Source organism: Zingiber officinale, chromosome 2A (assembly GCF_018446385.1).
Source record: "Zingiber officinale cultivar Zhangliang chromosome 2A, Zo_v1.1, whole genome shotgun sequence".
NCBI lineage: Eukaryota > Viridiplantae > Streptophyta > Magnoliopsida > Zingiberales > Zingiberaceae > Zingiber > Zingiber officinale.
In genome coordinates this window covers 98,919,521-98,991,609 of record NC_055988.1, presented here as the reverse complement: position 1 = coordinate 98,991,609, position 72,089 = coordinate 98,919,521, and the positions used below count along the sequence as shown (strand labels likewise).

The 72,089-nt window shown below is 36.3% G+C and overlaps 3 protein-coding genes across 4 annotated transcripts; 2 read left to right on the top strand and 1 right to left on the bottom strand.

Moving 5' to 3' along the window:
- Window positions 1–5,148: 5,148 nt before the first annotated feature.
- LOC122041679 (protein NPGR1-like) lies at window positions 5,149–9,581 on the top strand. 2 transcript variants are annotated; one of them, XM_042601446.1, is made up of 6 exons: window positions 5,149–5,275; window positions 5,377–5,675; window positions 5,762–6,020; window positions 7,278–8,491; window positions 8,622–8,769; window positions 9,095–9,581. In XM_042601446.1, exons 2-6 carry the CDS (start codon window positions 5,472–5,474, stop codon window positions 9,403–9,405), a joined length of 2,136 nt encoding a protein of 711 aa, XP_042457380.1. In that variant the 5' UTR covers window positions 5,149–5,275; window positions 5,377–5,471; the 3' UTR covers window positions 9,406–9,581. The 2 variants fall into 2 exon arrangements, with proteins under 2 accessions (XP_042457380.1, XP_042457381.1); XM_042601447.1 differs by having other exon boundaries at window positions 5,170–5,275; window positions 5,395–5,675.
- A 5,550-nt stretch (window positions 9,582–15,131) lies between these two features.
- LOC122041678 (NADH dehydrogenase [ubiquinone] iron-sulfur protein 4, mitochondrial-like) lies at window positions 15,132–19,007 on the top strand. Its single transcript, XM_042601445.1, has 5 exons — window positions 15,132–15,425; window positions 16,166–16,254; window positions 16,726–16,855; window positions 18,027–18,056; window positions 18,717–19,007. The coding sequence occupies exons 1-5, from the start codon at window positions 15,273–15,275 to the stop codon at window positions 18,774–18,776; spliced, it is 462 nt and encodes a 153-aa protein (XP_042457379.1). The 5' UTR covers window positions 15,132–15,272; the 3' UTR covers window positions 18,777–19,007.
- Window positions 19,008–20,177: 1,170 nt separating this feature from the next.
- Window positions 20,178–42,604, bottom strand: LOC122041677 (dnaJ protein ERDJ2-like). The gene is made up of 11 exons (XM_042601444.1): window positions 42,351–42,604; window positions 40,396–40,620; window positions 40,219–40,314; window positions 37,858–37,978; window positions 37,659–37,765; window positions 37,304–37,521; window positions 25,093–25,270; window positions 24,752–24,871; window positions 23,810–23,896; window positions 23,114–23,224; window positions 20,178–21,464 (listed from the first exon to the last, which is right to left on the bottom strand). The coding sequence occupies exons 2-11, from the start codon at window positions 40,579–40,581 to the stop codon at window positions 20,640–20,642; spliced, it is 2,049 nt and encodes a 682-aa protein (XP_042457378.1). The 5' UTR covers window positions 40,582–40,620; window positions 42,351–42,604; the 3' UTR covers window positions 20,178–20,639.
- Window positions 42,605–72,089: the final 29,485 nt, after the last annotated feature.

The following is a 72,089-nucleotide window of genomic DNA, read 5'->3' as shown; positions in this document are numbered from 1 at the left end:
AAGCGGTATGAAAGCGACCGGTGGCGTGCAGATGGTTCCTTAAGGCAGTCTGAACAAGGATGGCGTTCGATCGGATGAAATCGAAGTGTGGAGGATGATTGTTGCTTGTTCTGGAGGAGCAAGTGTAGAGGTCTCACCCCACTCAGATGGAGGGTGTGAGCTACCTCAAGCTTGGTTCTGCATAGCAGAGGCAACAGATTGGGACGCAACTTCCGCTGGTGCCTCTTCTGGCTTATCAGCGGTTCCCCAAAAGAGGCCGACTCTGAGGTTGCGTCGACAGGAAGTGCCGGAGGTTGCCCTAGTGGGAAATCTGTTGTACCCGCTGCCCCACTGCCAGCCGTCCGGCTACCTCCTCCTTTGCTCACCTGCAACAATGCTCCCTCGCTTCCGCCGAGCAGGTCCTCTTGGGAGCCGACCGGTTGTAGGCCTTGACTCTCCAGCTCAGCTGCGACCGCAGCATTGATCTCTACGTCCTCCAGTTTGCTCTTGCCGGCCAGACATGCCCTTAGCATGATGTGACTTGCAAAAAAGAATAAAAAAATCAGTTAGATTCAACTAAGAAGAAGAAGAGGAGCATACCTAGGCTGGACGGGAGCTTCGTGTAGATCGGGCTCAAGCCGAACAAGTAGAGGACTCCCTCATGCAACAACTTGTGAATGTGGTACTTCTGACTGGCCAGGTGTGAAGCTGCATGGAGGTAGTCTGGTCGGCTCTTGTACTTTTGGGGCACTGGGGGTTCACCACTTCAAGCTGCCACCTGGTCAGGAAATTTGACCGCTCAGGAAAGCGAACGAAAAAATAGTAGTTCTTCCAATGCTTATTAGAGGACGACATCTTATCGAAGAAGAACAAGCCCACTTGGGCTTGGAATAGAAATGCCCCCGACTCGGACAATTTAGGATGATAGAAGTAATGGAAGAGCCGAGAGGTCAAAGGAATGTGTTGTAGGTGGAAAAGGACAACGACCCCGCATAGCAGCCTAAAAGAGTTTGGGACTAATTGGTGGAGAGAAATATGAAAATATTTACAGACTAAGGAAAAGAAAGGGTGGACAGGAAACCACTGACTAGCGGTGAATTGATCCCTAAAGAAGCATACAAAATCGAGAGGTGGTTCGTTTGGATGGTCAAAAGCAGAAGGAAGAGCAATTTGATAGTCAGACAGAATTTTGTAAGCAGCTCTCAAACTCTAAACGTCGCCTGCATCGAACCTGGACTCAACGGACGTGTACCAGAGCCCAGGGACGACGACGATGATGATGGGAGGTTGTGAGGAGCTTGCCATCGAAAATAAAGAGGTCGACTACGAACAATGAAAAGATTCAACGAAAAGGGTGAGGAGGCTTACGGGAAAGATCATCGGAGAGCACAAGGAAGCAAAGCGTCGCCGGAAAGCTTGAAGACGGAAAGATGCAAAGTGAGGAAGACGGTGACGCACACGGAGCTTATAAACCCCGCGGTCGATCGACTTCAGTCGTCCGATCCAGAGTCACGAAAACCTAGAAGAAGATCCAACCATTGAATTTGAAAAGTCGCATGTCACATCATCAGTGGATATACGTCTGCCTCGTCAAACGTGCGACGACAGAAAGTGGGGCACGTGGCGCTCAGTCATCGGACAACATTAATAAAGCTTAATTAAAAGGTATGGTCGCATGCTCGACCATAATATTGAGCATAGATTTACACGGTTTTCAAGAAATTTAGATAACGTCAGGGCGCTTGACTGAGGAGCACGAGAGACAAGGAGAAAGTGGACGCCAAGTATAATCGCTCGTAATCCTGACCGAGCATGGATAAGTGAATAACACGCAGCCGAACGGCCAAGACACATTTTTCTTCGAAGCCTGGAGCCGAGCAACAGTAACAAACCCCGTCTAGCAAAACATGGCCGAGCGGCGGGACAGATGTGTCGATCAGTTCCTTGGGCATATGGATCGATCGCGTCTTAGAGTCGATGAAGACACATTGCATCCAGTCAGTCGGACTTGCAGCTTCCTTCGACTAGACTTGAAGGGGAGACTTGTGATGCGGCGATAGAAGGCCCACCTGTCACAGGCTCAACCGCTAATGTGGAGGTCAAAGTCAAGATGGTCAACACCCAAGTGTCAAAGGGTCGAACGGAAGATAAATGTAACGGTCGCTCGAGACAAGTAGGTTTCGATCGGCGGGAGATATGTTCCAACTCGAAAAATACCATAGGCAGACACTCAAGTCATATTATCAAGACCCTGAGGGAGATCGGATATTTTGTCCAAACAGATGAAGGCATGTTACTACACGACACTGCACGGAAGAGCAACTAAAGTTGACAGAGCAGAGGATTCTCAGTCGAGCAGCTACCCGCTAGGCCGAGTAGCGAGACTTGATCGTGGACAAAGCGGAGTCCTGGTCGAGTGGTTGATTCGCTCAGCCAGGCAATAGCACTATGGTCCTCGCAACATCCTTTCATAGGACATAGTGGAGGGCGTGGCTCCAAACATGTTGGAGAATGTAACCACGAACGTGTTAGAGAATGTGGCCACGAACATATCGGAGAACGTGGCCATGCCTCGAAGAGCATGTATGTCGCCCACCAAGGCTCTATATAAAGGGGGGTTCATCACCGGCGAAGGTATGCGTGATTTACGTTTTGCGCATAATTCTACTGTTTCACTTCTTCCCCATATTCCTGTAACTGACTTGAGCGTCGAAGGGCCAATGCCAGGGACCCCTTCCCTGGCTTGGCACTGACGTCATTTGTTTTGCAGAGCGGAGCAGATTCTACACCCGGTTAGCGAAGCCACCACCCCCTAACTTTCCACTCACCCGCTTTCGAACAAGATCACTTAGCTTTGTAATTCGTATAAAATATTTTTTGCTTGAGATACTTTCCTACCATTTTTGGCACATCCAATAGAGAAATATTTTTACTTTCCATCATCTTCATTTCTACCACCTAATTTGCAAATATCAAAACCAACATTCTGAGCATAGGAATTATAAAAAGTATGAATTTCTTCTTCAGATGAAAATGACATTCTCATCTCAGGAAGCTTGACTTCATTTACACTAGATGGTGATGAGTTTTGATCTGCATGGTCATTATTATCCTTTACCTTATTTGAATAAATTTTTCCTTCTTCTATGACACTTTAATTTCTTCACCTACATTAATTAAAAAATATAGGGCAGGTAAGTAATGTTATTCTATTATATCTATTCATAATTTAGCTCAAGTAGAAGAGAAAAGGCAAACAATCATCACATAATAAAAAGAAAATTGACTAAAAAAATACACATGCCTAAATGTCAATCAAACAATCATCCAGAGAACCGTAACTCCCAAATAATATCCAAACATAAAATAAAATAAAAATGTTTTTAAAGCAATACCATTTTAGTTAACGTCATAAATTCAAAAACATAGATCCGCTATCTTAACGGCCCCCCTAGAGTCGACCCCACAGATATGGAGGGAAGTTCATGCAGGTACACAGGCATTGAGCACATGGTGGGATCGACCATATCGACCATCACCCCAGAGGATCGACCCCTAATCATTACGCTAGAATTACCATGTGTCCACTGTCTGTGCTATGCCCTGGGGGCTTACCGTCATAAATTCAAGGTCCATCATATGATTACTTGAGCACGAATTGCTCTCACTTGGCCTAAAAAATCTTCGTTGCTTGGCTCTGTTCCTCTCACTGGTTGACAAGGTTTGCTATTTTGTTCCCAATTCGTAGGCTTGGGCAAAGAAATTAGGGGTGAGAATTTAAAAGAAATTCTACAAAATAGAGCCGTAACTGGGTTAGGGTTTTGATTCCTTAGAAGGGAGAGGGAAGAAGGAGGCATGGTTGAGTTAGGGTTGTTTTAGCATGAATTGTAGAAAATAATTCGAAGGAGTTAGGAATTGGGGGTTTAGCTCATTGAGGGGAGGAGATATGAGAGAGGGATGAAGACCAGAAAAAGAAGGAGGAGGAGGAGAGTTAGGACAGAAAAGGAGGAGAGCGAGAGAGGAAATCAACAAATGATAACAAAAACTAAGGTCCTCTTTTCATCGAGGTGGACTTAGCCACACAAGTGGCCAATTAAGTCGCGGAGGATTTTCGTTGAACAGCATGTACCCTTTCACATAAATATAATATGTATATATATATATATATATATATATATATATATATATATATATATATATATATAAAAATTATTAATAAAAAAAAGATAATCATCCACCGACCATACAGGAGCATATCTTTTTTATCCAAAGGACAAACACTTTTACTTCCTTTAGACTATTTCACTTTTTTCTGGGAGCCGCTCTCGAAACGCCACACGTCTCGTTCACGCACACACTGTCTCGTATCTGTAATCGAAATTCCTTGCATTGCATTCCCTTTCTTTCTCTCTCACACGGCCACACCCCCACACAATCAATCAATGCGGTAGCTAGGGAAGAGAGCGACCACCATCGCCCACTAGACCCCACTGCTTTTCTCGGACGAAAGGGGAGAAAGGGAATCCAAAGTCGAAGACCACGAACCCCCTCCCTATTTCCATCCGCCTTTACCCCAAAAGTTAAGGATAAATGAGTCAAATCAGTTAAAAAATTTCAATCCATTAAAGTTAACGAGCTTTGAGTTTGATTTCAAACTCAAGTTTAATAATATTTACAGGATTTATTTAATGTTGAATTTTGAATGATTTTTTATAGATTTTAAAAGTCTAGATTATTTAAATGAAAACGAGCAAGCTTGAGTCTTTTATTATTGTTCAACTTAATTTGATTTGATTCGATTACCCTACACCATACTCCAACAATCTCACACGATCAACTCGATGATCATTTCTGCAGGGAGGATTATCTGTTCAATTTTACCTATCTATTATAATAAATTCTATCTAAACCATTATTTTTGGGATTTAAATTTGTGAGGACTAATTTTACTATCACGTCAAATTCCCATTGTACAGCAGCACTCGAATAAAAAAAAAATTAATTTTAAATAAGATAAATATTTTAAAGTTAATTTTTGAATTTTCTGATACACAAATAATTAACTACCGGGAGGAAAAACCTACACCTTTACTTATAAGAACTGAAGGGCAAGATGGTAAATAGGGGAAATCCCGGCTTTGACTTGCGAACCAACAAATATCTGCTATTAATTTGTTTTTTGTTTTAATTTTTTTAAAATAAAGTAAGAAGGCGTTTTAGCCTCACTGCGCTGTGGGTGTGCAAGGCTCCGATGGCATTGGTGAAGCAGACAAGATCTTACTGGACGATCGCCGAAGTAGGCAGTTTCTCTCCGCGATCTCGCTTTTCCGATCCTTCTTCGTGTTCTTATTCTTCCTCTTCCGTTCTATATCGATGTGGTGTTGGATGTTTTGGCAGCCTGTCGTTTATCCGCAGATTTGAGCTGTTGGAGGCCGGAAGCGAGCGATTGCTTTGAGCCACATTGCGTCCGGGGAGGGCAAGCCGGCGACGCCATGCTCTGCGCCTGCTCCGGGGAGCAGTCTCGGTTCGAGGAGGAGCGGGTGCCGTCGCCGCAGGAGTCGCTTGCGACGAGGGACTACTCCGCCGCTGGCCGCTCCTCGAGATCAGGTGGCGACTTTGACTCCAAGATCGATGATAGCCAGGTCGACGATGTTGTCGAGTCCACCCTCAGGGAGACCCTCTCCTTGAACTACGAGGTCCGCCCTTTCCTGTGACTTCACCAGTGTGGCATTGTTTTAGCTTGCAATGTTCGGATTTGATCTAGGGTTTGCCTGCGTCACAGGAAGCGCGGGCGTTGCTTGGGAGATTGGAGTATCAGAGGGGAAACTTCGATGCTGCGCTGCAGGTCTTCCAAGGGATCGATGTCCAGGGTTTGCGGCCGAAGATGGTTAGGGCCATCTCCGAGAGGACTCGACCACGGCAGGTTCGCCGAAGAGGAGATTGCGTGATGGGTAATGTCATGTCGATGCACTCAGTTAGCCTGCTCATAGAAGCAATGTTGCTCAAGTCCAAATCTTTAGAGGGGCTCAGTCGATTTAAAGGTGATTTATGATTGTACCGCAACAACTCATCAAACAGAACTCCTCAATTACTTACTCCTTTTGTGTTCTTTTATTCTGGAAGTTTAATTAGCTATCTTAATGTTTGATAAATGATATCTTAATCACGTATTTGCTTGGGAGTTCTTTGTTGTCTAAACTTTAATGCTAGTTTATTTGGCAGATTTGGAGTAGCTTAGACTTCTGTGCATAGACGTGTACTGGAAGAACAAATTTTAGTGACGTTGAGAAATGTTAAAGAGAATTTGGTAGAGCTTATTTGATTTTCAGAGTTTAACATCTAAAGTTAGTACGTACATAACAGAGGAGTTAAAATTCAATTGTTTCTAAAAAAGCATGCACTTAGTGTTCGTTTATTGAGGAAGCTAGGATAAATTGTAATCTGAAGTAAACAACAATTTGATCTCTCGTTAGGATTCCATGGCAAACCTAGTTTTTCATGATTATCCTGCATTGAAGGACTATTATTGGGAACGACTAGAATGGTTCCTTGGATGCTGCAACTATTTTGCTCACCTTCATTATCATGTATTGTTGTGACTTTGCTAACTCGTGTATTGTAAGCTTACTATACACAAAGGATATGTTTAATCCCTAATACCTCTACTAATTTCTTATTAGTTAATTTATTTGTGATATAGCCTTGTATAGAGCTTAACCTAGAATATGATTAATGTACCAATGATGATGATTTCCATTTTGCTTTGAAATTGATCAATATGCAGTATTTACTGTCAATTTTCTTCTATATAATTGGATTGGCATCTGATATTAAGCTTCATTAACAATATTCAATTTTGAAAATGATGTTGGGATTTAGAAATAATACAACTTAATGGTGATTTTCTGAAAATGATGTTTATCCACTAAGATTGAATTCTATCTCAAAATCAAAACTCAAAAGTCTAGATTGGAATGATTACTCTTCCTTCCACTTTGTGCTCCCTCCAATGCCTTTATGTGCTTTTGAACTCTTAATACACAGTAATTGATGAAAAGTCGTTATCAAATTTAGTTGTTTATTTTTTCTCTATTATTAAATGTTTTCCTGAAATAGAGATAGCAAATTATGAATATTTGGATATCGGAATTACTCAGAAAACATTTTTCAGTAAAAAAATTCCAAGGTTCTTGAATTTTTATGATGCCTGGTTTTATTTTGTGAAAGCACTGTTATTTTTGGGAATATATTTTGGATGATTTTTTTTCATCCCTTGGTTATAATACTTTTCATGGCAGATGCTGCACTTGACTGTAAAACCATTCTTGACATTATTGAATCTTCTTGGCCTCATGGCATACCTGTGGGAATTGGAGATGATAGCAAGTTGAGAGAGATGGTTTACAAAGCTCTAGAATTGTTTCCCAAGCTCTGGATGCAGGCAGGCTTTCTGGAGGAAGCAATTGCTGCATATCGACGAGTACTTATGAAGCCGTGGAATCTAGAAATCAATAGGTGGGCAAGTTTACAGAAAGACCTGGCAGTAGCTTTGCTCTATGGTGGTGCTGAAGTTAGCCTGCCTCCACAAATTCAACAAATGTGGGGTAATAATGTGCCTTCATCTAACATAGAGGAGGCAATTCTTTTGCTTCTGATACTCATGAGAAAGGTTGCCTTACAGGAAATTAGTTGGGATCCTGAGGTCATGAACCATCTCATGTATGGCCTGTCATTGACTGGACAATTTGAACTTTTATCTGGTTATGTGGAACAGATTTTGCCTGGTATCTATGACCGATCTGAGAGATGGTATGTTCTTGCACTTTGTTGTCATGCTGCTGGTCTGGACGATGATGCATTAAACCTACTAAGGAAGGCACTGTATCACTCTGAAAGAAAACAGAAGCCCCATATTCCATCACTCATTTTAGGCGCTAAGTTGTGCAGTAAACATCCATTGCATGCATGGGAAGGGGCAAACTATGCAATCAAGGCAACTGAAATTTCCCAAAATCAAAAGCATTATCTTGGCATTGCCAGCCACTTTCTTGGAATATGTTATGGATACTGCGCTAGAATATCTGTGTCCAATTCCCAAAGGCAACAATTACAGAATGAATCTTTGAAGAAACTTCAACATGCTGTGAGCGTTGAAAAGAATGATCCTGAGGTGATATATAGTCTTGCAAAGGAGAGTGCAATGCAATGCAACCTTCCTGTAGCATTAGAAAATGCAACAAAATATCTTGATATGATTGCTGGATGCTCAGGGAGTGGGTGGAAGCTTTTAGCTCTTATAGTATCAGCAGAACAAAACTTGAAGGAAGCTGAAGCAATAGTTGACCTAGCTATCTTTGAGAGTGCAACAATGGATCAGTTGGAATTCTTGCATCTAAAAGCTCTACTCCAGACTGCTCAACGACAACCAAAGAATGCCATTGAGACATACAGAAATCTACTAGCAATAATCGAAGCAAAGAAAAATTTTCAGAAATGGAACTTGATTTCTGAGGTAATATATTTATGGTATTGTCTAAATTATTGTAGTCCTTGATATCTTAGTTTAGATTTTCTTATCCTTTGTCATTAGTTCATCACCAGGCTGCCCTTTTTTTGTCATTAGTTCGTCACTTATTTTGCAGGTCAAAGCAGTAAAAGATCTAGAAATGGAAGCATGGTTAGGATTATCGTCAGTTTATACAAAACTTGGGTCGTGGAATAATTCTTATGTTTGTTTAGACAAAGCCAATTCCGTTGTTCCACTCTCTCCAAAATGCTGGCATTCTAAAGGTAACAATATTGATATGCAGCCAAATGATAAGAAGATTATTATGATACCTTTAACTGCTTTATTGGTCATTGTCCTAGCTGATTTTAAATTTATGGCCTACAAGAGTAGTCAGCAAGTTCTCTCAATTTTGATAATAAGGAAACTTGTTCAAAATACTTCCGACAGTTCTTGTCTTTCCAATTGTTGACAAAGTTGCTAAGCTGTTCATCTAGTCGGACTATCATATCTTCAATAAAGTACCTGAACAAATTATTCTGTTAAACTTCTCTGTGGATCTAACTTGTATCTTCCCTGTTATTGAGACTATTATTTCCATGTCGGCAGGGAAATTGCTGGAAGCTCAATCATTGGAAGAAGAGGCCTTGATTGCCCTTTTGGTTTCTCTCTCGATCGAACCAGATTATGTTCCTAGCATGGTCTCGATTGCAGCAATTTTGAGGTCACGTGGAGACAAGTCGCTGGCAATCTCAAGAAGCTTACTAATGAATGCGTTGCGTCTAGAACCTACAAACCATGAAGCATGGTTGCATCTGGGATCCATCTCAAAGGTTCAAGGCTCACTGCATCAAGCTGCTGATTGTTTTCAAGCAGCTTATGAGCTGAGTCAATCCTCCCCTGTGCAAAGAATTGTATAAGATTTTTTTTTTCCTTTCCGTCTGGTGTATGTGAAGTATTCCGCAGGATATCGAGAATATAATGTAGTCGAAGTTATGACTGATTGAATCGACAAACATTTGCATCTAGTTTGTTTGGTTTCTGCCCCTTTTTTCAAGAAATCCACCAGCTACTAACTAGGTCATTTATGCTCACACTTTTTTGAAAAGATTAACGACAATTGACTAAACGGGCGTATTTAAAATTGTTGAATTTTTTAAATGTACATTTAAGTTTTTTTTTTCAGATTTTCAAAAGGGCGTATTTGTTTTCTATTTAACCTTTTCCGCTAATGATTATGGTGTCGCTTTCATAAATTAGTATTGATACGGTGCATGATCGGTGGTCAGGAAGATGACATGGTTGGAAGTCAAGTCCTTGGGGTGATCAGAAGTCAAGCTCGCGTGGTAGTCAGAAGTCAAGCTCACGGGGCAGTCAAAAGTCAAGTCTACGTGATAATCAATAGTCTGACCTACAGGGAGGTCAATAATCCGGCCTAAGTGGAAATCGAAGGGTCGGGTTATAAGAGGGTCTTGGTTAAGCACAAATGCTAATCCGAGGTTAAGCCTACGTATCGAGTAGGAACTCGGAACCAAGGATACAGGTCAGGACTTATAGCATTACGGCATAAAATGGAGACTAAAGCGTACAGGTTGGGATGTGCCAACCAAGGATACAGGTAAGGACTTACAGCCTTGCACAGAATGGAGACTAAAGCATACAGGTCGAGATGTGTCAACCAAGGATACAGGTCAAGACTTATAACCTTGCGGCACGGAATGGAGACTAAAGCGTACAGGTCGGGATGTGCCAACCAAGGATACAGGTCAGGACTTATAGCCTTGCGGCACAGAATTGAGACTAAAGCGTACAGGTCGGGATGTGTCAACCAAGGATACAGTCAGGACTTATAACCTTGCAGCACAGAATGGAGACTAAAGCGTACAGGTCGGGATGTGCCAACCAAAGATACAGGTAAGGACTTATAGCCTTACGGCACAGAATGGAGACTAAAGCGTACAGGTCGGGATGTACCAACCAAGGATACAGGTCACGACTTACAACCTTGCGGCACAGAATGGAGACTAAAGCGTACAGGTCGGGATGGGCCAACCAAAGATACAGGCCAGGACTTATAGCCTTGCGACACAGAATAGAGACTAAAGCGTACAGGTCAGAATGTGTCAAACAAGAATACAGGTCAGGATAGACAAACAGAAATATACTAAGGCGTACAGATCGAGACAGACAATATTGGACTCAGGCAGATAGATCGAGACATCCGGAATCAAACTAAGGTGTACAGGTCAAGACAGCCTGAATCAGACCGAGGAGTATAGGTCGGGACTCAGGATAAGTGGAACCAGACGAAGGCTCACAGGTCACGACTTGCGAGGTAGGAAGGTCAGGAGTTTAGAGAACACAACACGCAGGACAAGGATAGACACACAGGTCTGGAGTGGGAAAGCAACAAACGCAGACCAGGAAAGATCGGGGCAGGCATGCACTACACGACAAGCAAATCAGGGAATCGTAATAACCTGTCAGGGAATAACCACTGTCTGCCAGAGAATATGCTAACGGTCTGGGGCTCACTGCCAACCGATTCCTCCTAGACCTATAGGAGGAAGCCACGTGTCATTCACCGCCAGACAAAGCCTGACACCTAACATTCCCTAACACCTGTCAGCCTCCAGAAGCACCCATTGCGGTATAAAAAGGGATGTTTTGTCCCTTACGCAGATACGCTCACTCGTCATTTCATACTCGTCTCTTGCTTTCCGTCCTTTCTCTGTGTTTTCTGGGGAAAAGTACCTGACTTGAGCGTCGAGGGCCTAACCCAGGGACTTTTCCCTGATTTCTGGTCTCTAACGACTCGTGGGCTCGTCTGAGTGTGCGCAAGACCCTTGCTCCGTCACCACCCCCGTCATCTGCTCGTGTAAGCTTTTCCGGCTGGTGCCAGATCGATCCGTCTTCTCAGCGACTTTCCGTTAACACAGGCGACAACGCGACAGGCCTCCATCCGACTCAGCTTCCGGACGGGATCAAGTATCATTGTTGATTTTTGAAAATCGACATCATTATGGTGTTAATTATGGTGTTGAGCGAACGTATTCATCTTTTATCATTATAGAAGGGATAAAATGAGATTAATTAGAATTATCATTTTTTTTAGAAGGGTTAAAATGAGTCCCCTCGGGATTGTCTTATTGGTTGCTACTCGGAATATCGTACTGGTTCTCCTATACAAAAATTTTGTACAAGTCTTGAACCTTTCCTAACAACCTATTATGTTCTTTAGAAATTAAACTTGGAATCACAAACAGAACTTAACATTATTGATTCCAAATTTAACTTATCTGTTCTTAGAGGTTTAGACTTGGATCGCAAATGATGCTTAACATTATTGATCCAAATCCACTCATGTTATAAATTCGATTAAATATTTATTTCAGAGATTGTCTCCCAGGTCAAACATGGCGAGACAGTAGGCCTTCTTGGGTATGGAATCATCCACCACTGCCTCGACAAAGCCTTTCAAAGAAATTCAATATTTAATCTCCTTATAATAACTCTAGGTTTAACCATTAAGAACAATCGAATCACAAGATCGGAAAAATAAAAGAAACACAAATTCGAATCACAAATCTAAAACCTAGAATCACTAGCCTCTTGTATTTGGTATTTCAAGATCTAAACAAAAGGATAAACTAGTTATGATGCGGAAACTAACAACTAGTCATACCTTTTGTAGCTTATAGACCTCACGATCTTCTATCATATTCCTCTTCTTATCTCGGACGTCGTGTGTGCGACGATCTATCGAGACGAGAATCCACCCAAGCTTCCTTCTTCTCCTTGCAAGTTTCGTCCAATCAACAAACTCCTAGAGATGAAGAACTCCGGCCACCAATCAAGCTCCAAGGGATGCTAAGAAACAAAGTCTCCTATCTCTCCTTCTTCCTCTAACAAGATCCGACCACCACCAAGCTCCTTGAGATGAGATGCTGCCGGCCACCAATGAAGAAGAATAGGAGATGATGAAGGATGAGAGGGTCGGCCACACCACCAAGGAATAGAAGAGAGGAATACTAGATTATGTGTTATATGGTGAGACACCTCTACCATCTCTTTTATATTCCTTAGTCTTGACAAATAAGGAAAGTTTTATAAATAAAATTTCCTTATATTCCTTGCTTATGTTTAAGAAGGAAAATTTAATTAAAATTTCCTTATCAAACTTCTAATGGTCGACCCTTACAATCTCCTCCAAACAAAGAAAGTTTTAAACACAAAATTAAAACTTTCTAATTTGTTTCCGGAAATTTTTAATAAAAATTTCTCTTTTAAAAATTCCCTTTATGGTTGATCATAAAAGGAAACTTTTATAAATTAAAATCTCTCTTTTAAAACATGTGGATGATTTACAAAAAGGAAAGTTTTATCTAAAATTAAAACCTTCCTTTCAATCTACAAATAAGGAAAGATATCAAATCTTTTCTTAATTTTTTATAGAAACTATAAAAGGAAAGATTTAAATTTTAAAACTCTCTTTTAAAATCATGAGGATGATTAAAAAGGAAAGTTTTATCAAAAATTTAAATCTTCTTTTTAACTACAAATAAGGAAAGATATCAAACTTTTCTCTTAATCTTTTGTAGAAAACTATAAAAGGAAAATTTTAAATTTTAAACTCTCTACTAAAACCATGGCTTCCACATAAGAAAGATTTTAAAAATTAAAATCCTTTTATTGTGTTGTGGTCGGCCACCTAAGCTTGGGTTCAAGCTAGGGTTGACGACCTCTTGAAACCAACTTACCTTGGTTTGGCCAGCCCTAGCTTGGGCTCCAAGCTAGGCTTGACCGACCATCTTAAGGTGGATAAGAAGGTGGGTATGGGTGGGTATAACACTTTATAAATAAGAGACTACGACAGGGACTGAGAGGAGGAATTGGTTTTGGTCTCCCGATGAACTTGAGCTTCCCGTGTTCGCCCCGAACATCCAACTCGAGTTCATCAATAATATCTCATTCCACTAAAGAGTTATTATTGAACTACTGCACCAATCTCATATTACTATATGGGTTCTTCTTTATCATGAGTGTGTTAATCTCGCTGTGTTTAATATATCGAATGTCCACTAATTAAATGAGTTACTGACAACTCACTTAATTAATATCTAGCTCCAAAAGTAGTACCACTCAACCTTATCGTCATGTCGGACTAAGTCCACCTGCAGGATTTAAATGACAATCCTTATGAGCTCCTCTTGGGGGACATTATCAACCAAGATTACTAGGACACAGTTTCCTTCTATAATCAACAACACACACTATAAATAATATCATTTCCCAACTTATCGGGCCTCTTGATTTATCGAACTAAATCTCACCCATTGATAAGTCAAAGAAATAAATATTAGATATATGTGCTTGTTATTATAGCAGGATTAAGAGCACACACTTCCATAATAACAAAGGTCTTATTCTTTTATTCAGTGAGTATAAAAAAAACTTACCTTAAATGGTCCTGCTCAATACACTCAAAGTGTACTAGTATAATTTTATAGTTAAGATAAACTAATATCAAATTACACTATGACTATTCCAATGATTTGTTCCTTTTTATCTTAGTCGTGAGCTACTATTTATAATTTATAAATGATTGATAACATGATCTTCTGTGTGTGACACCACACACCATGTTATGTACAATATAAATTAATTGAACAACCACACTTAACTTATAAATGTAGATATTTGATTAATATGATTCCTATTTCTAAGTAAATGGTTATACAAAAAGCTAGACTTTTAATATACATTCCAACATGTCTAATGACTAGTGCATGCAGTGTTGCCACCATGAAGTATGAGATTCAAATCTCGGTAAAGTCGAGGTAAATGTCTCCCTTATGTGCTAGTCACTATTCCAAATACTAGTAGCTGCCCGTAATTTACCTCCTTCGTATTGGCCCTGAGACATATTGGCAGGGGTGCTGGGGGCGAACATATTCACCTTTTGCCACCATGGAAGGGGTAAAATGAGGTACTGAGTTTGAGCCCTCTTAGCAACATATTAATATTGCCCGTGGTACCGTATTCGAGCCCTTTTAGTAACAGTGTGGTACTATGTCTCTCCAAAATATCTCTTCAGGGGTTTATGGAGTATGGGATCGCTCTACGATAAAGCCAGCCACATTAAAAAAGTTTATCCGACATAGTTTTGTCCTATCGGGAGGCGGTGCGGTGGTTAAAGTACGGGGTGTTGTCACATAAAGTCTTGAGCTCAAAACTTGACTATCCGAGAAGGCCTCCTCCCATGTCTTGCCACTTGTATTAATGGCTAGTAGCCACTCGTGATTTACCTCCTCCGTATTGACCTAGGGACGGATTGACGGAGGTGCTTAGGAGTAAACGAATCACCTTTTGCCATATAGAAGGGGTAAAATGAAAAATAATTTTTTTGAGAAAGCTGGAAGGGGTAAAATGGAAAACAAATTTTTGTGAGAAATCTGAAAGTTAGATTTTTTTTTTTTAAAAAAATCGTAATTTTAAATGCTTTGGTCAATCGTCGAAGATTTAATGAGCTTTTTTATGGTTAAAATTATAATATGAAATAAATATAATGGTGCGTTTAGGAGTTTATTCATACAAGGCTATGCCTTGAGAACAAATTAGTATTTATATTGGGCTCAAATTTCATAGATGAGAAGCCCAATTCGTAAAGAAGAGCCGTCGCGAGTTCATCAGGAATCGAAATCGCCGAAAAGAAGGGCCTTGAACCTTGATCCCCTCAGCCTCCTTTTCCTCTTCATCTCCTTCCGATCCTGCTACGAAGGCAGACATGGCGGCGTCTCTCAGGCTACTTCGCCTCGTCCTGGCGCGCTCTGCTTCCCTCTCTCAAACGAGATCATTCGCATCAGATGCCCTCGTAGAGGTGGCGCCCGGCGAGATCGGAATCGTGTCCGGGATCCCAGAAGAGCACCTCCGTCGCCGAGTACGATTTGACTTAGATCTTATTTCTCTCTTTTGTTTCCTAGTTTTTCATTAAATCTTTTGGTCCATATGCTATACGATGAGGAATTTGTGGAGTTGATAGGTGAATGCCGGATTAGCGATTTTGTGGTCAAAATATTGGTTTTTGATATTAGATTTTCTATTTCTTTCCTCCGTCTGTTGTTTTTTTTACAATTTATTCTCAATTTTTGTCTATTAGTACGAGTTCAGAAAAGAAAAATATCTAAAGTTAGGGTTTGTGGTGTTAATTTAGATACATTGTCAATGGTTGTGCTCAGAAGTTTTTGCATTTTCTCTTACATAATGTAAAAGAGAAAGAATACATAATTTCTGTGGACTAAGCCAAACACTTGCTTTTTAATCGGTTAATTATTTGAGTCTCTTTTTCCCAATTGTCTGTAAGCTCTTTATTATTATTTTTATTTTATTTTATTTTCACATGTTGGAATGCTCTTGCTTATAAACCTTTCTGGTTCTACATTGGGATTCTAAAATTCTATCCCACTGTATTTGAGAATTTTCTCAAAGAGAATCTTGAAAATTATTAACATCCTGAGTTTTGCTGCTATTAACATGGTTGTCTGTTCAAAATAGCTTTAGCATATCATGAAGCCTTTTTTTTTCATCATTGGCTGTTTTAAATGTTTATAGCTTCTCACATGCTTCAACCTTTGCGTTTTTTATTTCCTTTTGAGGAGAATTGATTAAATGCCTTTGCAGATCATAATATATTCGCCTGCTCGGACTGCGGGTCAACAAGGTTCTGGAAACGTCGGGAAATGGAAAATCAATTTTGTATCAACGCAAAAGTATGAATATTGTCTACTATGTTTATCAATTGAGAATCTAATTGACACTATTTTAATAGCCTAGGTGGAATGTAAAGTTGGAGAATATAGAATTCTCTAAACATCATATGTTAACAATGTGTCCAGCTTGCTCCAGGAACTGTTGGCGTGTTTAGAAAATGAATACAAACACCTTTTCTCATGGAATATTAGTTAACATAACACTGTTTTTGGTTTCTCAACCTGCAAATTATTTATTTTCAAACAATCATACTTTGGTTCTTTATATGTGTTATTATGATGTGGAATTAAATTTTTTTTAGATTTAATTACCTGTCTTTAAAACATCTACTTCTTGGCCTTTTAAATTTTGCATTCTTAATTCCTTTTTTCTGCCTCTTTTCAATCTCCAAAGGCGATTCGATTGACTAAACCATTGACCAGAATTACTTGACTAGTTACATCATAATTCTGACTTCTTATAATTTATAGATGGGAGAACCCATTGATGGGTTGGACATCAACTGGAGATCCCTATTGCATGGTAGGTGAAGCTGGATTAACTTTTGACAGCGAAGAGGCTGCAAAAGCATTTGCTGTGAGGCATGGATGGGATTATGTGGTATGATTGTTCACTCTCCATTAACATTTTGAAAGATGGTCACTCTTCATTTTTTTGTCAATTCAAATAGTCTGAATGAACACGTCTTGATGATGATGATGATGAAATGAAATTGTAGAAACATTATTGCACAATGCAGTTTGATATTGAACAAATCATGAAATGAAAGTTTGTCTAAGCAGAGTACTCTTGTATTAGATACACCTTTGGTACCCCTGGTTACGTGAAGTATAATGGAACTTAGTGATACCAGTATGGTTTCCTTGTTGTCATTGCATTTCCAATTGATGCATGAAGTCTAATCATTCATTTCCAATTGTGGTCAAGTGGGCTTGCAGTTATGGATATAAACAATGACTATATTTATACTTGTGTGTCATTTCCCTATTAAGTTGAGTTCATGTGAAGGAAAGTGTGCTTCCTGTAGTTCAATGCGATAAACATCATTTATTCTGTGCTTTCATCCTTCACATACCATAATTCACTGCATGTTGAGTTGTTTACAAAGCCCTAGTCTAATTGCATGCATCTTACCTTCTTAAGAATCACCAATTGTGAATGTGCTTGCTTTCTGGATTATTGATTTTAACGTTTGAAATTAATTGTATTGCCTTGAACAACAATAGTTGTGCGGTTGAAGCTGACATTATTGTCGAATGGTTGATTTTTACCAATTCATATTTTGTATGAACTGGCAAGAAAAGTTGGCATTTTTGGCCAATCCAGATCCTCAAAGGTTTGGTGGAATTCATTGTAATCATCAGGACATAACTTGTTGGCGCATCCTTATCATTACAATCTCCAAGATCATTCGGATTGTATAAGATTTTCATTGACTGTAGCTTTAGATTTTTTTTCTAGTACCATTGGAGTTCTTATATTAGTTCTTTACTGTGGTTGGGAAAGTTCTTTGTTATTGGCCATGAATCCCTGGTTGTTTTATTCATTGTTTGGAGAGCTTACGAGTATCAAAACAATGTTCTCCATTACAACAGATACATAAATTGAGCAGATTTTTTCTGCTTCAAGCTACTCTGAAAATTAGAATTCATAGAATTGAGCTCATTTATTTATGTTGTTACATATGGATGTATCTTTGCAATTTATAGCGATTTTAGTAGGGTTATTAATCTATTTAAATATCTGATATTTCTTCATATGTTTAATACAGGTGAGAAAGCGCCACACTCCTCTTTTAAAGGTTTGTTATCCTATTTTAAAGTTTTGTGCCTACATGCTATTCTCTTTTTAGATCACGTTTGGGCTATTTGTGCTAGACTAACTTGTTTCAAAGCACACTATTGTCTTATTGGTTTCTCTAGCCCTTGGCTTTAGCATAGGGCCTCGTTCTAGTAATTCGTATTCGGTTGGAAAATTAACTTCCTTCTTTTCAGCCTCATATTTGGAATCCCTCGCATATCCCTTCCCTAAGTTCATCTGATCCTGAGATAAAGAGTATTTTGCTAGCCTTTTCTCTTCCTGACTTTCTTATCATTTGGCCATGGATATTACTATGCTACTAGTTAATGGAAAGGGTAACTATAATTGTTTTATTTTTGTCATTGATTGGTACACATGCAATAATAAAATAATATAAAATTTATTTAAATATAAATGATGGTATAATAGGGATAGAACTCAAAGACATAGAAGGATCTTATCTCATCTTTTGGGATAAAACTTAATTGTTATTGTTGTATTGGTATATATACTTTCAAATGCTATTAAATGAAATGCACTTTTGTTTCGTAAATTTCTATTCTTAAGCTTTTTCCTTGTTTGTACAACTTGATGAGTAGTTGAATTCCAAGTTTGAGCTGATCTCTCAAATCTGTCATTGTGATTTTGTGTCCTTGTGCAGCCCAAAGCCTATGCAGACAATTTCAAGTGGAAGGGTCCACCCAAAACTGAGAAAGCCTAGGTGAATCGTGTCGTCCAACATGTAGCCTTTCCGAGTTCACCATTTGTATCCCAGAGCATGATGATATAAATCGATGTCGTTCTTGAGAATAAATAACAACTAGAAACCTTTTTGCGTTTTGCATCTACTTTTTGGATGCTATCTTAAACTTGTGTTATGCCACAAGAAATGAAAAGCTCCGATGTCAACTTTTCATGTTGCAAACATAAAGACATGCATTTTTTATATTTATTTTTTTCTTTGTGTTTCGATCAAAATTTAGTGTGAAGAATTGGAGCAATTGTTTGTAGTCTTTAATTAAAATTATTTCATGTCGGTCACTGGCAGGAGCTCGGGAAGGAAATTATTGTGAAAAGGATGAAACCCCTATTTAATTTGATTTCCGATGGATAAAAAAATTCAAAAAAAAATCTCTACAAATGGACTAATTAAGTATAGAAGGATTCTATCTTATTTTTGTGAGGTTAATAGAAAAGGAAAGATAATTTTGGAATGACTTGTTTAATCATGTGGCAATATCATCTATTACGGCAAATTAAATACATATAAAGTCTATGACTTGTTTAATCATGAGACAAAAGGCGATTCGCTCGTCTCAACGTTCCCGTCAATCCGTTTTTAGACCAACATGGAGAAGATAAATCACGAATGACTATTAGTCATTAGTACAAATGGTCAAAACATGAGGAGGTTAATAAAACTAAAACTATGACTTGTTTAATCATAGACTTTATATGTATTTAATTTGCCATAATAGATGATATTAATTTTCAATGTGTAATGTATCACTGATCTCTATACAAAATGCCACTTTGTTGGGCGAACTAGTTCCATATTGTCTCGGGTGAGAATTATCACCTTCTTTACTGCAATATATATTTAATTTAATTATAATATATGTATCTTAAGCTACTTATAACAGGTATTTTACAAGTATTTGAATTAAATAAAAAAATAACACTTGTTAATACATCCTCATCAATTATGTAAGTTCAAAGAAATAACACGAGATTTTTTCTCTTTCCCATCAATTTCTTTTTTTATTTCTCATAGATTTTTTCTTTCAATTTATTCTCCTTAACGAAACAAAATCTTCAAAAGTCTATAGTATTTAAAGTTATTGGTCTTACCCCCTGACGAACTGACTGAGTTCCTTTGACCAGTTATTATGCAAGATGCATGAGAAATTAGATAAGTGTACTTGTAACGAGCAAATTATTTTTCCCACCACAACTATGCCGATTCATCGGGAAGAACTGGAAATTTAAGATTGTTTATAAAATAGTCTAAAAAAAAAAAAAATCTGTGCGTGGGATTCAATGTCCATTATGTTTCTACTGAAAAATAACTGTCTAGAACTAAGCAAGAACAGGATAAGCTCAAAATTTAAACCCAAAAAAATAGATAGGCTAGAAAAATATTTTATATAAAAGTCATTCTGGAGCAGTTGTGTTTTCTGCCATATTAGTGTTCGATTCAACCCGGTTTAAGGTCTCTCTCATTTGCATGCATATGGAAACTAACACTGCCGTACCTTAATTAGCGTTTTATAATTCATAATGATCACTTCATACATAATCACTACTGCCATACCTGTGAAGATCAAAATTGTCCAGAAGCATTGGCATTTGGTAATTTGCTGGCTTGATTCAATTGCCTTGTGGTGCAGTTTAACATGGGCTTCCACGGCTTTTTGAGTGCTAGGGCGAATAATTAACAGCATGATTATTATTCAAAATGAGTATGAAAAGTGAACGCAGAGCATTGATGTTAGAAAAATTCAGGCGGAGAATTGTTCAACTTTGGAAGAACACCCAATTAAATCAAATAGGCGAGGAAAGAACTGGGTAGGATATCATTTCTTCATTCATCATCACTGCCTGAAGCTTCAGTGCTCGACTCTTCTTTCTTATTGGCGGCACCATTTGCCTTCTTTCCTTTCTTATCTTTCTCATCATCCAAGTCATCACTGTACTCACTCTCATAATCGTCGTACTCTTCTTCCTCCTCTTCTTCCTCTTCTTCAATCCCTTCATCTGCTGTTGGTCCTTCCTCCACAATGTGGCCCCGTGTACCTGCTCGATTTCGCTTCAGGATTTTCAATTTTATACTAGTCTTTCTATCACATCCCAGCCATGTATCAGACAAACAGAAACAGGTCAGATTGTAGCTTCCTTCAGGAGGGGCCTGAAATTTGCCCATCACAAGTCTAGACCCACTCTTGACCTTCACAACAGCTTCTTTCACTGCAGCATTGATTTCCTTCACACTCGCACCAAGACTCTCTCTTGTTTCTTGAATTGCTTTTGATGCCCCGGCAATAGCAGCAGCCTCATCCATGAAGCTCACCTTCTGTGATATCCAAACATCGTTTCCAACTGGATCAGCGAGCAACAACCAAAAGTTCTCCTCCTTGTGAAATGGGTAATAGGGAGCATGCGGAAGGGCACCTATCAGGCCATTAGCACGCTTAAGAGTTACCCAAGCATACATTGTAACAATGTCTCCCTCTTGTATGCCTTCTTCCCCTTCAGTCTCACAAGTAATGTCCACTTCAATTGATGGAATCATTTCAAGCACATACTCAACATCGCGTGCTTCAATATCAGAAAGTCCAGCAATCTGAGTCAGCAACTCCACGCGATCATTAATAGTCATGTCTTGTAGTTCTTGGAATGTCCGCACTTTCTGCAAACCATGTTCAAATTTAAAACCTTTAATGTACAATACAGTGCAGCAAAGGCAAGAATTTTCTTTACGAATGCATAACAGAAGAGTTTGCAAAACCTTAAAGCCTGACAAATAGTAGAATCAAGCACTCCAAGAGTAATCAGACACCAAAAGTAGAAGATAGCCGTGCACCAAACAGAGTTCTGTTTACTAGGTGAGCCTAGCATTCCTGTAGTTCTAAAAACGTAATTCATTGAGCCATAATAATGGTATTAGGAAGCTAAGTTAATAAGCATCAGGCGAGTGCTTAAATTAATGTTTGAGGAAAAGGGTGAAACAAACATTTGTTCAGAAGATTATTTTACCAAAACTAATTGTATCCCAGAATTATCCAAGCTAGTAAACTGCAACAAAGACGATTAACCTAAACTTCTGATGGTTGAAGCTGACACCTAATCTAGGGGGCTTCATATGTTGAGAATTTTTTCAAGGTTTATCAACTAGCTAAGCAGACACTCAATTTTCCATAAAAAACACAATAATTCTGAACATAGGTGGTTCAGGCTAAGCAAAAACTTTTGAGTTTTCTCAAGGGCCGACACTAGGGGGGCCGCTAAGGTAGCGGATCTACCTTTTTTTTTTGAGTTTTCTCAAGAGTTAGGAATTATCCACGTGTTGCAAGCACTGAGAAGGCCTGAACAAATCCACATCTTTTACCCAAGACCTATGAGTTCCCTCGAGCTGGGAATTATCCACGTTGGCAAGCACTAGGAAGGCCTGGACAAATCCTAATTTTTTACCTAATTTTTTTATAGATGACTTATGAAGCACTACCATTTACCCAGTATGCTTTTTTTGGTTTCAGGTAAACTAGAAATGTCGGAGAAAAGTATAGAATTATCAATGTACTTGTAAAGCATTGAGAACAAGGTTTTAAATTGTGATTTTGGTACCAATATTGGCCCCAGCCCGAAATAATAATTCCAATGTTGACTAATATCATTCATCATACTCACTTGACTCTCCAATCAACAACATCTCAATTCAGTTAAACATGATGCTAACCTATATAATTTGCTTCAACAAGTTTATAACTTTACACTATCAGCATTTCATTCTATTTTAACCTACCAAATTGCCACAATCCTCTAGCATAGTGTTTGCTAAGCTCATCAGACTTTCCGAAGGAAGTCTCAAATCTCAAACATGTCAAAATTGATTTTGTTGAAACTGAACAAAGATTACCAATGAAAAGCATATCTTAATTAATTTGATAATATTGTCAATAAACTTTTATTTTTTGATTTGCAACTTAAGGATGCGACCTCTTCAGTTTAAGACATTGGTTTAAACAAATTACTTGAAATTTTTTTTCATTGTGATGTTTTATCTTCAAAGAGATTAGTATTGAAATTTGAAATGAGTAACTACAGTCATGTTAGTTACACGAATTTGCAAATTATGGCAAGGAGCTGATTTGACAAAGTAATTTAATTAGTGAAATCAATTTAATTGAAGAGAAGGAAACAATATTATCATATCATTTAAATATCATTCCATGATTAGTATCATGCGACAATGGGGCAAAAAGACACCATATACCAACACAGTGAAGAAAAGACAATTATTTGTTTCAAAAACCATTATTCACTAACATACAAAATTACCTTTCGGGCAATTTTTTTGACAGTAGATTCACTAAAATATGGAAGTTGCAAAAATGGTGCAAGGCCTTCAGGGTAGCCCCCAGTTGCTTTCCTTGCGCTTAGAGGCACAGCCTGTTTAAACGTATAAAAACATATTAGGAAGATAACAGAGTAAAGCAAATCAAGGAGTTGCCAGCACATATGATTTTTTAACAATAAAAGCTGATTTAAGTATTACAATGATAAAAGTAGCATACAAAACTTTAATAAAACACATTAGAAACTTTAATAAAACTTCAATAAAGAATTTGTTCTTCTTACAGAACAAGTAAATAAGGCAAGACAAAAAGTCCAATCAAACTGAAAATAATTAAACACATTAGAAAACTACATTAGAAAACTTTTAACAAGAATAACTACACCATCAAGGTAAACATGATCGTGAGACTAAAAATTAGAGTTTGACACTAACAGCTGCATGCAATGACCAATTTACTTAAATTTATTTAAGATGCTGACTCTTTTCTTCCATTACGACCTCATGTGAGATTCTCCTTTATATATAATGTTTTTATTTTTCAAAAATATACACACAATGCACGCAAATATTATGTGAAGATACACAATTGAAATTTCAAGTTTTTATCAAGTTCGAAATTACCCAGTATCGTGAGATTATGACTACAATAGAATAAATCAACAATACTACCTACGCACCTGGATGATACATTGAGAAAGCTCAACAATTCCAGTCGCTGGCCTCAGCCATCCATGTCCATGAGGGCTACGTGGCATTACAGCAATCTGCACATACGAAGAATGCATTATAACACTTGAATGTCTTTTTTGCATAGTGATCTTACGATATAAATCAGAAAAATGCATTTAAAACTATTTGAAGTATGTCAAAGAAAAATCATGCACGAGTTGTCACAAATATTGGAAGCACCCAAGTGCTGTTTTGATAATACTTTTTTTCAGAAAATAAATTTCATTTTACTCAAGAAACATATAAATGTTTATATTCCTGCATACTAAAGAGTACTTGTCATAGTATAGCAGCATTGCAATTATCAATAGGATTGACAAAAAAGGGAAGAAAATATTTGTGCATAAATAATTTTTTTGAATCACTAACTTAATAACCTAATAATAAGCAGAAAATAATGTTATAATGTTCAGCACAGTTCGTTCCACATCCCTTTACATGTCAGATATTGACTTAGATCTTGGGCATGACCTGGCATAAGCAAGGGCATGGTATGAAATTTATAAAATGTTGAAGCACAGGTCTTTATTCTGGTGGACATCCGTCTTTACTGCTAACAGGCTCTTGCCAACGATTCAAGGCTACCAAAGGCAGGTTTGCATGCCACATTATTGTCATAAATTCATCACATTATTCTCATAAATGTAGATCACAAAAAAAAAATTATTTAAGTGCAATTAAGTTAAAGCAATGTTTGTAGAAAAAACTACTCAAAGTTAACAGCCAGCCTCCCTTATTTAAACTGAAGGGAAAAAAAGAAAGAATAAAAATCTATACAAAATGAAATAAACTCATAAGTAAAATACACAAGCATGTTAAAAATTCAGGTAACTAATCAAGCAAATCCTCCTAAAACATGAACACTTGTTCATAATTGAAAGATTTATCACCTTCACCAGCTCTTCAAGGAGACGAGGTGCAAGTTCTAGCATTCGTCTGTAATCATTCAGTAGTGACGAAGATAGCATGGTTGATTCACGAGTCAAGTGAGCTTGTATCAGTAATTCCATCTGAAATTAATGAAGGCAACCAAATATATATCCACATCATGTGCAAAAGGGGTACCACCTATATAAAAGACTATTGGAATATAAACAAATTTTGTATCTCCAATAACAGAAAAGATTTGATTTATATTGACAAGGATGCTTGACCTAGTAAAGAAAAACTATTCTATACCATGTATGACGTTAAAGGCATCAAAGGTAATAAGCACATGTTTATAAACTACCTTAACCAGGGATGGATGTTGCTTCCAAAACTTTGCTTGCTCAGTCTTGATGTTTTTAAGGTCAAGATTCAATTCACTTCTAACAGCAAGAAACAGTTTCTGAAGGGGTTCATCATCACTTCTGCGAACTGGAATTTCCAAATACTCAGCGGCTTTGATGAAGACATCCATAACCTTGCTGTATATCCATGAGAGTCAGCTAACAAAAATGCTAGTAAAATAGAAAACAAGTAGCATGTATGCCAAATGCTGGAATTCCAAAACCGACACAAGTGAACATTGAAGAATGAAAAATGAATAGTTATTGAATAATTATAAAAACCTTCAATTCACTCCTTTTCAGAATTTATATGATGTTAAGTCTGCTAGTAAAGAAGATGGTAATAAGTCCCACAGCTTGATGATTCGGATATGTTGATTTGGAAACCATCTGTGGATGGAAGGTTTTCGCTGAAATCAGTTTGGAACCAGGTGAGACAGGGACATCATTCTGAGGGTATTTGGGTGGCTATGTGGAGCAAAATGTTAATTCCAAATATAGCAGTATTCACATGGAGGTTCCTAAACAAGACTGCCCGTGGATGAAGTGCTGCAGAGAAGAGGTGTGTACCTAGCATCCAAGTGCCAATGCTGTGCTGAGATAGAAACATGGTCTCATTTGTTTTTGGATGGTGTAGTTTCTAACGAGGTTTGGGAATACTTTGCTCAAGTTTTCTGTATGAGCAGATGTTGGTTATTAGAGAGCTGGAAGGTTGGTAGTGAATGGTCTTCGGGACAAGGGAAGTGATTCCTTTTCTAATCATATGGTTTTTGTGGGGTGCAAGAAATGATGCTAAACATCGAGAGGTGAAACCAGTAGGTCAGAAAATTATTAGAAAGGTGGTGCATTACCTATTTTCTGGAATGGCTGCAGGAATTATAAAGGATAAGAATTGGAGAGGCTGTGGTATGGCAGCTAAGATGATGGGGATACAGGTGAAAATTATGATCAGTAATATCATTGATGTGGTGTATTGGAGAAAGCCAAAATGGGGATTTAAACTAAATACAGATGGATGTGCAAGAGGAAACCCAGGGTTATCTTCTTATGGAGCTATTGTTAGAGATCATGAAGGTAAGGTGGTGAAGGCTAGACATAGACTGATAGGAAGGGGCTCAAATTTAAGGGCTGAATTGTTTGGGATTTTAAAAGGTTTGGATCTTTGTATTGTGAATAACTACTTTCCAGTATGGCTAGAATATGATTTGATGGTGGCGCTGAAAATAATTCAAGCTACATATTTTGGTTGGGAAATTAGAAATTTGGTAATTAAAATCAAAGTTTACATCAGGAAATATCAAATTATGTGGTCATATGTATACAGGGAGGCCAACGCGGCGGCGGATTACTTGGCGAATCAGGCATTCATGTACCCGATGGAGAGAATTTTGGATTCTCATGAGATAGATAGACTCCTTTTTGGTATTTGTAGAGTAGACAGATTGGGTTTGCCTTACCTGAGAGTTACATGTAAAGATGGATAGTTTCTTTGTAGGCTACACTAGGAGGTCTTCCCCCTTTCTAGTATAGCCAACTTTTTGTTGGGTGGTGTTTGGACTGTTTAAGTGGAGCTGATGTAATTCTATTGGTGTATTGGTATCTATTCTGGTGAAAGCTTCCGGATGGAGAGTGTTGGTTGATGATAGGAGCATATCCTTTGGTTTTGTGTTGGAGTTTGACGCTGTGGAAAGTGTATGGGAGAATGCTGTTTGCTGAATCTGAATTTGGCGCTGTGGATTTCGGGTGGATGTCTGTTGCTATGGATTTTTGTGCGGGAGTTGATGGTGCTGTGGTGTAAGTTTAAGCCTGATGCGAGATGGTGTGGAAAATTTGTGAAGAGTTATTTTGCTAATGAGGATTCTCCTGGTGTTGTGTGCTGCATGAGACTGATGGATTTTAAATAGCTTGTAACTTCTGTTTGGATGCCATGATGTGTTTCAAATGCAGAGTTCAGTGTCTATTGGGAGTAACAAGTCTTCAAAGAAATGGCTGATTAGTATAGTCTTTTTCTTTTGTGAGCTTGGTATGTAAGTATAGTGAAGAGTTGTTTTGTTTTGAATTTTCTTGTAAATCTTTGGAGTCCTTGTAATTTGTAGTATGAGGATAGGTTTAACCCTCCTCATACTATGATTCTCTTTTCATATATGAAATTTTCTTTGATAAAAAAAAAAAAGAGATGGTAATAAGTCTTCATTTTGCTGAATTAGTGAAATCAAAATCAAACTACATTATAGGTGCTCATTTTTATTTTCAATTATTTTGTATTTCTTGTGAAGCCAGTCTGTGATTCTGTAAACTGGCATTTAGTCTTTATTTTGTTTTTGTAGTTAAATCAGCTAATGTATAATTCAAAATATTTGGCAATATATATGAAAGAATTTTTCCAAAAAATAGCAGTTGAATATCGTTCTTACTGTATTCAGGACAGTTACGAAGAATATTTCACCTTGCACTCTTGGGCCAGGTTAGTCCATTTGAAAAAGATGAAATTAAGCCTATATTTTTTGTTTCATTTGCATTTCTCGACAAGTTTCTGATTAATCTGAGCCAGAAGATAATTAGAGAAAAACCAATGTGCATAAATGACCAAATCTGGAGCCTGGATGGACAGTTAACTAAGAATAATTTGTCTTACAATTTTGGGTAAGGAAAGTCAGTTACTAACACTTATTAAATAGATACATTTGTTAACTCATAAATCTTGGTTATATTTGGAAGATTAATTGATCCAAAATCACTGCCAGAACAATCTTCTTGCCTTCATTACTCTGGATAGCCAGTTTAAGAAATGATAATTTGAGTTAAATTTTTGGGTCAATCTCCTTCAGACTAATCTTTACCCCTAGTACCTTCTTTTTATCAGCCATAGCAACAACTTTTTTTTTTAAAAAAATAATAATAAATAATTAACTGATTAAAAGGAGATTGTGAATGTTGAATTGGGAATCTATCAAAATCTACTAGCAAAAAAACTCTACCACGTAGTTCACTTCAACTAGTGCATGTGTCTGACAACAGCAAGATCCTTAATGGAGAGTAGACTTATGCCATCGTTCCTACAGAAGCAGGACCTGAGGAAACAAGGGCAGTGAGAAAGGTGGGGAAATTAGAAGGAAAGACACGCAGAGAAAACATTCCTGCCCTTTCTTTCATTTTCCATTTTGGCTCTGCCTATGTTGGGAAAAAACACATCAACAGACTGCAATTATATTTATTTATTTTTTAAACGATAACTTCATTATATTTTATCTTTTCAATATTTTTATTATTAAATTTTTTGAAAAAAATAATAAATCGATAATTCTTTACTCTGGCCCATACCAAAAAATGCTGGGGAAAAAGTTATATTTCTTCCCCCTCAAGGAAATAACCCAAAGGAATCACTCTATCACTTCTCTTCTACCCTATTTCTGTCTTTTTTTTATCTACTCCACTTTCTGGCATCCTGCTATAAGAAACACAGTCTTAATGATCGTGGTGAGTGCTAACTAGAACTATCCAACAGAAGATGATAACATAGAGATCTCTTTTTTTTATTCAATTAAACAAACTGAAATCATGTCATCATCACTCTGTTAATGGCTCGTTTTTCCTCAAGGCTACAGAAACTATCAAATAGAAGAAATTTAAGTGGAAAAAAGTTTTCTGTCTGTATGCTGTGTTTCAAAGTTCATGAAATATTTCTAATACATTTATGTTGAAGTGCCAAACTTATCTTGATTTGGCAATATTATATGCAAGAAGGATGCAACAACCTGGAACAATTGTTGAAAACCTATTCCATCCTAAACATAAATCTACCTGATCACACAAATTTGATAAGGTTCTGTGGTGGAAATCTGTGTTATAACCATTCTGGCCCAAGAAAAGTATGGACTTTTGTGCATGAATAAATATTTCCCGATAGAACGTTTATATAATTATATTTATCAAATCAGCTTGGTCTGATCTACTTCAATCTCATCATCCAGCTATAGTAGATTACTTGAGATCAGTTAAATTGATCCTTTACTCCTCCATTGAATTTGTGAAAGGATAAATTGATGGCGCATTCAGATCTTTTCAATCATTTAATTTAACTAGTAATTTTTACATCACTCTACCCTCTATGCCTTCAACCAAAGGTTTAAAATTTTTATCCATGCCGAGGTTTCGGTCCCAGACCAGAACAATACGGCTTCGGTATTGTATCGTGCCGTGCCAATACGGTTTCGGTATTTTTTTATTTATATATAATAATTATTAGATAAATATATTTATTGTGTATAATTTAAAATAAGTTGTATATTGATTTTATATATGTTCTCTATTATTAAACAACTTAATATTGTTAGAAAAAATAATTAAATATAATTTTCTGTAAAGAAAAATGATCTATCAATAATTCGAATTAAAATTAATACATTATAATATGTTAAGTTGCTAATACTAAAAGGAGTGAGTGAAAACATTGATTCTTGTAATATTTTGCTTAGGTATAGTTCTCCAATACCCAGATTAAATAATCATAATTATATAAATTAATACAAAGATATTATTTTATATATAATAATTATATAAATTAACTATTTATTCATTTAATTAATTATTAATTTAAATAATATATATTTAAAATAATAAAAAAAAATTAAAATATCAATTTAAAACTTAAAAACAATTTCAAAATATCATTTAATAAAATTTTTATTTTTTAAAAAAAATTAAATATATTTTTTATATTCTATTGAGATAATTTAAGTAGGGTTTATGAAAACTTCTTTAAAATATCACACTTAAGTGAGAATTGTTTAAATTATATTAATTTTGCACAATGCCCGTGGCACACGCCAGCAATGCGTGCCTGCGACGAGCCCCACATGCCTCTGCCGACACCGGAAGCGTATGACGACGCTTCCAGCGCACCTCAGGTGCTCGTGATGCTTCAGGGGCTGGCGACGCCTCCGGTGGCATCGGAGTGTTGGATCGAGAAGCGCTAGAGGGGGAAGGGGGGTGAATAGCGCTCGAGGCTATTTCGTTCGATTCGTAAAATACTCGAGTAAAAACGCAGCGGAATAAACAGAGAACAAGCACACAGAGACAGGAGGATTTACTTCGTTCGGAGCCTTGATCGACTCCTACTCGAAGGCCCGCGATCCTTGATCGCTTTCCGTGGGCAACAACTATAAGCTCGTATAATTATTACAAACTAATTACAAATGTAACTGTAATTAAAGTTATACCGACAACAATGGTAGAAAGATCTGAGCTCCGGGTCGTCGGAATGTTGCAGCAGCACTTCGGAAGCAATACTTGAGCAGAACACAGCACGAGGAAGCTTTTTATTTCATTGTTCTTTGCTGCTGCTCGAATCCCTCTTATAAAGGATGTTCAAGGCGCCTTAAACCCCTCCAAGGCGCCTCCAGGCTGGCCGCATCACCCGCGTGGATCAGAACCGACCTGGTCGAATTCTATCCTGTTCAAGGCGCCTCCAACCTCTCCAAGGCGCCTTCATCAACTTGTTCAAGGCGCCTTAAGCCTATCCAAGGCGCCTTGAAGCTTGCTTCGCAGCCAGCTCAGGTTTTGCACCCGAGGCGCCTCCAAGCTCCATGGAGGCGCCTCGGACACTGTTCATCCGAGGTTAATCTTTGTACTTTGGTCCCTACAAGATACATTAATCCCAAATATACCCTGCAACACAAAGTTAGCACATAAAGCATAATATAAATGATAATGACAGTCTCCGAACTGTCCGAGTCTGACTTCGGGTTTCCAACCGGAAACCCTAGGTCGACCCGACGCCTACTGTTCCCTCTGCGGGGAACGCGTCCTCACCTACTCCACTCAGGAGATTTACCTGATGTCAGTCTGGTCCTCCAGACCGACTGGACTTTCCGCCTAGGGTTACCATCCCCTAGGACCTAGGGTTACCGCCCCCTAGGACCTAAGGTTGCCCCCCCCTAGGACCTAAGGTTACCCCCCCTTAGGATTTTCCTTCACCTAGGGTTACCGCCCCCTAGGACCTAAGGTTACCCCCCCTTAGGATTTTCCCCTGCCTAACCGCAGTTAGGACTTTCCTGAAACCTTATTTAACCACGTTAGATAACAAGGAATCTTAACTTTGAATCCCTTTGCCATTATCAAAACTGAGGTTCGATCGTCGGATGCTTACTGCACCAACAATCTCTCTTTTTTTGATTATGGCAACCGAAATTCAAAGTTAAGTAAAAATGCAATAAAGATACGCATAAATAAGCACAGGCATAAATAAAGCATAGGCACATTCACAACAAAATTTTCGTTTTAATTTTCTTTGAATTTTAATTTATAATTTTCTTTGAATTTCTTCCTACTCTCCCCCTTTGCCATATATCAAAATACCCAAGAGAGTGAAGAAAATGTAGGTTTTAGCTTAACTTTCAAAGATAATTTTCAATCTTATTTTTCCAAGAGAAAAATAGAGGGTTAAGCATACTTTTGATAAACACTCATTTTTTCTTGTAAGACTTTTAGATAGGTGAAATCATAATTTTGAAAGCAAAATTATTCCTTTAGTTTGAGAGATACTTTTAGCTGAGATAAAGTTATTTTGTCTTTAAACAGTAACTTAGCAAATTTTTGTGATTTCAAAAAGATTTAGTTTTTCAAAAATAACTGTTTTGATGAAATTTTGAGAATGTTTTGGAAAATACTTAGCATTTTCAGCAGAACTTAGCATTTGAAAACAATTGCTTTAAGAGACACTTAGCTAAATATTTTTTTTTTAACACTTTAAAAAGTACTTAGCTAAATGTTTTTTGAAAAAAAAATATTTAGCTAAATTTGAAAATACTTAGCTATGTTTTCAGCTTAATAATGATTGAGTTGAGAAAATATCTTGCCAAGTAGCTAAGTTTAGAAAATAATTTAACTAAGTTTAGTTAGAGAAAACTTAATTAAGTACTTAGCTTTGAAAACATTTAGCTTATAGAGGAGTTATAATTTAAAAGTCAGGTCATAAATAATTTTAAATTTAAAGCTAAGTTAAAAATAGCTTGAATTTTCGAAGATATGCCAAAAATAGTTTTTAATTTTGAGGTCAAGTCAAAAAATTTTTTAAAGAAAAACTAATTTTAAAACCGACTCAAAATCACTCCCCCTTAATTAATGCCTTAATAAATTTTTGAGTTCAGGAGTTCAAGCATGAGAGGTTAAAAAATTATTTTCCTAATTTTCCATCTCACTCATTCTAGATTAACAAGCATGTTTAGCATATGAGTGAGTGTGAGATGGAGTTTACTTTAATTTACAACATTGAAAATATCAGTTAGAATTCCAAATAAGTGCCCATTATTTTGAAGATTAAAAATTAATTGAGTTTAGAATTTCAAAGAAATCAATAACTTCTGAAAAGGGTTTTGAAATTAATTTTTCAGAGGATATTTCAAATGATTTTTCAAATAATTTTTTAAGTAGTTTTGAAATAATTTTGAAATTAATTTTTCAAGGGATTTTTCAAATGATTTTTCAAATGATTTTGAAATGATCATTTTTTAAATGATTTTACAAATAACTTTTGAAATTAAGTTTTAAAAGATTTTTAAAATTATTTTTAAAAGATTCTTCAAATAATTAAATTTTAAAAGATTTTTAAAATAATTTTTCAAAGATTTTTCTAATAATTTTAAAAGAATTTTGAAATTAAGTTTTAAAGATTTTGAAATGATTTTGAAAAGATTTTTCAAATAAATTTTAAAAGAATTTTGAAATTAAGTTTTAAAGATTTTGAAAAGATTTTTCAAATAATTTTGAAATGAAGTTTTAAAAGATTTTGAAATGATTTTGAAAAGATTTTTCAAATAATTTTGAAATGAAGTTTTAAAAGATTTTGAAATGATTTTGAAAAGATTTTTCAAATAAATTTTAAAAGAATTTTGAAATTAAGTTTTAAAGATTTTGAAATGATTTTGAAATGATTTTTAATAATTTTGAAATTGATTTTGAAAAGATTTTTAATAATTTTGAAATTAATTTTTAAAATAATTTTGAAATTAAGTTTTAAATGATTTTGAAATTATGTTTTGAAAAGATTCTAAAAATAAGTTTTGAAAAGATTTTTAAAATGATTTTGAAATTATGTTTAAGTCAATTTTAATTACTTAGTCATCTCACCCGATCTAAATTTTCAATCAGGGAACCCTATAATTGTTGTGAGATGAATTATGATTGAATTTTAGGGTTTGGTTTAAGTTTGTGTTAGATTCAGGTTTAGCTTTGGGTTCAACAAGTAAGCATTCTTTGGATAAACTTCTAAACTATGGTGAGTCACAAGGAACTCATTAAAGTAATCATGCCTTCGAGGTTTTCCAAATAGTCCTACCCATTGAACTTAATACTAAACCTTGGTCTAACTAGTTAGGATCCATTTAAGGGTAGCTTCGGTCAGTTCCATTTGGCCAAATGCACCAGGTCGAAGCCATATCTTCCTAGACATGCGATGCCCAAGCTTCCCTAACGTACTATCATCCAAAAACTTCACCAGTACCGTGGGTCAAGTTAAACCTAGCCCATTTCTAACCTTAATTACCCTGCCGGGTAGTCTACTCTTGTTTACCCATTTCGGGTAGATTAAGTTCGGAGGTGCCAGCTATTTTGGAGCCTTCCTTTGGATTTTAATTTGATTTTGATTTAATTTAATTCGAATTTAACTTGATTTTAATTTAATTTGAATTTTAAGTTTATTTAATTTGATTTGCTTTTTAGCTTGTTTCATAGTGTTTAAGTTTTACTTTAGACTTGTAACCCAAGTCTAGATTTCGTGATCTGACTAAATTATTAACAATCTTCTCTAATTTATCAATTTTATCTTTTAAAATATTATTTTGTATTTCTAATTTTCTAAGAGTTAATTTCTTATTTTTATTTGAATTAATTTTATTCATTACATTATTAGCATGCATATCTAATTTTGAAGAGAAATCTATACTAGAGCAAGCAAGATTAGTTAAACTAGTGCAATCATGTGTTGCAAAAACTGGATTTTCATATACTAACCTTGATTTCTCCCTTTGGATTCTTGGGTCTTCTTTCTGGGCATTGTCTTTTGCAGTGACCCATTAGTTTGCATTTGGAGCATTTGATGTATTTCTTCCCTCTCCTGATCATTTTCTCCTTCTCCTCCGATTGTGCCGGTCGAGTCTTACGAGTGGGGCATTCGTTTCTATAGTGCCCTCTCTCCCTACACTTAAAACAGATTATGAGAGATTTACAATTTGAACTTACAATTTTACCTTTTAGATCCATGATAGGATCCTCCCCCTTGACTGTTGTCATTTCAAATTCTGACTCAGATTCAGATATCTCATCTTTGGCCATCAGTGCTATGATATCGGTTTGCTCTGATTCTTCTGAGTCTGGTTCAGAGGTTGACTCTGAGGATTCAATTTCAAATTCGGACTCAGGTTCTATTCGATCTTCTAACTCTGAAAGGATCTCATAAAGCTTGAGCACTTTCTCCCAAAGCTCCTTAGCATTGTTGAACTTTCCAACTTGATCAAGAGCTGAATTTGTTAGTCCGCATAGAAGAATGTAAGTTGCTTTTGCATTTGCCTCGAATGTCCTTATTGTTTGTGCATCTCACTTGTCACAGGTGATGAGTACACCTTCTTTGGTGGGGAGAGTGAATCCAATATGGACTATGGTCCATATTTCTACTTCGGTCTTTAATTGATGCTCCACTTGGTCTTTTCAGTATCTGAAGTTCTCGTCAGACAGCAATGGTAGGCATGTGGAGTTGTACCCATCTTCGTAGGCCATTAGAAGGAATCTCGTAAAACAAACACAATAAAACTTGTTCCAAGACTTAGTCTTGGATTAGTAGTGCGGGAGAGGGATAGAAATAGAAATTTACGAGTTTCGAAAAAAATAATAAAATATTATTAAAAAATATTTAAAAAATATTATTTCAAATTTTGCCAAATTCAATATTTTATCAATACTAATAAACCGTGAAAGGATGAAAATGAATTTTTCGAAAATAATTTTGGAGGGAAAAAACGAAAGGCGTAAGGTTTTATTTTTAACCTATACAAACAACAAAGCCACGAAAAATGCTTGAATGGTGGTTGCACCAGTTCAAAGCGACCCCGCTCTGATACCAATTGTTGGATCGAGAAGCGCTAGAGGGGGGGTGAATAGCGCTCGCGGCTATTTCGTTCGATTCGTAAAACACTCGAGTAAAAACGCAGCGGAATAAACAGAGAATAAGCACATAGAGACAGGAGGATTTACTTCGTTCGGAGCCTTGATCGACTCCTACTCGAAGGCCCGCGATCCTTGATCGCTTTCCGTGGGCAACAACTATAAGCTCGTATAATTATTACAAACTAATTACAAATGTAACTGTAATTAAAGTTATACCGACAACAATGGTAGAAAGATCTGAGCTCCGGGTCGTCGGAATGTTGCAGCAGCACTTCGGAAGCAATACTTGAGCAGAACACAGCACGAGGAAGCTTTTTTTTTTTCATTTTCTCTTGCTGCTGCTCGAACCCCTCTTATAAGGGGTGTTCAAGGTGCCTTAAACCCCTCCAAGGCACCTCCAGACTGGCTGCATCACCCGCGTGGATCAGAACTGACCTGGTCGAATTCTATCCTGTTCAAGGCGCCTCCAACCTCTCCAGGGCGCCTTCATCACTTTTGTTCAAGGCGCCTTCAGCCTATCCAAGGCGCCTTACAGCTTGCTTCGTAGCCAGCTCAGGTTTTGCACCCAAGGCACCTCCAAGCTCCATGGAGGCGCCTCGGATACTGTTCATCCGAGGTTAATCTTTGTACTTTGGTCCCTACAAGATACATTAATCCCAAATATACCCTGCAACACAAAGTTAGCACATAAAGCATAATATAAATGATAATGACAGTCTCCGGACTGTCCGAGTCTGACTTCGGGATTCCAACCGGAAACCCTAGGTCGACCCGACGCCTACTGTTCCCTCTGCGGGGAACGCGTCCTCACCTACTCCACTCAGGAGATTTATCTGATGTCAGTCCGGTCCTCCAGACCAACTGGACTTTCCGCCTATAGTTACCACCCCCTAAGACCTAGGGTTACCGCCCCCTAGGGTTTTTCTCCACCTAGGGTTACCGCCCCCTAGGACCTAAGGTTGCCGCCCCTTAGGGTTTTCCTCCACCTAGGGTTACCGCCCCCTAGGACCTAAGGTTGCCCCCCCTTAGGATTTTCCTTCACCTAGGGTTACCGCCCCCTAGGACCTAAGGTTACCCCCCTTAGGATTTTCCTTCACCTAGAGTTACCACCCCCTAGGACCTAAGGTTACCCCCCCTTAGGATTTTCCTTTACCTAGGATTACCCCCCCCCCCCCTAGGACCTAAGGTTACCCCCCCTTAGGATTTTCCCCTGCCAAACCGCAGTTAGGACTTTCCTGAAACCTTATTTAACCACGTTAGATAACAAGGAATCTTAACTTTGAATCCCTTTGCCATTATCAAAACTGAGGTTCGATCGTCAGATGCTTACTGCACCAACACGGAGGAGTCCGGCGACACATTCGGGACGCCCGCTGCTCGCAACGCGCGCTCGAAGCTGCCATGCGTAAGGTGTCGGTTTCGCTTCCCAGAAGAACAGTAAAAATTGTCTGTGTCGAGTGGCATAAAACGACATTTCAATCCCTGCCTTCAACTTTGTCGTTCAACATGTAAAGTTATGAATTGTATTCCCTACATCTATATACCTATTTTACTTTTTAATATATTGGAGCTACACCTAATTGCTATAAAGTGGTACTATTTTTTAATTTATTTTTCTAGTAACCCCACAATCCATCTTAGCATTCTTGTCTATGTATTGCTTCAATAGCACAGCAGTTAGCTAATCCGTTCCTCATTTTTCAGAACCCAACCTCTAACTTGCTGTGGTATTTTAGCATTCAATATAGTGCGAAATTATTGTTCCAAAATTAAATCTCACACATAAATTGGCACTCCTGCTCAGCTCAACACAAGCATTTAAAGTCGAAGAATATCACAAAGACAATGGGCCTTTAAACATGGACATTTAAAATGACAAGTAAAAAAAATACCATTTAGTCAATAAGTGTTCGGATCAATATATTTATTAAAGCTCAATAGAAAAGTAAATTAGTTCTAGCATCAAGAATAGCAGAAACTAAGCAAATGAATTTACCAATTAACAGTACATACCTTGGAGCCAAAGAAGGTTTCATGAAATAGTAGTATGTGGACAAAGTTTGATGCATAACATAATTTCCAGTATATTTTGATGACCTTGAGAGATATATAACTGCTATTAATAAAGGCAACAATATACAAACTCCAACAATGCTAAGCAATAGTACACCACCAGATGCCCCATCAAAATTAAGTAAGAACTGAGGTAGAGCAATCCCCATTTGAAGCCCCTGTAATCAGTAATGCAGTTGTTAGATTGTTCTTAAATGAACCAGAACCTAAAACTCAAAAAAAAAATGATAGAATGAAAATAACATACAGAAGCATGCAAAAAATAGAATACATTACAAGCAAATAATAAAGCTACCTGTCTTCCATCTGGGTGACCATATTTCTCAAAATTTTCACGAGAAAGAGGATCGGTCAATGCTTGGTATGCCTTGGATATGAAATCCACAAAATATTTATGGGCCTCTGAAACAGCAAGTGGTTTGAATCAGCAAAATGCCAATAAGTTTCCAATTTTACAAAATCGAATGAAATGGTAAGCAAACCAGAAGAACTACCTGGATCAGGATTTTTATCTGGATGATACAGAATTGACAACCTTCGGTATGCTTTCTTTATCTCTGAATCTAAAGCTCCAGGCTCTAATCCCAGAATGCTAAATGGTTCAAATGGTTGAATCTGAAAATCAGTTGAAATACAGAATCAACAACAATAATATAAAATCCAGTCTAAACTCTAAACTGTAAATCACTCAAAGAATGTAAAGCTTAGTTGTGTTAGTACATGCAGTCCTCACAAAGTTGTTGATAAGTTGCACTACAAATTATTCATTACATCAAAAATACTCTTTGAGAAGGACAAATTATATTGAAAATCAGGAAACCAAAACGAAGCCTATGTTAAAGTAGATTGTGTTGGATTTGTTAGTGATCACCAATATAGATGTCAAGTTCAGAGCCATGGTTCATTGTGGATGTGTGATCATGTAGGTATGGTTTAAGGTTTCATTTTGTTCCGGTCGACACAGGCACCCATCAACCAGCATGCAGAATGGCTCGAGACATGGTCTCGAGATTCGCCTTCCCCCTCTACAAGCATTTGCAAACAAACAACGCACAATTGCGGCACTGTGAAACTTTAAATGAAGCACGACTAGGATCCAGTTTCACGATCAAACTTATCGAGGTGTCTCCTTGCCCACCTATTCCTCCTCTTCCTCTACCTTTGTCTGCCTCTTCCTTTGTCATCATCTGCCTTTTTCTCTGCTTTCATCCACTTCTTCCTTTGCCTTCATCTGCTTCATCCTCCACCTTCGTCCACCAAGCGCATATAGTTTAATTACTTGCATAGATTTAATTTACAGCTTGATGAAGAGTCGCTTAATACTTTAATTTATGAAGAATGCTTCAGTGCTTTCATTTACTATTTTTTTTTCTCTTTTAGCATCTTTTTTTTGCTTGCAATTTGAAAAACTTTGCTCTATATGCAGCCAATATTTAACCTTATACATTAGTAAATATGATGTTCTTAATGACAAATAAATGCTCCAATTAAGTGATGTGAAACTATGACAAATACGGACATTAAACGAGAAAAAGAAAGACCAAAGAATATTTGGTTAGCAATGATAAAATAGGATTAAATTTATCTAAATATAGATGATGATATAGTAGGAGATAGAACTTAATGGAGTAGGAAGATTCATATAACCAACCCCGCCTAATAGGATGAGGCTCGGTTGCGGTTGATGTTGTTGTATATATTAGTAAATATGATGGTTCATCTGCTGTTCTTGTTTTAACAGGAGAGTCCTTAACATTTTATAATATGTTTTAATATACACGTGTGTAATTAATATGTATGTAATAACCAACTATTAAGGCAGATATTTCTTTATTTTTATAGATCTAAATTAGAAGTAAATACGTACCAAAACTATACTAGGCATGGTAGCATACAATGTGGGCAGCCTCCGCTGGAGGAATTTAGCATCAGATTTTTGGAGTCAATATTTTTTAACAATAAATCAGTAAATTATATAGAATCCAATCATCCTTCATGCACATTATACATTAGAATGTCACTCATTTTAAAGCATTTCTCTCAAAGATAATTGTGTTTCATTGCTCCTCTAGTAAAGTTTTGCTATGCCTTTGGATGTCTCACAACTTATCAAATTGTGTAATAAGTTGGCCCTGATTAATATCTATACTCTTAACTGAGAGGAGACTGTAAACTGAGTAATTAGTTTTAAGTGGAGAGCGCAAACTGGGATATTAGTTTTAAGTGGAGAGTATAGATTAGGTTATTAGTTTTGTGTTGTTTCTAAGGCATTACATAATTTACCTTCCCTATATATACAAAGGAGGTTCTACAAATTAAGGAACCAGTTCAAAGATCCTCCTCAACTAAGATTTATAACGACAAGAAAATATTAACACACTGCACAAAAAAAAAATCAAGAAAGATGGAAATAAAGAAATAGTAATATATCAAGAAGATTTTACCTAGATATTAATTGAAAAGAAACACACAGAAGGCTAAAGTAACAGAACCATCATATGTGAGGAAATTAGTGAGAGAAAGAATGCTAAATGTCATTGCCAAAACATGGGTTATCAGATGATGTGTTCATATGCAACACAAAAACTAAAATGTAAATGTGATCAGTAGTTCCATCTTTAAATCTTAGTGACATAAAAAGTGGAAGTTATAAAATCCATAACTAACAAGAAACAATTATGTTAAGCAAAGAAGTTGCATCATCATCAAAATGTCTTATAGCTTCCATGGATATTGGACAATGATGTTGCTAGAAGCAAAGTCACATTAGAAGAAGCCTGAACCTTGTGGTTGTTTTGAAACTAAAAATTCTAATATTTTTGTAAGATTAGGTAACAGAATTCAATTGAATATACCTCGCGGCTTATATGTTTGATGTAATAAACTAGGATCCCCATGACAACCCAAAGCAGCAAAAGTGTCAGATTGCTACAAGTTGAAAAGTTTGATATCTGCAGAATATCACAAAATAACATTATGTCAAAGGCAAAGCAAATTTCTGAGTAGAACCATCATGGGAGAGTCTCTCATACACGTTTGAAAATGGATTTTTGGTACTTCCCTGAATGGGAACATACGTTGCACTGGCAATGAATACTCTTTGTTTTCTTAGTACAAGCACGACACAGCCTGAGGATTGTATAAGGCACTATAGGTATTGCCATGATTGTGAGTATAAAGATCGAGAACAAAGAGCTGTTCTCCTCAGATGCAGCCATTGGAGCCTTATTACAGCTTGAGGCTCAAATAAATTATAGCTGTCAAAGACAAATTTTGATCAGTTTTGCTGAAACCCTGATATAATATTGATCCGCCAGCTTAACAAATATATTACCATCATTGATAAGATAAAATCTAAACCACTGATAATGAAAGAATGCAATACAAGAAAGTTGATATTCTGCGAGTTTATTCATCCTCAATGAAGTGGAACAAAATCCAGAATGAATCGATTATACCTCACTATAGAGGGAAAACAGTGCAAAAGATTTTAAAATCTTCAACAACTAGAGCAACCAAAACACATTCAAAAATATCTATTCTTAGGTAAGCATGTACTTCATGTCTTTAACTTCTAGTATATATAACTTGTCTCTCGGTAGAAAATATATTTATTTGAAATTGGAAGAACCAACCACACAAAACCAAACGTTTGCCATTTCTGAGTCAGAAAATTTGTAATTCAATATAACAACAAAATGCACTTTGTTGGCAAGTTTAGCCACTCTGTAACAGAGCAACCAACTTCATTTACTAGGTTCTGAATAATTCTAAGTGCCTCTATCTAGCAAATGGCACACCCCATATGCCTTTGAATCTAAAGCAAAATAATAATAATAATAAATAATAATAATAATAATAATTATTATTATTATTATTATTATTATTTATTATTATTATTATTATTGGAGTGCTTAGCACAACAATAACGACCAATAACAAACAAGAGTGCTAATGCATCATTTAAGCAAACTAGAAATTTGCCTTGATTAACTAATATCCACCAAGCATATAATATGCAACACAAGTGTAACAAGATACAAGGAATGACTCACTTTCCCCTTCTCTATCTGTCTGCCTGAAAATCAATAGACTGTTAACCACATAACAAGAACACCAATGTGTAACCTGTCTTTCTCTAATTTATTAAATGATGAAATAAATTCCAAGAAAAAAAATCTAGAATCACTTACTCGTCCAACTTGCATTGTCAACAAATATTCGTTTGAGACAAAAATGAGAACAATCCACTTGACAAACCAAGTAACAATCCCTCTACCTTATGAAAAAATTGGAGAAATTAAAAAGGTTCAATGGATGCATACTATCTAACCAATGGACAGATACACAAAACTCATTTAACCAACTATCACATTATTGCAAGGATATGTACAAACTAGTTCACATGTTCAGATTTAAAACTCGATGTTTTCAATGTTCATACTTACTAGACATACCACACTATCACCTTGTTATCAAACTTACAACATAGGAACAAATTATCAGTAATAAAGGTCATGTGCAAAAATCAAACTGGACCTACGCTACCAATAATGAAACTCCTCCCGATACCCATTGCCAATCTCCACCTTTCTACCCGGGCTCTGCAATCTGCAGCCATCTGATCGGCTGCAGTACACAGCCACAAACCATCCGAGTCCCCATGCCCTGACCTCACAGCTTAGCTACAACCTTGGTTTCGGCAGCAGTCCGTAGTTTGAAACACGCACAACACCTAGATCTCAACATATCATGTAACATGGTCACCAAATCACAACGAGATACAGGGTTTCGATGGCAATTCGACAGTAGCCTCTCAAAGTTGCAGCGAAAATTTGAAAGAGTAACAGCACAAAATTCGCAGAACGTTTAGTAGAGCCCTTGATTTATACACCCATTAATCATTCAAATAAAGAACGCCTGCCAAACGATCGCACGAACATAGATCACAATAAGACAGATTCAACAGCATGAAGGGAGCCCAGACCTATGATCAGTGCCCTCTTCCCCTCAACTCGCTGCTTCCGGCGTGCGATCTGAGCAGCGAGCGCAGCAGATCCGAGAAGTGAGAAGCGCCCCCTCCTCTCCCCGTTGTTTGATGCACAACCCTCTCCTCTCCTCTCCCCGAGAAGAGCAAGCAGCGGGCGGCCTGCCTTCCTCTAGTGCGGTGGAAAGGAAGCGCCCCCTTTTTGTCGACCGTGCGTTACGCAGCAGAAAAACTCTGCATTTTGCTTTTCGTTAGTAGGATAACCGTGGAACGTGGGTTAAAACCTACGCGCCTACGCAAGCTCTTTTTAAGGATAATGAAGATAATATATATAATATATACATATATAGCTCTTTTTATAATGAAGATAATATATATAATATATACATATATAGCTCTTTTTATAATGAAGATAATATATATATATATATATATTTATAATGAAGATAATATATGAGAGCTGCTCCCCGGGTTTACGTACACCCCCTCCACCTCCACCTCCTTCTCTCTCTCCCTACCAAAAGACTCATGTAGTCTCCTCTTTATTTTTTTTGTTTTTTTATTTCATTTAATTCTCATTTAATTTTAATTTTTTAATTAATTTTATTTAAAAATAACTTTCATATAATTATATTTTTAATTTTATTTAGTTTTATTTTTTAATTAATTTAATTTATTATTTTTTATCAATACTTTATTTTTCAATTTTATATAAATTTTATTAATTTATTATTTTTTTCATAATACTTATATTTTTTCAATTGATTTTTTAAAATTTTATTTTTTTATTAATTTTTTAAATCAATTTCTTTATCAATTTTTTATGAGTTTTATTTTTTTCAATAATTTTTTTATATGTTTATAATCTTTTATTTATTTTTAATTTATATTTAAAACTAAAAAAAAATACTACCAATTAATAATGAACACATTCATAACTTAGGAATAAACATATTTTTTCCAAATGAAAAGTACATGTAATAATACAAAAAAAAACATAAAAACATATAAAAATAGAAATCTTAATCAATATTGCCTCCAAATTATACTCCCGATACATTTGGTGGTGGTGCACCTATTACTTCGTACCACAAATAAGCGCGTGTCCTGTAATGAGTGACTCATCCTTTAGCTTCATACGATGAATGTTGCCACCACCAAGTTGGAATGGGTGGTACAGGATAATGAGGATATAAGAAAACTTGTACGAAGTGATTGCCAATATGAGCAATAGCTATTTCTCGACGCTCTTGGTTTGGAACTGGAGGAGTTCTTAATGGCAAGTGAGTAAAACAACTCCCAATATTCTCACCAAATGTATGAAGTACAAGATTGTACCTTGATGCGATGGCAATTCCCAAAGGCATAGCGTCCATCCAATATCTTTCTGGTGCCCACTGCTCGAAATAATTCAATGAGAATAATAGATTGGTTATCAAATTTGGATCTGGATAAAGTTGATCATATAGATCCTTATTTTGTTGAATCTCTTCTATAAGCTCAAATCGTACTTGAACCCAACCTTCTTCACCATACCCAATTAGTGCAGCTATTGCCCTGAATCCACAATGACCATCAGGTTGAACATCAACAGTGTGAGAAATATAACGCTGCAGAGGCACAGGTAATTTCTCAATATAAGTATCACGGATGGGTGGAATTGGAGAGTGATCATGGGTCGTTTGAGTATTGTGAACCTTCGACCCTCTTCCACGTCTTCCTCTCCCTTGAGATGTTGCAATCGGTTGAGAGACCCTAGATCCTGAAGTGGATGCTTCTCCGAAAGAAGATATGCGGCGTCCACTTTGCTCATCTCTACCCGCAGGTCGACCTCTATGTTCTGTGTTGTATGAAGGAGCTCGTAATGTACTTTGAGATGGATCAATCATATCAAAAAACTTGTTTATCATATGCTCTCGCATATATGGATCCATCTCATCTAATATCTCAACAACGTGGGATGTCCTGTTAGGTTCTGCTCCCTCGTCATGAAAGAAGATATGCGGCGTCCACTTTGCTCATCTCTACCCGCAGGTCGACCTCTATGTTCTGTGTTGTATGAAGGAGCTCGTAATGTACTTTGAGATGGATCAATCATATCAAGAAACTTGTTTATCATATGCTCTCGCATATATGGATCCATCTCATCTAATATCTCAACAATGTGGGATGTCCTGTTAGGTTCTGCTCCCTCGTCATTAAACTGATATGCGTGCATCGACAATCTCCTCCAATGAGCGTTGATACTCTGAAGCGGAATTGGAATGGAAAAATAATGGTAATGTACAAGATCATGCTCGCATGGCAATCCGTATACAATTTTGATAGAACAGTTGCATCTGCCGGATAGCTGGTGAGATGCTTCCTCAATACATTTTAGCTGACCAGAAATCAACTCCATTGCCTCTAATGAAATCCGACACCTTATTTGACTGAAAATGTCATCATGTAAATGTTGATGGCGTGGAATGTTCAGAGATTTTTCGAACGACTTCTTAATATCCCCGAACTGAATTCTCAACATCTTATGTATTTTTTCAAAAGATGTCTGTAGGGATGACATGGTATCTCCCAAATATAACTTCAATCTCGCATGTGCAGATTCTGCCCTGTAATAAAAAAAATGCATTGTGTTTAAATATTGAAAAGAATTTAAATACTACAATAATGAACAAAATTTAAATAATAAAACTATAAAATGACTATACCTTTGATTTGAATTGCTCCCGAGGTGCATACATGTATCAACCCATGCTGAAACAAACCGCTCTTTGTAAGGGTGTAACCATGTATCCCAAAGATAATTTAGAGCACCCTCGAATCGTTGATACTCTTTACGCATGACATCCCACTTATGCTGATAAGACCATTGTGTCAATGAATTAATGAGTGAGTGCCATGATGCATAAAAATGTTGCCACTCCAGACCAAGCATAGGGGTGTATTTCTTCATTACGCACTGGTTTATGTGCCAAATACAAAGGATGTGACGTGCATTGGGAAAACATGTTTCAATTGCATTAATAAGCGACAAATCCCTATCTGAAACAAATACCAATGGCAATGATGTCTTCTTTTCAACCATCCACTTCTTTAAGGTACCTAATGCCCATGTCAGTTGCTCTGTCTTCTCATTACTAAGATATGCAAATATAAGTGAGTAAGTTCGCATTGTGGATGTGATACCCACAACCTCCAATAGTGGTATTCGATACTCATTGGTCTTGTATGTGACATCAATGATCAACACAGATGAAAAGTTGACAGACAGCTCTAGACTTTTTGGATGAACCTAAATAATATCTGTGATTTCGTTGGTGTCTGGATTTATACGGTATTTATGGAGGTATTCTTTCTTAATTAATTGGTCCAAAACATACTGAATAGAATTTAGGTCACCCCGTTTAGCGGATTTATTTGTGAAAATAGCATTATAAATGCTTTTGATCCCCGTAGTGTTTGATGGGTCTCTTTCCTTCAAAATACTAAGAATTTCACGAGGTGTGGTGTTGTTGGCCATGTCAAGCACAAATTCTTTTTCTTTTGGTTTTAACCTACTCGGGTACTCATGTCCATCAATATATTCTGCTAATTGATGATTATGAAAACCACAAACAACCCTTAAACCCCACATCACACCATCTGGAGGTATTGGTATACCTCGCAGCTCAAATGGACATTCACATTTTTTAGTCCCAGTATTTCTTTTTAAGGATTGCCCATCAACTAGATATCGTGGCGGTTTATACTTTCCACCTCTTTCACACATAAGATGACACTTTGGTAGCTTGCCACCTTTTAAATTAGCAGAATTTTTAATAACCACTACAATATCATTCTTCAAACCAACTGTCTTTACCCAATTTATCATATATTCTCTACTTTTAAATATCTATATAAAAAAATATAACAAAGATGTATAAGTATGACATTACCAATCTTAATATAATTTCTCTACTTATAAAATAAATAATGAATATACATAAAACAATGATAATAACTAACCTGATCTGTGGTAAATTCGATTGTATAATCGCGACTGTTGTTGGAGATATCTTGACTATGAACATCATAATCAATTGACCAACTATATGAAAATAAACCCAAATAGTCATCCATATTTTCAGGAAGAGAGAAGGAGAGGCTGAGAGGGAGATAGCAGTGAAGGGAGGTGTGAATGAAGACTGACTAAAAATGAAGTGTGAGAGGAGGATTTAAAGGGAGAGGTTTTGACACGTGTCAAGAGTTGAAGGGTGGATAATTTAAGGGGAGGGGAGGTTCTGACACGTGTCAAGAGTTTAAGGTGTTGGGATGTATACTAAAAGCCTAGCTTTTGGTATAAACATTTATTTAGAAATAAGAATCACATTGGTCAAATGTCTACATTTATGATAAATGTAGTTGTTCAATTAATTTATATTGTAGATAACATGGTGTGTGGTGTCACACACAGAAGATCATGTTATCGGTTCCTTATAAATTATAAACAGTAGCTCACGACCAAGATGGAAAGGAACAAACCATTGGAAGGTCGTAGTGTAATAAGGTATTAGTTTATCTTAACTTTATAATTACACTAGTACACTTAGAGTGTATTGAGTAGGACCATTTGAGGTCGTTTCTTTTATACTGACTTTATAAAGGAACAAAGACCTCAGTTATTATGGAAGTGTGTGCTCTTAATCCCAATATAATAACAAGCACATATATTTGATATTTATTTCTTTAATTTATCAATGGGTGAGATTTAGTTCGATGAATCAATAAGCCCGATAAGTTGGGAAATGATATTACTTATAGTGTGTGTTGTTGATTATAGAAGGAAACTGTACCCTAGAGATACTAGGTTGATAATGTCCTCAAGAGGAGCTCATAAGGATTGTCATGTTAAACCCTGCAGGTGGACTTAGTCCGACATGACGATAAGGTTGAGTGGTACTACTCTTGGATTAAGATATTAATTAAATGAGTTGTCAGTAACTCACTTAATTAGTGGACATTCGATATCTTAAACACAGGGAGACTAACACACTCATAATAAGAAGGAGCCCAAAAATGTAATTTGGGATTTGTGCGGTAGTTCAATAATAGTTCTCTAGTGGAATGAATTATTATTGATAAAATTAAGTTGTGTGTACGGGGGCCCCGGGATGCTTAATTTTATCGGGAGACCAAAACCAATTCTTCCTCTCGGTCCCTATCGTAGCCTCTTATTTATAGAGTACTATACCCACCTATACCCACATTCTATACCCACCTAAAGGGGGCCGGCCAAGCTAGCTTGGATCAAGCTAGGGCCGGCCTAAGCATGATTAATGAGGTGGCCGGCCCTAAGCTTGAACTCAAGCTAAAGGGGGCCGGCCATAATAAAATAAAAAATAATTTTAATTTTAATTTTTCTTATGTGAAAGATATAATTTATTGGAGAAAATTAAAATTAAAATATCTCTCTTAAAAGGATCTACAAAAGATTAAAGAAAGAGATTAGATCTCTTTCCTTATTTGTAGATTGGAAATATATTTTATTTTCTCTTTGTAAAATTATTCACATGTTGAAAAATAAAATTATAGAAATTTCTTTTTATTAACCATGAAGGGATTTTTGAAGAAAAATTTTAATTTTAAAATTTCCGGAGATAAATTAGGAAATTTTAATTTGTTGATTGAAATTCTCCTAATTCTTTCCTATTGATTGTGGCCGGCCAATACATGGATTAAAAGGAAGTTTTATTTAAAACTTCAAATTAATTCATGTCAAGGAAAATTAAGGAAATTTTATTTCCTAATTTACCAAGGCTTAGGAATATAAAAGAGGGGGTTGGGGTGCCTTCATGGGGTACAACCTCTATTATTTTTCTCCCTCTTTTCCTTGGTGTGGTGGCCGGCCCTTCCCTTTCTCTCCTCTCCTCTTGTTGGCCGAAACCTATCTTCTTGGTGGATTTTTGTTTGTGGCCGGATCAAGGAAGGAGAAGAAGGAGAGAAAGCAAGTCTCGTCTCTAGCATCCCTTGGAGCATTGATGGTGGCCGAAATTCTTCATCCTTGAAGAAAGTTATTGTGGCCGGCCATCCTCTTCCTTTCTTCCTCTTTTGTGGTGGCCGAAACCTATCTCTTGCTTGGAGTTCTTGTGGTGGCCGGATACTACTTGGAGAATAAGAAGAAGAAGGAGAGAAAGCTTGTATCCCTTGGAGTTTGGTTGGTGTTTTATTCTTCGTCCTTGGTGAAGCTTCTTTGTGTTGGCCGAACCTAGCTAGGAGGAGAAGAAGGTGGTTGGTGGTTTCTCATCTCGGAAGATCGTTGCCCACACAACGTCCGAGGTTAGAAGAGGAATACGATAGAAGATCAAGAGGTCTTTCTAGAAGGTATAACTAGTAGTTTTTCTTTTTCCGCATCATACTAGTTATTTATGGAAATAATACCAAATACAAGAGGCTTACGTTCTAGTATTTCGAATATGTTTTTTGATGTTGTGTTCTTTTGTTTTATTTATCCTTGTGATTTGATTGTTCTTTTCGGTTAACCTAAAGTTATTTTAGGAAATTAAATATTAGCTTTCTATAAAAGGTTTTGTCTAGTCGATGGTGGTTGCTCCCATATCCAAGAAGGCCATGTGCCTCGCCACGTCAGTACTGGGAACCAATTATGGAAATTAATATTTAATGGAATTAATAACTTAAGGTGATTTGGGTCGAACGTGTTAAGTTCCGCAGGAGACCCAAGTCAAAATCTAAAAGAACGAATAGATTAAGTTTTGGATCAAACGTGTTAAGTTCCGCAGGCGATCCAAAATTTAATTTAAAAGAACACATGGTAGCTAGGAAAAGGTTCAGACCTTTGTACAAAATTTTTGTACAGTGGAACCTCTAGGTTTTCCGAGTAGCAACCAACAATTGGTATCAGAGCTAGAGTTTTGCCTCTATGTATTTGGTATTAGTTTAATTATGCACATGTCATACATAATTTAGGCAGGTTAATAGTAGGATGTGCTAACTTTGTGGATGCAGGATCCAACTATTATGGCTTTTAGTTATTATGTGTGTGATTGGACCCTTGGACATGTCAAGGGCATTTATATGTGTGTGCATGATTGTATTATAAAATAGAGCAGCTGTATTTAGTTTTATTAGGATTTTATTTTGATCTAGATACATGTACATTCCTTTTATGGAATATAGGATCAAAATGTAAAATTCTATTTATGTCATGGATCGAATCTTGCAAAGCGTGGAACCTTCTAAGGACCAGAGGCGCAGTGGAACTAGGAGCAAGATAGATACTAGACCCGATGGCGGTGGCCAAATATGGCAGCAGCTTGGGATGACAACACGGAGGACAACTAGAGATAAAAGCCATAATAGTTGAAAATTAGATTTTCAATTTATTGCTTTTATATGTGCATGTTGGTTTACATATTTAGTAGGCTAGCATAGTTAAAATTCCTCATTTATAAATAACTAAGTGGGAGAGGGATTTTTAAGTAAATCCCATGGTCTCCATTACTGGTTTGTAAGTGATGCAAACAAGCTTGCGCGTTGGCTCTGAGTGCCTTCCTCCATAACGGATGAGCTTGTTTGTGGATCACTAGAATATACTTCCATTTTTGGATGACTATAGGAAGTTAATTAAGAGCGTGTGATCTTCCCCAACGGAAGGGGCATAATCTTATTAATGGACTTAGTGTCAAGTAATGGTATACACTTAGACACATTTAATAGTATCCTCCCCAACGGAGTCACTACTATCACTTGTGTGACCAAAGGGAAACCAACTATTGATTTGTCATAAAACTAGATTGACAATATAATAAAATTAATAAACCCCTCTTACAAATGTTTGAATTTGTATACGTCCACACTAACGTGGCATACAAGATTCATGGTGTTTGAGGTAATTTTATTTGTCAAAAGGTTATATTGACAAGATAGTCAATGGGTAAAACTCTCCTCTTACAAATGATGAATTTGTATATGTCCACACTAACGTGGCATGCAAAATTCATGGTGTTTGAGGTGTTGGTGAATTTAAATAATATTGTTTGAGGAATCAATGTTATTTTAAATTCAAAGAGTTTTGACCAAATATTTGATCAAAGACAGATCAACTATTAATTTTATTCGTCATAAAGTAAAGTTGACGAGATAATAAAATTAATGAATAAAATCTCCTCTTCGATTTTGTATACGCAAAATTTATGGAGATTTTAAGGAGTTGATCTTGACCAAATATTTTTGTGATTCTTAGGATGTTTGTCAATCCCTAGTAGTCATACTATAGAAAAAGACTTAGTAGTCCAAATTGTAATGATTGGAAATAGGACTTGGACAATAAGGTAGACTGTCTTCTTAGAACTAAGAACAATTTAGGTGTATTTAATTCATTAGTTGAAACATGTCTAGTGGTGTTATCTACCAGAACTTGGAGTGTAGATACAAGATGTCATTAATCATGTCTGCAATTCATTGCAGGGTTCCAGGAAACCCGACAACTAAATGAAAGGTAAATCACCGTCCACATGGGCACTACTGTAAAAGTGGTAGCTATTGCAGTGGGAGATGTTTATCCTTTGATAAGAATAAAATATGGATTTTAAGTAATTGTCTTTACGTACCAAGTTTAGAAAGAACCTGATTTCAGTTTCTAAACTATTATAGATATTGTGTCTATTTTGATAACAAAGTTGTTATCAAGAAAAATAGGGAAGTTATCTATTCTGGTATGATAGTTGACAATTTATAATCTAATAACTCTCACGATGCAACAAATGGAAATTAGTAACACATCTTCTAATTTTAAGAGAAAGCAACCTTCGGAAATGAACCAATTATATCTTTGGCATCTAAAAGCTAGGTTATACTTGAGTAGGATTCATTGGTAGCTAATGAACTTTTGGGTTCATTGGTAGTGGAAATATTTCCAACCTGCGAGTCTTACTTGGAAGGAAAATAACCAAGAAGCTTTTAAGTCCAAGGGGTATGGAGTCAAAGATATGTTGAAATCGGTTCATTCTGATTTGTGTGATCCTATGACTATCCAGACAAGAGGTAGTATTGAATATTTTGTCTATTTTATAGACAACTATTCAAGATACAAATAAATTTACTTAATGTACCGCAAGACTAAGTACTTTGATTAGTTCAAAGAGTACAAGGTTGATGCGGAGAAATGTTAAAGTAAAAAGTCACTATGGAAGATCGTAGTGGCAAGTACCTCTTGAGAGATTTTAGGAGTCACTTATCAGAAGTTGGATTTCAATCCCAACTAACTACATCTGGTACACCCGAACAGAATGGTGTAGTAGAAAGAAGGTAAAGGACTCTTATGGAATAATTAGATAGATGATGAGTTATTCAGAAAATTACCAAATTTGTTTTAAGGATAAACTCTGAAAACGAAAGTGAACATAGTACCTTCCAAGTTAGAACTCTCTACTCATATAGAATTGCTGAATAGGTGAAAACCTATTTTGAAGCATATTCAGATTCGGGTAATCCAGTACATATGTTAAAGAGAGACAATGATAAGTTGGATAGGAGTTCACTTGTTTGTAAGTTATCCTAGATAAACAAAAGTAGGTTTATAGTCTTAAAAATCAGAAGGTCATTGTTAGCATCAATGACTGATTTTTAGAAAAGGACTATATAATGAACCACGTGCTCATAAGTGAATTTGTTCTTAAGGAAATAATAAAGGACATGTCTAACCTAGTACCAATTGTACAAGATGAGATACCACAAGGAAACTGCAACACGTATCACAAATGATACACAATTGCAGAAAGTGCCTTGTCGTAGTGGGAGGGTTGTTAGGCAACCTAAAAAGATTCATGTTTTGGGAGAGTTTTTGGACTCGATCCCTGGAGAACATGAACCTGATCTCCGGTCATATGACAAAGTACTCCAAGATAAAGATGCAAGCATCTTGGCAAAGAGTAATGAATAACAGAATTAGAATATATGTATTCTAATAAAATCTGGAAGCTTGTAGAATCACCAAATGGTGTAAAAGCCGTTGGGTGTAAAAAAGTCTATAATAGAAAAAGAGGGATAGACAGGAAGGTAGAAACTTTCAAAGCAAGGCTAGATGAAAAAGGAAATTTTTTCACTGGTAGTCATGCTTAAGTCTATCCGGATTCTTTTATCTATTTGGTAAGTGGATGTCAAGACAACATGGAAGTCTTGAAGAAAGCATCCATATAAAGCAACCAGAAGGGTTCATTGCAAAGGGCTAAGAGCATCTTGTGTGCAAGCTCAATCAGTCTATGGACTGATACAAAGCTTTGAGGTCTTGGAACATCCAGTTTATCAAAGTAATCCAGACCTATGGATTTATTGAGTAAACGGATAAGTCTTGTGTATACAAAAGATGTGATGGAAACGTGGTGGTATTTCTTGTACTATACGTAGATAACATTTTTGGTAGTTGGAAACAATATCAAAATGTTGTCAGAAGTAAGGGTATGGTTGTCCAAATAATTCGATATAAAGGATTTGGGAGAATGTATATATTTTTGAGATCAAAGTAATAAGGGATCGCAAGAAAAAATATATTTTACTTATCCCAAGCTTGATACATCGGAAAAATCCTTGCTCATTTTAAGCATGCAAAACTCCTAGAAAGGTTTCTTACCTTTTAAGCATGGAGTGTCTTTATCTAAAGAGATGTCTCCGATGACATCAAAGGAGATTGAGGACATGTAGGCAGTTCTTTATGCTTCGGCAGTTAGACAACCTAATGTATGCTATGCACGAGAACAGAAATCTGTTTTGCCAAGGACATAGTTAGCAGATATCAAAGTAACTCTAACAAGGACATTGGACTGCAGTAAAGCATATATTAAAGTGCCTTAGAGGCACCAAAGATTATATGCTAGCTTACAAGGCAGTTAATTTGGTTCCTATGGGTTGTATGGATTTTGACCTCCAATCGGATATGGACAATAATAAGTCAACTTCGGGGTTTTGTGTTTATTTTAGGAGGTAAAGTCATAACTATGGAAGAGTAATAAGCATAGGTGTTTTTCTGGACTCCAACATAGAAGCTTAGTATATGGCAAGCCTCTGAGGTAGCCATTAAAAGCTGTATGACTCAATAACCTCAAGATAGACTTAGATATGATTTCTGGTTTGTCCAAAGATTATTACAATTTATTGTAATAATGTTGGTGCAGTAGCAAACTCGAAGAAACCATAAGTCTATAAGGCAAGTAAACACAATAGAGCGCAAGTACCACCCAATACGAGAAATCGTATAAACGAGGAGAGGTTGTTGCTTCCTAGATCCTTCCACTGAGGTCCTTAAGGCAAGAGCTTTTGATGGGCATGTTGAAGGGTTAGGAATCAGATGTATGGCAGCAGATATAGCAGCTTAGTCTTTTAGTATAAGTGGGAGATTGTTGGGATGTATACTAAAAGCCTAACTTTTGGTATAAACATTTATTTAGAAATAAGAATCACATTGGTCAAATGTCTACATTTATGATAAATGTAGTTGTTCAATTAATTTATATTGTAGATAACATGGTGTGTGGTGTCACACACAGAAGATCATGTTATCGGTTCCTTATAAATTATAAACAGTAGCTCACGACCAAGATGGAAAGGAACAAACCATTGGAAGGTCGTAGTGTAATTAGGTATTAGTTTATCTTAACTTTATAATTACACTAGTACACTTAGAGTGTATTGAGTAGGACCATTTGAGGTCGTTTCTTTTATACTGACTTTATAAAGGAACAAAGACCTCAATTATTATGGAAGTGTGTGCTCTTAATCCTAATATAATAACAAGCACATATATTTGATATTTATTTCTTTAATTTATCAATGTGTGAGATTTAGTTCGATGAATCAATAAGCCCGATAAGTTGGGAAATGATATTACTTATAATGTGTGTTGTTGATTATAGAAGGAAACTGTGCCCTAGAGATACTAGGTTGATAATGTCCTCAAGAGGAGCTCATAAGGATTGTCATGTTAAACCCTGCAGGTAGACAGGTGGACGATAAGGTTGAGTGGTACTACTCTTGGACTAAGATATTAATTAAATGAGTTGTCAGTAACTCACTTAATTAGTGGACATTCGATATCTTAAACACAGGGAGACTAACGCACTCATAATAAGAAGGAGCCCAAAAATATAATTTGGGATTGATGCGGTAGTTCAATAATAGTTCTCTAGTGGAATGAATTATTATTGATAAAATTAAGTTGTGTGTTCGGGGCGAACACGGGATGCTTAATTTTATCGGGAGACCAAAACCAATTCTTCCTCTCGGTCCCTATCGTAGCCTCTTATTTATAAAGTACTATACCCACCTATACCCACCTTCTATACCCACCTAAAGGGGGTCGGCCAAGCTAGCTTGGATCAAGCTAGGGCCAGCCTAAGCATGGTTAATGAGGTGGCCGGCCCTAAGCTTGAACTCAAGCTAAAGGGGGCCGGCCATAATAAAATAAAAAATAATTTTAATTTTAATTTTTCTTATGTGAAAGATATAATTTATTGGAGAAAATTAAAATTAAAATATCTCTCTTAAAAGGATCTACAAAAGATTAAAGAAAGAGATTAGATCTCTTTCCTTATTTGTAGATTGGAAAGATATTTTATTTTCTCTTTATAAAATTATTCACATGTTGAAAAATAAAATTATAGAAATTTCTTTTTATTAACCATGAAGGGATTTTTGAAGAGAAATTTTATTTTTAAAATTTCCGGAGATAAATTAGGAAATTTTAATTTGTTGATTGAAATTCTCCTAATTTTTCCCTATTGATTGTGGCCGGCCAATACATGGATTAAAAGGAAGTTTTATTTAAAACTTCAAATTAATTCATGTCAAGGAAAATATAGGAAATTTTATTTCTTAATTTACCAAGGCTTAGGAATATAAAAGAGGGGGTTGGGGTGCCTTCATGGGGTACAACCTCTATTATTTTTCTCCCTCTTTTCCTTGGTGTGGTGGCCGGCCCTTCCCTTTCTCTCCTCTCCTCTTGTTGGCCGAAACCTATCTTCTTGGTGGATTTTTGTTTGTGGCCGGATCAAGGAAGGAGAAGAAGGAGAGAAAGCAAGTCTCGTCTCTAGTATCCCTTGGAGCATTGGTGGTGGCCGAAATTCTTCATCCTTGAAGAAAGTTATTGTGGCCGGCCATCCTCTTCCTTTCTTTCTCTTTTGTGGTGGCCGAAACCTATCTCTTGCTTGGAGTTCTTGTGGTGGCCGGATACTACTTGGAGAAGAAGAAGAAGAAGGAGAGAAAGCTTGTATCCCTTGGAGCTTGGTTGGTGTTTTATTCTTCGTCCTTGGTGAAGCTTCTTTGTGTTGGCCGAACCTAGCTAGGAGGAGAAGAAGGTGGTTGGTGGTTTCTCATCTCGGAAGATCGTTGCCCACACAACGTCCGAGGTTAGAAGAGGAATACGATAGAAGATCAAGAGGTCTTTCTAGAAGGTATAACTAGTAGTTTTTCTTTTTCCGCATCATACTAGTTATTTATGGAAATAATACCAAATACAAGAGGCTTACATTCTAGTATTTCGAATATGTTTTTTGATGTTGTGTTCTTTTGTTTTATTTATCCTTGTGATTTGATTGTTCTTTTCGGTTAACCTAAAGTTATTTTAGGAAATTAAATATTAGCTTTCTATAAAAGGTTTTGTCTAGTCGGTGGTGGTTGCTCCTATATCCAAGAAGGCCATGTGCCTCGCCACGTCAGTACTAGGTACCAATTATGGAAATTAATATTTAATGGAATTAATAACTTAAGGTGATTTGGGTCGAACGTGTTAAGTTCCGCAGGAGACCCAAGTCAAAACCTAAAAGAACGAATAGATTAAGTTTTGGATCAAACGTGTTAAGTTCCGCAGGCGATCCAAAATTTATTTTAAAAGAACACATGGTAGCTAGGAAAAGGTTCAGACCTTTGTACAAAATTTTTGTACAGTGGAACCTCTAGGTTTTCCGAGTAGCAACCAACATAAGGGTGGGTAATTTAAGGGGAGGGGAGGTTCTGACATGTGTCAAGAGTTTAAGAGTGGGTAATTTAAGGGGAGGGGAGGTTCTGACATGTGTCAAGAGTTGAAGGATGGATGATTTAAAGGGAGGGGGGGGTTCTGACATGTGTCAAGGATTGAATGATGGGTAATTTAAAGAAAGTGAGAAGTTCTGACATGTGTCAAGAGTTGGAAGTGGGGTAATTTAAAGGGATGAGAGATTTTAACATATGTCAAAGGTTGAAAGGGGGGTCATTTAAAGTGATGAGAGATTTTGACATGTGTCAAAGGTTGGAAGGGGGGTCATTTAAAGGGATAAAAGATTTTGACATGTGTCAAGGGTTAGAAGTGAGGTAATTTAAAGGGAGGGAAGGTTCTGACATATGTCAAGCATTGAAGAGGGGTAATTTAAAGGGAGGAAGGTGTTTTGACAAGTGTCAATGGTTGGAGAATGACGAATTTAAATGGAGGGAGTGTTTTGACAGGTGTCAATGGTTGGAGGATGGGTAATTTAAAGAGGGCGAGAGATTCTGACATGTGTTATATGTTAATGGTTAGAGGGGGGATGATTTAAAGGGAGAGAAGATTATGACATGTGTTAATAGTTGGATGCGGGTAATTTAAGTGTCAAATTAGGAATGTAATTTAAAGGAAAGTAATTTAAAAATTATATAAAATAAAAAAAATTAAAATTTTTGATAAAAAAAATAATAAACAAAATTGATTAAAGAAATAAAACTAAATAAATATTAAAAAATTAAAAAATTAATAAATAAAATTAATTAAAAATAAAACTAAATAAAAATTAAATAAAATTAAAAATTATATAAAATAAAAAAAAATTAAAAAATTTGATAAAAAAATAATAAATAAAATTAATTAAAAATAAAAATAAATAAAAATTAAATAAAATTTAAAAATATAAGTATTAATGAAAAAATAATAAACAAAATTAATTAAAAAATAAAACTAAATAAAATTAAAAATATATATAAGTATTAATTAAAAATAATAAATAAAATTGATTAAAAAGTTAAACTAAATAAAAATTTTAAAATATATAAACTAAATAAAAATTTTAAAATATATAAGTATGAATGAAAAAAATTAAAAATAAAATTAATTTTAAAAATAAAACTAAATAAAAATTTTAAAATATATAAGTATGAATAAAAAAAAATTAAAAAAAATAAAAAATTAAAATTAATTAAAAATTAAAAATTAAAAATATATAAGTATGAATTAAAGAAATTAAAAATAAAATTAAAAAATAAAAAAAACAAAAAAAATAGAGGATAGAATGGTCATTTGCAGGGGGGAGAGAGAGAGAGGAGGGGGGGGGGGGGGGGGGTTGGGCGGGTCAGGGGGGGGAAAGCAATTTGCTAATATATATATATATACAATGTTGTTATGCTACGGACCTTATTTTACGGGTTGCTACGGACTAAGCTCCACGTCATTTTTTTTTAAATACCGCTTTTTAATGAAACTTTTTCTCTTTCCTTCGTTCTTGCAACCGAAGCTCACCGCGGCTCCACCCTCGCGCCTCCTCGCGCCCCGCCGCCGATCGGCAGCCCCGCAGTTGGGCTTGCGCCCCGTCGTCGATCGGCAGCCCCGCAGTTGGGCTTGCGCCCCGTCGCCGATCGACCGCCCCCGCTGCTGGCTCGGCAGCCTCGCGTTCGGTTGTGACGCGTCCGGAATCCGGCCGCGATCACGCCAGATTTCGGACACGATCGCGACCGGAATCCGGCGCGCGATCGTAGCCGGATTCCGGCGCGATCGCAGCCGGATTCCGGTCGCGATTGCGGCCGCGCCGGATTCCGGCTGTGATCTCGCCGGAATCTAGCACGATCGCGTCCAGTCGTGATAGCGTCCGGAGTCCGACCGTGATCCCCGACGGATTCACCCCTTTGCCTATAGTGTGGGTGGGTCCACGCGGCCGGAGGCCGCCGGCGGTGGGTAGATGGCCGGTGGGCAGGGCGGGTAGCGGGCGCGCGAGGAGGCGCGGTGAGCACATTCGTTTCGATGAGAACGAAGAGAAAAAACAAAGAAAAAGTTGTATTTAAAAAATAAACATATATATATATATATATATATATACCTCGGACACACTATAGATATAGATGTTTGTGTTATATTAATTCATAATATTATAAATAATACACAGAATTCTTTCTTAAATAAAAGGTTAAAAATAAAAAACACCCCAAATTATATAAATCATAAAAAAAACGTCCCTTAGAAAAAACACCACATCTGATTTTCATCTCCAAAAAATCTCTTATCTAACTTTATTGCTGTAACTACATATAGCTATTACAATATTAGTCTTTACTTACAATGCTATTATAGTAGTTATAATTAATTATTACAATATGAAAAATTAAACTATAGCTATTATAATGTATAAAAATTACTAAGTAGTTGGTATGATGGTGTTAAAGTGATTTTAATAAAGTTTAAATAATTTTAATTAAATTGGTAAAAAAAATATTCTTATATAATAGTATTAAGAAAATTTAGATTCAGTTTTTGTTATAATTGTGTAGAAATCATGTAGAAATTATTTGTTAGTTGTTACCATATGAAAATTTAATTATTTTATTTTAATTAAAATTACTACACATAAATCACTATTATCTCAAAATAATATTTTCTAACTTAAAATTATTTAAACTTCACCAAAATCACTTTAAATTAATTAAAATACTTTAAAACAATTGTAACTAAATCTAAATCCTAAATCCTAAATTTTGGACACTATTATATCAATATACTCTTTACCAATTTAATCAAATTATTTAAATTTCATCAAAATCATTTTAAATTGGTTAAAATTTTTTGAAAACAATTGTAGCAACTATTAGGAACAACGTGTGCAAGCTACTAAATATATAATTACTATAATACTATGATAGAATTATTTTAAATATTACACATTATAACGACTATCGAGTAGCTTTTACTTATTGAAGAAGTCAATAGTAGTTGCTACAGTAGCACTGAAAGTAAAAGTATTATCGGAATACAATAATTAATGGGTGACCTTCTAATTTTTTTTAAAAAATGGACGTCATTTCGATGATTTACATAATTTAGATCACTCTTTTTATTGCTAGATCGAAAAGCATGTTAGAGGAGGGGTGAATAACGCGAGTCGCTTTTTCCACTTTGTCGTAAACTCAAGAGATAACACAACGGAAATAAGAAAGATAAAAATAAAAGCTAACATTATTTCTTTTACTTAGTTCAAAAATCTTTGATGACTTCTACTCTAAGGCTCACACTCGTTGAGTATTTTTATTGAAAAATTCACTAATGGCTCAAAAATTACAAAGCTTTGAATATGAAATACAATTAACTTTAATAAACAGTAAGTATACTGACAACAATTCAAGAAATCCGAAGTAGAGCATAATTGTTAGAGCAGCATTGCAATGTCATAGTCAAAGTTCCGAGCATCACGGACCTTGTTTGATCATATTGAAAAGTTGTGTTGAAATTATAGCTCAAGACATTCTTTTATAGATTCATCCATGCTCCTCTATTCTCATTGAGGCGCCTCTATTCGGAGAGATCTGATATGAATTTATCCTTGTCGCAGCTTATCCTAACCCAGATGCCTTTATTCTTCCAAGCGTCTCAACAGCTGACATAATGTTGATCGAATGAGACTTCATTCCTCGAGACATTATCCTGTCCCAAGTTCTTGGATCCCTTTGAGGCACCTCAATTCTAAGCGCCTGGATCCCTTCTAGGAGCCTAGACCACCTTGGTCTAGAAATCTAATACCTATATCACAAAGTTAGCACAACAAATATATGGAATTATAATGCAATCAGGTTAATCCAATTTAGACTGACTAGTCCTGACTTTTAGGTTTGCCATAAAACCCTAGATCAAGCTGACGTCTACTGTTCCCTCAATGAGGAACGCATCCTCACCTGCTCCTCTATGGAGAATATACTTATTACCAAACATCAGGTCCTCCAAACATATTTAGACTTTTGTTCAACATCCGATCTTGACCTTTAGGACTTCCTGCTAGATGTCTGATCATCGACTCGCCTAGACTTCCTCCTGGTGTTCACAACCCCAGGGCTTCTGTCCGATGTCCTTGATTTGCCAAATCTTCTACCCAGTCGACATGACCAAGACTTTATTGCCCAATACTCTTGATCAGGATTTCTTGCGCAATCCACTTGACCATGGCTTTTTTACCTAACTTCAACTAAAACTTTTCTGCACACTCAGGTAACCATGTTAGATCACAACAACCCTTAACTTTGAACTTTTATCAATATCAAAATATATATTTAATTAGATGGTCCTTCCAGCACCAACAGTCTCTCCTTTTAATTTATAACAACTTAGTTCAAAGTTAAGTAAAATATAACACTTAAACATTTAAATAAGTACAAAAAAACTTTTAAAATACAATGTAAGGAATTTTTAAAAGAAAACTTTTTCAATAATGCACTCCCTTAATAATAACTCTCCCCTAAAATTAAGATCTTTAAAAATACTTAACTGTTAACTCATCTCTCCTATTTGACATATATAAAAAATAACACAGGGGTTTTAAAAAATTAGAGCAATTTGTAAAGGTGTTGTTCAAAATGATTCTGAACTAGACATTGATGCCAAGTACAGGGAATAATTTTTAACAACATTTAAAAAAAAAATGAGATCTTTCAAGTACTCAACATATTGTTTCAAAAAAAATCTGAAAAAAAAACTTTTGAAAACCCCAAGCATAGAATATTCATGTAAATTATAGAATTTATAAGTAAAAATTTCAAGTACTTTGGAATTTCTAAGTAAAAATAATTCCAAGCATAGAATATGAATTTTCAAAAATATTTTTTTAACTCAACGAGAACTTTTGAAAAATAATTTTAACCCTTAGAAAATAAATTTTAATTTTTAAAGAAATAATACTTTGCACTGAAAAACATATTCATAGAACTTTAAGAAAAGGAAGCATTAATGCTTGTAATTAATTAACAAAGTAAATTCTAGAGTCAAGCATATTTAAATTTTGCATAACTTAATATAGAAAATATAATATTTGAAAATAACTTATCTATTAATTTGTCCTTCAATTCTTAATAATTTAATTTCATTGAATTTGATTATTAATTTTTGATTGTTTATATTTATTAGATTAAGATGGTTGATTTCAGATTAATTGAATTAGATTTGGATTGATTAACATTTTTATTTTGTTTTAGATTGATTTGATTTTAGATTGATTTAGGATTTTTAATTTTGGGTTTATTTGTTTAATTAAGTGATTTGATTAATTTTATTAAGTTTAATTTAAGTTAAGTTTAATTTTAGTTGAGTTTGATTTAATTTAATTTAATTTGAGTTAAGTTTAATTTAAGTTAAGTTTAAGTTAACTTTATTTTGAGTTGAGTTTAATTTGATTTAAGTTTGGTTTAATTTAATTTGAGTTAATTTTAATTTAATTTAAGTTAAGTTTAATTTTAGTTGAGTTTGATCTGATTTAATACTCAATTTAACTTAAATCCAGCTCATTCTTTTTTAGATTATCAATTAAGGTACTTTATAGATTTTATTAGATGGTTATTAATTTTATCTTTATTTATTTAATTTTTAAATATAAAGATTGATTGACATTTGAGTTAGATTTGGATTTGATCGTCAGTTAATTAAATTCATATTTCAAAAATTAGCTTCCAGACTGTAGTGAAGCACAGGGGCCTTCTTGAATATTAGAGCAACAACCACTTTTAGATAAAACCTTGTTAGGAAATTATATATTTAACTTTCCTATTAAATAACCTTGGTCTAACTAGTCTAGGATGTGGTGAGATAGTTTCGGTTATTTTTACTTAGCTAGGTAGACAAAATAGGGCAGGCACATCTTACCCCACTTGACTCCTAGACCAACTTTCCTAACGTACTATCATCTTTCTCCACCCTGGTACTAGGTTGAGCAAGTCTCAATCAAGTCTAAGTCCTTATCTAACTATATTCTAAGTTAAGCATAAAGAAAATAAATAAATAAATAAAGTGATAAATCAAATAAGTATGCAAGTTTATTTAATAACAAAAATAGTTCTTCTATTAACTCCCCTTAGATCATAACCTTGATAAGGTCTATCTAGGTAATGAATTTGACCCCCCCCTAGAACAGTGCCTCCACTCCTCTTAAAGCCCTAAACAATGATTTGACCAAAATGTCCTCACCCTTGATCCTGTTCAGAAACTGAGTCAGACGGACTACTAGGTGGATCAAAAGGCCATGCGATAAGGAAGATCTCGAGGATAGCATTAACCGCTGAAGACAGTGTCACCCGGCTGTGGACAGTGTTAGGATGTATACTAAAAGCCTAGCTTTTGGTATAAACATTTATCTAGAAATAAGAATCACATTGGTCAAATGTCTACATTTATGATAAATATAGTTGTTCAATTAATTTATATTGTAGATAACATGGTGTGTGGTGTCACACACAGAGGATCATGTTATCAGTACCTTATAAATTATAAACAGTAGCTCACGACCAAGATGAAAAGGAACAAACCATTGGAAGGTCGTAGTGTAATTAGGTATTAGTTTATCTTAACTATATAATTACACTAGTACACTTAGAGTGTATTGAGTAGGACCATTAGAGGTTGTTCCTTTTATACTGATTTTATGAAGGAACAAAGATCTCAGTTATTATGGAAGTGCTTGCTCTTAATCCTAATATAATAACTAGCACATATATTTGATATTTATTTCTTTAATTTATCAATGGGTGAGATTTAGTTCGATAAATCAATAAGTCCGATAAGTTGGGAAATAATATCACTTATAGTGTGCATTATTGATTATAGAAGGAAAATGTGTCCTAGTGATCTAGGTTGATAATGTCCCCAAGAGGAGCTCATAAGGATTGTCATGTTAAACCCTGCAGGTGGACTTAGTCCGACATGACGATAAGATTGAGTGGTACTACTCTTGGACTAAGATATTAATTAAATGAGTTGTCAGTAACTCACTTAATTAGTGGACATTCGACATCTTAAACACAGGGAGACTAACACACTCATAATAAGAAGGAGCCCAAAATGTAATTTGGGAATTGGTGCGGTAGTTCAATAATAGTTCTTTAGTGGAATGAATTATTATTGATGAAATTAAGTTGTGTGTTCGGGGCGAACACGGGATGCTTAATTTCATCGGGAGACCAAAACCAATTCCTCCTCTCGGTCCCTATCGTAGCCTCTTTTGTATAGAGATTTATACCCACCACATACCCACCTTCTTACCCATCCAATGGGGCCGGCCAAGCTATCTTGGAACCCAAGCTAGGGCCGGCCAAAACTTGGGTCCCAAGCTTAGGTGGTCGGCCACTAGAATATTAAAAAGGATTTTTATTAAAATTATTTCTTATGTGGATATCATGGTTTTAAAAGAGAGTTTAAAAATTAAAAATTTCCTTTTATAGCTTTCTACAAAAGATTAAGAGAAGAGATTAATCTCTTTCCTTATTTGTAGATTAAAAGGATGGTTTTAATTTTTGGTAAAAACTTTCCTTATTTGTAAATCATCTACATATTTAAAAGAGAGTTTAAAATTTGAAATCTTTCCTTATTTGTTGATTAAAAGGTGAATTTTAAATTTTAAGAAAACTTTCCTTTTTAACCATGTTCATGATTTAAAAGAGAGTTTAAAAATTAAATATTCTCTTTTATAAGTTTCTATAAGAGATTAAGAAAAGATTTGATATTTTTCCTTATTTGTAGATTAAAAGAGATTTTAATTTTTAGAGATAACTTTCTTTTTATCCACATGTTTAAAAGAAAGATTTTAATTTATAAAATTTCCTTTTTACTAACCATGAAGGGATTAAAATTATTGGAGAAATTTTTATAAATTTCTGGAGACAAATTAGGAAGTTTTAATTAATTAAAACTCTCCTTGTTTATAGCTTGTGGTGGCCGGCCATATGAATTGATGAGAAGAAAATTATTTTTTAATTAAATAAATTTTCCTTTTCAATGGCAAAAGAATTAAGGATGTTTTTATTAAATTTTCCTTATTTGCCAAGACCAAGGATTATAAAAGAGGGGGTAGAGGAGGCTTTATGGCTAGGGGTGTAAATGAGCCAAGCCGCTCGTGAGCTATTCGAAGCTCGATTCGATAAAAGCTCGTTTGAGCTCGTTTAATTAAGCTCGTTAAGATAAACAAACCAAGCTCAAGCTTCACAATATTCGGCTCGTTAGCTCGTGGACATGTTCGTTAAGCTCATGAATCAATTTTTAAATTAAAAAAATAAGAGTTTTGATATTGAATTTATAGATTTTACACTCTACTTATGAAAAACATAGACAACTATAGTAAATTTATTTATTATAATAAAATTATAAATTTTAACAAGAATATTATAATTTTTTTAAAATATATAATTTAATTTTTAATGAATATTTAAATTTATAATTTATATTTATTAAGCTCGTTTAGGCTCGATAAAAGCTCGAATAAGCTCTTGAGCCATGAATATATTCGTTAAATAAAGCTCGAGCTCGGCTCGATTATAAACGAGCCAAACTCAAACATCCAAGAGTTCGGCTCGGCTCGGCTCGATTACACCCCTATTCATGGCTAACGACTCTATTCTATTTTCTCTCTCTTTTCTTCCTTGGTGTGGCCGGCCCTTCTCCTTTTCTCTCTTCCTCTTGTGTGGCCGAAATCCTTTATCTCTTGGAGCTTGGAGAAGGTGGCCGGATCTAGCTTGAGGAAGAAGGAGAGAAAGCTTGCATCCCTTGGAGCTTGGTTGGTGAAAAATAAGTTCTTCATCCTTTAGAAGATATGCTTGGCCGAAACTTGAAGGAAGGAAGAAGAAGGTGCCTTGGTGGTTCTCGTCTCGGAAGATCGTTGTCCACACAACGTCCGGGATTAGAAGAGGAATACGGTAGAAGACCTAGAGATTTTTGTTTGCAAAAGAAAAGGTATACTAGTATTTAATTTTCGCATCATACTAGTTTTATTTCTTTGTAAAAATACCAAATACAAGAGGCATGCGATTCTAGTATTTCGAATTTGTTTTCGATGTTGTGTTCTTTTGTTTTTCTTTTCCTTGTGATTTGATTGTTCTTTTTGGTTGGCCTAAAGTTATTTAAGGAAATTAAATATTAGCTTTCCTTAAAAGGCTTTGTCTAGGCGGTGGTGGTTGTTCCCATATCTAAAAAGGCCATGTGCCTCGCCATGCAGTCCTGGAAGCCAATTTTGGAAATTAATATTTAATGGAATTAATAACCTAGGTGATTTGGATCAAACATGTTAAGTTCCGCAGGAGATCCAAGTCTAAACCTAAAAGAACAAATAAATTAAACTTTGGATCAAACGTGTTAAGTTCCGCAGGCGATCCAAGTTTAATTTAAAAGAACACATGGTAGCTAGGAAAAGGTTCAGACCTTTGTACAAAATTTTTGTACAGTGGAACCATTAGGTTTTCCGAGTAGCAACCAACAGACAGTGTCGACCGGATGTGAGCGGCGTCGACCGCTGGGGGCAGTCGGTCGGTTGTGTCATGAGGATGGAGAAGGCGGGTCCCTTCTGATACATTCATATCAATGCTCATTCAGTAGTCCTAGGAAATGCGTTAAGCGCATATCTTAGCGAATCTCGGTTATTTACCTTTTCTCCGAGATTCGAGAGTCCAGTGACGAGTTCCTTTATTCTTGAGTGAAGCTGTGCAATGGTTTCTCCTTCTTCTAATTTGATCTTGTTGATTTGGTTCCTGAGCAGATCTCGTCTCGTGAGTTTTGCCTTCGAAGTCCTTTCATATAGTTCCAAGAATTTCTCCTAAAACTCCTTGGCTGACTCATAGGGTTCGATCTGGTTGACTTCTTGTGGTAGTAAGACGCTTAATAGATGAAACTCTGCTTTGCCGTTTACCATGAACTCGGCTTGCTCCTTCTATGTCCATTGGTATTCTTCTTTACCCTCAGGTGCTATAAAACTAAATTTCATTATTAAAAGTAAATTAAAATTTGTCTTAAAGAATACCTCTATCTTTTTCTTCTAGCTCATGAATTTCCCCTCAAACTTCGATGGGTTGATGCTCAGTTCAGCCATCTCTTGTGATTCGTTTGGAGATTAGTCCTCCTGAAGTTGTTGGGCGTTGATACCAATTGTAGGTCTCTTGGCAGCCGACTGTAGAAATTCATAAGCAGCATCAAGAAAAGGAAAGGATCTGGTGAAGTTTGGTAATGTGAAGGAACAAATGGTATTCTTGCATCATTAACCTCTACAAATTCTGATTCCAATTACTGAAAAGATGAAACAGTGTGTGGCTAGAAGTTGAATACTAGATGTAGGGGCAGAAATGAAGGCAGATAGTGATGAATTTCAAATTGTGAAGTGATATTTCATTCAAGGATTATAATATAAGCTTTGAAATGGAACAAATGAAGACAAGGGAAATGTTTGTTGTAAAGATAGGAATGAGTTGAGTGCAGAAATCCAAGAAATGCATAATTATGCAATTTGGGATTTCTGTGCAAATTTGGGAAATGAATTGTAATGAGCTAGAACTGCTGAATCCTGGAAAGCTTTTGAGTATGCATTGATAGGGATCTTAAGAAGTAAGATGAAAAAGTATTGAGATTTTTTGTGACTGAATAATGCAAAGTTGATACAAAGTCAGGATTCTATATAAGAATCCAGATCTGCATTTAGTTGTACTACATGGTGTTTGACTTGTGCCATTGAACGAAAATGTGATTAAGCCTTGCTTTAGATCCAATGCAAAAGAGGATGTAAATAAAAAGGAAATTGAAGAGAAGAGAGTGCTGCTGAAAATGCATTAGATTGAACTATTTTGTGCCAAGATATTGATTGAAGCTTTGGATGGTGATTGAATAAATTTGGAGTGTCCATCTTGTAGTGTCATTAGATGTTGCAACTCTTCCTTGAAGGGCTACCTTTTGATGACAATAATAAAAAAAGTGAATGATGAAACTGTGGAGGGTTATAAATTGTTGCTATAAAATTCAGAAATGGAGAAGTTTATCTCTGAATTGTTGCTGCCTCAATATTGGGTGACTCTACTCTCATGCAGCATGAATACAATGAATCTGATTTCAAGAGATGCTTGTCATCTGCAGGAAAAGAAAAAAATTTGGAAATCAATGAATCTGATTTTAGAAATAGATGAAGTGCAGTAATGCAATGGTGCCAATCTTTCAACCCATTTTCTGATCAGGAACAAGGTGAATTCAATTCCTATTAATGTAATGCTAAAAGATGCTTACTTCCAAGTTTAACTCTTCATGAATCCGACCAGGATCACCTTAAATTCCATATTCTGAAACTAACGTTCAGAAAACCAGAGAGAGAAAACAAAGCAGCTTTAACTCTAAGTTCTTTAGCTTGATTTCTGAATTTGGTCTATGAATTCATGAGTTGCAGAGATCGAATTTATGCTAGAGACTTCTCAGCTGATGTTGTTAATAGTATAGAGATATTAAGTTGTTGTCAGTTATGTATAAAAAGAAAAGGGCAAGGTGTAGATGTCACTACCAGTTTCAGATGTTGTTGCTGTAAGGAACTAGGGCGCTAAACACGCGAAAGCGCAGCGGAAAATATCTAGTTCCTTTCCAATAGATCTACATGAGAAAGTTATACCTTTGTTGTGTGCCCTTCGCAATCCCAATTCCAACGTTTCTTTAGATGCGGATCTTAGCGTGATCAAGTGGTCGCGCCTCTATGGTATCCACACGAACAAGTCTTGTTTGTCTCACAAACTCACAAGGTGGAGAATGAAACAACAAAAGGTTGTGCTAACAACCTTTCTTGGAGGATTCAGACAAGTGGAAGAGAGGAGGAAGAAGAAGAGCTTGATGGGTTTTTCGGGCCGCAAAAATCGCTTTTTCGCGTCGTGGAAACCTCGAAACCCCCGGTCACCAGATCCGTGCGAAGAAAAATAAAACAAAATATGAGTACAAGTTTCTAAAGTCTAGATCTACACTAGATAAGAGCGTTACCCTCGATGTGATGCCCTTCGCTATCCCGCTAGTCCAACGGTTTGCCGGATCTCAAGATTGTCAAAGTAGACAACCCTCTAGAAGTATCCACACAAACAAAATTAGGTGGAGGGGACCAAACAAAGGTGTGCTAGCACCTATGGTGTTCGGCCAAGAAAGGAGAGGGAGAGCAAGAAGAGAGAGCTCTAGGAGGAAGAAGATGAGAGTTACACTAGCAAAAATGAAACTCATCTTGCAATTGATGTGGCCGGCCACATTAAGAGGAGTTGTAACCTCCATAGAATGCCAAGAGTCACAACTCTTGGTAACTCCCATGAGGTGGCATCCTACTTAAACAACCATGATGATGTGGAGCATCATCATTGGCCCACTCAATGCCAACTCACCAATGAGGTGGCATAAAGTCAAGTCAAACTTGACTCTTCATCTTCCTCTCAAGTCAAGTCAAACTTGACTTAATCTCTCTCATGGTTGATCTAATCCAACCATTTAATTCAAGCCAATTTAATATAATGAATCTAATTCATTTAATTAAATTGATTCAATGAGTCATAATCTAAATTAGACTCATTGTACACATGAATCAACTTGAGTCCAACTCAATTAGCCCAATTAGGATTACTCTTAATCCAATTTGATTCATCAAATGAATCTAATCCTCTTGGTTCATCATATGAACCTAATCTCCATCTAATTGTCCTTAGTGTGTGACCCTATAGGTTCTTGTAACGTTGGCAATGCCCCTAAACCCATTTAGGAGCATAAATAATGAGCGGTATCTAGCAATACATCATTACTACCCAAGTTACAAGAATGTTGAGATCCAACATCACCTTGTGACTACTAATTGTGACTCCTCACAAAATATGACAAGTGTCCTTCTATCCAAGACATCTAGATTGATCAATGTGAGGCATATACCGTGTCATCCTCTAATCAATCTAAATCTTGAACTCCAAGTAGACTCACTAAATCAAATGAGCTCAATATCTCATATTGACTCATTTGGGCATGGTCATGCACTCCGTGGTCTCACTCTATCAAGAATATTGATGTCGCTCCCGTCATATAGGAGGGATAGATCCCATCTACATCACTCACATCCCTCTGTATAATTCGTTACATACCCAGTAATCGCCTTTATAGTCCACCCAGTTACGGGTGACGTTTGACGAAACCAAAGTACATAACTCCTTATGTAGGGAACCATGGTGACTTCAGGTCTAAGGACTAGTAGTCATACTAATAGCCACATGAGAAAGTATATGACACTCATATAACGATCCATGATACTTTCTCATGGCGGGTCATTCAGTATACATTCTCCAATGCATACCCATGTGTCAACTTGATATCTCTATATCCATGACTTGTGAGATCAAGTCATCGAGTTGACCTACATGCTAGTCTTATTGCATTAACATTGTCCCTGAATGTTAACACTCGACTAAGAATGATTAAGAGTAGTGTTCCCTATATCATCTCACTATCGGTTCAACTAACCGATTGATATAGGTGAGAACCTTCTACTCAAGGACGCTATTATACTTAGTTTATTTGGCACCAATACAAGTAAGTATAATAACCAAAACATATGCCTTTATTTATATATATATGAATATGATACAATAAGTCCATAATACAATCATCGAATGATTGGCTCTAGAGCTCTAACTAATAATCTCCCACTAGCACTAGTGTCAATCAGTGTAAGCTCTAAGCCCCAATGACCTAGTGTGACCATCATGCTTCCTCTGTGCTAAAGTCTTGGTCAAGGGATCTGCGATGTTAGCCTCTGTAGGTACTCTGCATATCTTCACATCTCCTCTCTCGATAATCTCTCGAATGAGATGGAAGCGCCGTAGTATGTGTTTGGTCCGCTGGTGTGAGCGAGGTTCCTTCGCATGTGCTATAGCTCCATTGTTGTCACAATAGAGCTCAATAGGGTCAGCAATACTGGGAACCACCCCAAGTTCAGTGATGAACTTGCGGATCCAAACTTCTTCCTTTGCTGCCTCTGATGCAACAATGTACTCGGCCTCTGTCGTAGAATCAGCTACTGTGTCCTGCTTCGAACTCTTCCAGCTCACAACACCGCCATTTATGCAAAATACGAACCCTGACTGCGATCGATAATCATCCTGATTGGTCTGGAAGCTGGCATCACTGTAACCCTTTACAGCTAGCTCATCATTGCCTCCATATATCAAGAAATATTCTTTAGTCCTTCTTAAGTACTTAAGAATATTCTTGTCCGCTATCCAGTGACTTTCACCTGGATCTGACTGGTATCTGCTCGTCATGCTCAAAGTATATGAGACATCAGGTCAAGTACATAGCATGACGTACATGATAGATCCTATGGCTGAGGCATAAGGGATTTGATCCATGCGGTCTCTCTCCTCTCTAGAAGAGGGACCTTGAGTCTTCGAAAGACTCACGCCATGTGACATCGACAGAAATCCCTTCTTGGAGTTCTGCATGGCAAACCGAATGAGTACCTTGTCAATATATGTACTCTGACTTAGGTCAAGCAATCTCTTAGATCTATCTCTATAGATCTGTATCCCTAGAATGCGGGATGCCTCACCTAAGTCCTTCATTGAGAAGCAACTTCCCAGCCAGGTCTTGACAGACTGAAGCATAGGGATGTCCTTCCCAATGAGTAGTATGTCATCCACATACAATATGAGGAAGACAACTATATCCCCTACAACCTTCTTGTAGACACAAGGCTCATTTTCGTTCTTGATGAAACCAAACTGTTTGATTGCATCATCGAGTCGAAGATTCCAGCTCCGAGAAGCTTGCTTTAGTCCATAAATGGACCTATGCAACAGCTTTAATAGCATGTTGTTGTGCTACAAAACCTACATATAGGAGCAGTTTAAAATCGCTCCTTAATGTCTTCATTAATAGTGTTTCAAAATCACTCTTATATCTATGACATATAGAGGCGATTTTAAACCATTCAACACCTAAAGAGTTTAAGAGCGGTTTGAACTGCTCCTATAGTTATAGCATAGAAGTGATTTGAAACCTTTGTTATAGCGTACCATATGTAAGATCCATTTCAAACCGTACCTATAAAGTCTAATTGGATCGGTTATTCAACTTTTACCAATGGTTACGAAAATCGCTCCTATAGGATATAGGGACGACAACAAGAGGAGTGGTTTTCAAACCGTTGGTAAAAGTGCAAGAGTGGTTGAAAACCACTCTTAAAAGTAAAAAAAACCGCCCCTATATGGGTGTATTTTTTGAAGTGCGGTTGTTGTTCCTCAACTCTTTGTGGAACAACATCATCCACAACACTTTGTGGTTCCAGTTCAACTTCCATCGAGGCTTCATTGCTATGGTTTTCATCTTGTTCTTCTTCAAGATCGAGCGTATTCCCACTAGTTTTCTAGAAACAAAGTCCCTTTCTAGAAAGACCCCGTCTTTGCCACAACTACCTGGGAATGTAGAAGTAATATCCCTTAGTTTCCTTCGGATATCCAATAAAGTAGCACTTGTCGGATTTGGGTCCTAACTTGTTTGAGACTTGACATCGAACGTAAGCCTCACAACCCCAAATCCTCATGAAAGACACCTGGACATCTCTCCCAGTCCATATCCTATATGGTGTCTTTATTACGGCCTTGGATGGAACTCGGTTGAGTATAAAAGCTGCCGTGTCTAGAGCATAGCCCCAAAGGTATGTCGGAAGATCTGTGTGACTCATCATAGATCGTACCATATCTAAT

What these genes read in the sequence shown, in the direction of transcription:
- LOC122041679 (XM_042601446.1), top strand. Translation starts at nt 5,472, where the DNA reads ATGCTCTGCGCCTGCTCCGGGGAGCAGTCTCGGTTCGAGGAGGAGCGG. An exon ending in GGGGCTCAGTCGATTTAAAG is followed by an intron (nt 6,021 to 7,277) that starts GTGATTTATGAT and finishes TTTTCATGGCAG; the next exon opens with ATGCTGCACTTGACTGTAAA. An exon ending in AAAATGCTGGCATTCTAAAG is followed by an intron (nt 8,770 to 9,094) that starts GTAACAATATTG and finishes CCATGTCGGCAG; the next exon opens with GGAAATTGCTGGAAGCTCAA.
- LOC122041678 (XM_042601445.1), top strand. Translation starts at nt 15,273, where the DNA reads ATGGCGGCGTCTCTCAGGCTACTTCGCCTCGTCCTGGCGCGCTCTGCT. An exon ending in AAGAGCACCTCCGTCGCCGA is followed by an intron (nt 15,426 to 16,165) that starts GTACGATTTGAC and finishes ATGCCTTTGCAG; the next exon opens with ATCATAATATATTCGCCTGC. An exon ending in GCCACACTCCTCTTTTAAAG is followed by an intron (nt 18,057 to 18,716) that starts GTTTGTTATCCT and finishes GTCCTTGTGCAG; the next exon opens with CCCAAAGCCTATGCAGACAA.
- LOC122041677 (XM_042601444.1), bottom strand. Translation starts at nt 40,581, where the DNA reads ATGGCTGCATCTGAGGAGAACAGCTCTTTGTTCTCGATCTTTATACTC. An exon ending in AGATAAAAATCCTGATCCAG is followed by an intron (nt 37,766 to 37,857) that starts GTAGTTCTTCTG and finishes TTGCTGTTTCAG; the next exon opens with AGGCCCATAAATATTTTGTG. An exon ending in TTTCTCAATGTATCATCCAG is followed by an intron (nt 23,225 to 23,809) that starts GTGCGTAGGTAG and finishes ACGTTTAAACAG; the next exon opens with GCTGTGCCTCTAAGCGCAAG.